The sequence below is a fragment of the Channa argus genome, chromosome 19 (genome assembly GCF_033026475.1).
Source record: "Channa argus isolate prfri chromosome 19, Channa argus male v1.0, whole genome shotgun sequence".
In the NCBI taxonomy this organism is placed as follows: domain Eukaryota; kingdom Metazoa; phylum Chordata; class Actinopteri; order Anabantiformes; family Channidae; genus Channa; species Channa argus.
This window is the reverse complement of record NC_090215.1, coordinates 12,732,768-12,797,256: the sequence shown is the minus strand read 5'-3', so window position 1 is coordinate 12,797,256 and position 64,489 is coordinate 12,732,768. Positions and strand designations below refer to the sequence as shown.

The following is a 64,489-nucleotide window of genomic DNA, read 5'->3' as shown; positions in this document are numbered from 1 at the left end:
CTGACCTCAGCCTGTGTAAACACATTTTACGTATTTAGAAGGAGTCTGAGAGCTTGTTGTTGTGTTCATGGAAAAGCTGAGCCTTTGTGGGCAGATTAAGGCAGCAGATCCCATGATGTGTTTGAGATTTGATGCGCATTGTGGCTACTTTAATCATCTCAGTGCTAACAGGACATCACACTCCACCAGCGTACGCAACACACGTATCCAGTGTTTTCAGGCCTGTTTCACCCTAAGCTCATCCCTGGAGGTGAACACCCTGCTGGGATTGGCCCACTATAAACCTCCCTCTAACGGATGGAGTTTGGGAAGATGGAGTGACAGCATGTGCTTCATGATGAGTAAACGCTGAGTTAGGAGCCCATCAGTGACCAGGCATCACACCTCCAAGTGCTGTCAATCCTCGCAAACAACACACTCCTCCATCAGACACACAATGGATCCATATGCATATGCAATCAGCCATGAATCTATCAGCAGTAGTATCAGGTCATTTATGGTAACGACTACGATACCACTGATGACAAGTATTTGAGAAGAGATATTGCTGCAGGCTCTACATCAATGTGCTAATGGGGCCCTGATACTCAAACTAATTAAACTAGCAAAAGCAAAGAGTAACTATTTATTTATAGCTTCCTGGAGTTCGTTCTTCAGTAGTTCAGGATTGTGTTTGCAGGTGCTATTAGAAAACAACAAGATACTGATGGAATCTGCGGCCTTGGCACTGTTAAACCCTCATGAGCAAATATGTGTTAATTCAACCTGCATAAGCAAATAACCTCTAGCGGAAGCAGCATAGCAGACGTAGTAAATGAAGTAAGAGCTTTTTAAGAGGACACAAGAATAATATATGAAACTTGTAAATCTTTTATAATCTAATTTAAATTGTTTGAAATCCCTTACAAACCATTAATGCATGGACACCTAATTCAGAGTGTTATAGACACAATGTGCTAAATGCTCTCAGTTTGCTTAATATTTTGAAATCCAGATTGAAGAGGTAACGCTGGTTTACAAGGAGTGTTTTTGCTGCTGTTTCTAGAAGAAAGAGAGTTGTGACCCATGTGCAGTCGTCCAAATTCAGCAACAGTGGCTTCAGATAAGAGGAGGCATTACAGAATAACATGTTTCCTTTCTATCTGATTAATGCATCAGTGGCAGATGCTGAGGGGATTAGGTCTAGATTAGTATCCTTTCCACTGACTCTGTTTTCCTCTGTTTGCCACATTGCCTTGTGGTCCTTTTTAAGAAACAAACAGGATCAGCTTTCCCTATTTTTCTTTTTTTTTCTCAGCCGTTATTGTTTGGTCATTTTTTTGTTTTTGTAAGTACGCCTCGTAGTCAGGATTATTTTGTTCCACTTTCACAAATTGACCATTGGACATCAGTTACATATTGAAATGTCAAACGTCTCCGCCAGGTACTGTCAAACAAAAGACTTTCCTGCGTGATGTGATCGGTTTCATTTCACTGCTCTGGCACTCTTTGTGCTCTTGTTTTCAAGCATGAGTCATCATTTCACCTTTATTAAACCAACTCATCAGTCTTGCCAGCTATACCATGGCAGGATACAGGAAGTTAGATTTTTTTCTGGTAAAGCAGGGATGGGCTACTTCTGAGTGGACTCTGGCACCTGTTTAGCCACCCAGAGATAAAGCTATCAGGGGCAGGGCCTGTTCTCCATTGTTTAGAATAACACCCAAACCCTAATGAAGTGCATCTACGCAACATAAAGGAACAAGGGTGTGTCTCTTCCCCTCTATCCTAAGTAACGCTGGTTTTCCCAGTGTTCCCTGAAACTGCATTCACAAGCAGATGTCTGCTGGCAGGGCCAGCAAGATAATGACAAAGGATTAAATTGCCTGAGTCCAACCCCACCAGCCTACCGTGTTTGTATACCCTCTTTAGCCACAATTTATGGGCTCTGCACAGCTGAGATAGATCAACTCTTAGAGTATAAGCATTAGCAGAATAAAGAGGGGCACTAATCGGTGAGGAATAATTCTAATTCAGGGCAGTGATTTGGGATTAATAAAAATGCAAATTTAGTGAGATGTGATGGAATGATTTTGTCTGTTGATGATATATTTAGCTACCATACAAACTGTTTCATCCCTGAGATACAGAAAAAAAAATTTGAGGAAAAGAATTAGGATAAATACAGGCCTCATCATTAAGTAAACCTAATGCAATACAGCAATGTGGACAACATAATGTTTCATTGTTTGACCATCTCGCGTCAGTATTCATTTATTGTTTGTGTGTGTGTGTCTATTGATTAATCTGTCTAATGATTAGTCTGTCATTGTGGATAGAAAATATAATTTCCTTTCATGTAGAATTATATTGAAACACCTTTGTTCGCACTAACATCAGACTTTTCTAGTAAGTATTACAACCAATGTTCACTGTGTTTTGAAATTAATTCCACCCATGGGATAAGTTGTACTATTGCCCTGCATTGGGAGTTGTACATGAACCGTCCTAGTCATAAACCAAGGCACAAGTTGAGGCTAAAGTTGCCAGGCCAGCTATTTCCCCTGCTTCAAGTCTTTGTTCTAAGCTAAATTAAATGTCTCCTTAATAGACAGATATGAGAGCTTTAACCAACTACTAGCAAGAAAAAGAATAAATACATTTTCCAAAATGTCGAACTTTTCCTTTCAGATTGTCTTCAGATTCTTTTGCATTTCTGAATTATACTTCTATATATTTAATGTATATTTATTAAGGTAAGGTAATAAGGTTTCCTTTTTGCTATCGGGTTTGACTCTTTGAGTTTCCTTTGTTCCAGTAGATCGAGCAACACAAAAATTAACTGACAAACAGTAGAGTGGAGCTGAATGATGCTAAAAACTAGTCAGGTTAAAAATAAATGAGCTGTCTTAAAAAAAAAACATAAAAGACACTAAAATAAACATAACAGAACTGGTCACACATGATAACCTGCAATTTTCAATCATAACAGATTTTTTTTTGCTGTTGTTTTATTTGTAAAATACAGGCAATTTTGTCCAAACACAAGGACACTTTGGATATACACTGCTCATTTCTAGTGGATGATTTGTGTACCAAACCTGGCAGACTATCATTTGTGTGTGTTTTAATGCAGAGTCCTACTGACTCCTGCAGTTTTGTGGATCACCCGAAATAACACTGTGTGTTTGTCATTTAGGGATAATGTAGCTGGCTGGTAAAGGAGAGCAGAGCAGCAAAGCAACAATTAGAGAACTGTTCTCTCCGGCTCATGAACAGGAGACGGGGGTAGGTCACTGTTTTCATTTGGTCAGGTTTGCTCGGCCGCAGTGTTATTATCAACTGGCAAAAGTGTCTTACTGTAAAAAAAGCACCAACCAGAGAGTTGAAAGCAGGACACGCATTCTCAATTCACCTCAACCTTTTTATTCAGTGCTGGTAAAAGCAGTGTGAAATGATTCACTTTTTTCAGTTGTTTACAGTCTTGACTTTGCTGATGTATATTTCTATTCATAGCCTCTAAGTGCATGAGTCGTCCCTTGTGCATACACACACACACACACACACACACACACACACACACACACACACACACACAAGGCAACACATTCCACTAAAGTGTTTGCAATGAGGAAAGTATCCTGACAATCCCTGTCTTTGTTTGCAGTAAACTACAGTGCTCACCTGTGACTGCAGTGGCACTGGCAGGTATCCAGCAGTGTGCATGTGTGTTTGTGTGTGTGTGTGTGTGTGTGTGTCTGTGTGAGTGTGTGTGAATTTGAGAGAGAGAGATTCTGTGCATGTGCAACTAAGTGTACAAAAGACAAAGAGAGGGCCAGTCAGGCGCCTGTGCAATGGTTTGCCTGTTTCCACATCGTCTGGGCCCCAGAGGAGGATTTGCAGGCCAGATAGGATTAGGCTCTCTCTCTTTACACAACAGTGATGGGGATAAGGAGTCCGCAGAGCTCAGGAGCACTCCAAAGCTCCATTAATACACAGCAGCAAAACCCACATAGATGAGTACCTTAAACAGCTGAGCCCAATCTGTCCTTGTTTGGTTATCAGTGCTCCGCTGCTATGCCACTGGTCAATTATAATCCACTACCAGCTATGCCCAGTGGAAAATTCAGGCATCATCAAAGACGCCTTCCTGTTACTGAGCTGAAGCCGCTTTTGATCAATCACACTTTGGCTTGTTTAAAGCCTATAAATTGGTTGTCATTTCATCATAGCACTTAATAAAAGTAAGAAGGCCCCTAATAATTGTTAAATTCTGTGAATTTAGTTAGTATGAGACAGCCTGCAAAGCACAGAAAAAAGCCTGTCCATATCACCTGTTATTGTCTGCGACAGAGAGACCAGTTTCAGTTCCATACTAAGGGATTAGTGGGGAGGGTTACATGGGCAAGGTGTCCTCCTGAGGCTTCATCGAGCCCTAATCACATTAAGACAAGACACTTGAGGCTGAGTCCAAACCAGCTCTCCCAGAGCTCAGATCAGAACTCCCGAGCCACAGAGACTAGCCGGCAGCAAGAGTCCACCAGACAGTCTGTTTGCCCCCCCCCCCCCCCCCCCCCCTCCATCCATCCCCCACAACAATCTCTTTGATCAAGTCTTTCAGCTAAGAATCATACAGTTTATTTCTTATTTCATCATTAGTTCTGCACATACCGATTAATAAGTAGGATGACGTTAGGGCATCCTCAGAAATTGCTGAAATTCCTTCCTACTCTCCCTTATCCCTGTCTTCAGCACTTCAACATCTTTTCCCATCTCATCGTAAAGTAATTTCTGCTTATCCCCAGCATTTGCAACCTCCTGCAGAGCGTATTGATCTCCTCACAATCTGCCAGCTACATGTCCCACAGAGGTTACTGGGTACATTTCTGTTCGGTACAGGAAGATAAAAGACGAGAGAAACAGTCTCCTGCTTTCTGTAGATTGATTCTTCTATTTGAAGACTCAATTACAAATTACATTTTGACTCACTCATATACATATTAAAATACTGCTGTGGAACATTTTTCTGGTTCAATGATCCAACAGCCACATCATTAACAATTTAACTTTCTATTATTTCTGTAGATGGTAACCTTGGTTAAAGATACTACAATCAATATGCTTTAATCAACACTGATTTAAATAACAATGCAAAGTTAAATGAGCAACTGATAGGAATGAGCAGAGAATTTAACTTTACTACGATTGTTTTGTCTCAGCGCTCTCATATAATATCAATGAACATGACCTTCCCAACACCAAACAGCAGACAAATAAATGTATCTATTAGCTGCTGAACAAAGTGGCGTTTGTAAATATAGAAAAAAGAGCTAAAAGGGCTGGTCAGATGGCCAGAAACAGGACTCCAAATGAATGCTAATGCTGCTTCATGTCTGCTGCAAATGTATTTAAGATATTGTGAGCAACTGGCTAACAAGTCAGACAAACACTTAAGCTGGATTCACGCTGACTGCGGAAGGCATTGCAAAACACAGCCAACATCATCCTACCCTGACACGTGCAAGTCATATTCTGCATCACACGGGTGCATGCCTAATTGTTGGTAGTTGGCTCATTGGCCTGAGGGAACCCGAAACCAAACATTTCCTTTAACGCCTGCTTCCAACGTGCACTGATGGTAAGATAATGAACAGGTTTGTGAAGACCAAAAAAAACATAAAAGCAAGTACATAAAAGTACCTGGAACTCAGCACAGAATACGTTAATTAATTCGTTTGGCAAATGACTGTGGTGAGGGTTGATAAGCAAGACGTGAAATATCTGCTGCATGAAAGTACTGTATGCTGCATGCCTACCTGTGACTTAGACCTCAGTATTACTTTCTGTCTCACTGCATAAATAGGGAACTGCTTCACTGGCTCTGGTCTGACAACAGATTTGTGGTGAGCAACTGTCCAATAAATTAGGGAGACATTTACAAGACTGATCATTGTTGCAATGTAGGTTGAACATTCTGCTAACACGTCCCTCAAATACATGGAATTGGCCAACAAAGCCATCTGAGATGAAATCCAAACTTTCATACACCAAATTGCTGGTTACAGTGTTCTCACTGAGTCAAGAGAGGAGACTGACATGCAGCCAGTTAGACAGCACTCAGCTGAGATTATGTCTTCTTTCCTGTCCTGTTCGGGATTTGAGATCAGGAAAAATAACCAACTGTGGATAGAAAGAACGTTATTAACCAAAGTGCTGGCAAAGGGATGTGCTCAGGACTTAATTTCACCACCTGAATCAGTGTGTTAAAAGCCGAATAGCAAGTCTAGTTCTGGACTGGAAAGGGCAAACAAAGGGTGTAACTGCAGTGGTAACCCATGAAAAAAGGGGGAGGTTGTAAAAAATCCAGTTTCCGTCAACACAGACCATGTCTCGCTTTTTACGGGGTCCCTGCAACAGAGGGTCAGAGGGGTCTCAAGTAGGGTCAGATCCCAGTCATGGACATTTACACATAGGAATATATGATCTCCAAACAATGAGTTGCAACAAACTCCAAAACGGGGACATCATTAAAACTCACAGCTGTGGAGGGACGGTGAATTAGCAGAAGAGGCGAAAAGAAGGCTGCTCTCGCTGTTCTCTTTTCAGCTCTCAGTGTACAGACCTGTAGATGGAGGGAGGGGGGGAGGGAGAGAAGGAGGGGGGTCAGCTGTATTTAGCAGGAGAAGCTTCCTGTGCGTGGGCCTCATGGCGCCGAGCGGGGGACGGGATCCACAATCCAACTTGCTGTCTCCACAAAACACCCTTTGCTACAAAACACACACACCCTCTGGCACCAATTCTGCTCTCAGTTTCCTGCCTGTAATTCTGGCTGCTGGTCAGAGAAAAAGCAACTTCCTCACAGTGAAAGACCCAAGACAATCATTCTCTGCTTAGATAATGTGCAAATAATCATGCTTCACGGTGTAAGACAGATGTTATATAAGAGCAGAGGAAACGGGATGAGAAGGAAGTCTGACTGAAAAAACAAGAGACACTGAGTGATGTACATGGGAAATAATCAGGAATTAATCATTGATCTCAGAATGAAGATAAATAGATTTAAGCTTCAGGAGCTCTCATGATTCAACATCAACCATCTTTACGTCTTCATTTTCAGTTCACACCACTAAACATAAAACACTCACATAGTTCACAGTGTCATTTTTCTCCCCGGGGTTATATGATCCATATCCAATCAATGGGAGGAATTTCCTGAAGATGCACAAATCATTTGACAGTCAGATGCTGCCGAAGATCATAGAGTGAAAAAGTCTGTGGAACTTTATGCAAATTAGGTAAAATAGCTGCGACTCCTACGTATAATTTGAACACATTCACGTGCTCAGTTGTGGCATAAAACAACACCCATAATTTTTTTCTTTATTCATTTACTACTTCTCATTTCATAGACACTAAATAACTCGCTCCATAGCTTGACAGCTACATTGATATCGATATTGTATTGATAGTGATATAGTGTCCTGAACATCCCCACGGAGATCAATAAAGTAGTATTAGTACCTGCAGTGTGAGGCTACATAGCTACACCCATACTTTGAGCTAAATGCCGAGATAAGAAGAGGCTGTCGTCTAAAAAAACAGCCTCTTGGGTTGACGCCTAGTTATATTATATTGTTAGGTGACTACTAGTTGTAGCAACTACTGGTGACAGGAGGAGAAGAAAAAAACAAGGGGTCATTTCATTAAAAATTGGACTTTATCAAAGTTTGTTTTCCATTTCAAATCAAAAGTCATCATCATTCATTTTATCCATAATTAACTTTAACCTACTCACTGGCTTTGCAGGTAGTCCAAAATATGAATATTTCAATATTTGAACCAAATTCTAAGGTAATTTATCCAATAGTTGTGAAAGCATTTAACTCAGTGCTATAAATGTCGAAATTGTGATGGCACTACAGGAAACATTACGGGCTAACAAACATTTTAACCCTCTGCGGGTTATGAGTGTCTCTATAAAAACTTTCATGTAGTTGTTTAGATGTTCCCGTGTGGACATTAAATCTAATTCATACTTAATGTTTGCCCCAGTGGACCTGCACTTGCACTACAGATGTGCTTCTATTCTATACTTCATTCAAGTTGGGCTGCATGTAGACATTTTCCACACGTGGACAATCCAAAGCGTAAGGGCAGCCCAGTAGCAACGGTAAAGAAGGATCACTCCTTTGTTAGCTGTATTTGACTGAAAGAGTAAAAAACGTTGAGGACTGACAATTAACATTAACCATGTGCAGGATGTGGAAAGTCTCCTTTTCTTTTCTGGCACATGCGCTGGCAGTGCAGAAAGTCCACACAGAGACAATTTATGAGCTGTTGGTGGACGTCTGTAGAGGGTCTGTTCTAATTCTCATGAGCTGAGGAGGTGACGAAATTCATGATACACATTCACATACACAAACACATTCACTGATACACAGACGGGTGAAGGATAAACTGACTTTAACGGTTTGGAGATTGGCTTCATTTTTGTTATTTTTTACAGGTTTTCTCTGTTTTCATTTTTGAATTTTATTAATTTAATTTTTTACTCCACATGCATAGTGTTGTTTGGTTTCAACATAAATTTTGCTGTATCTTGAGAATAACCGCATTATTATTATTCATCAATCAGATAAACACTGATTTTATTATTATTGAACAGCTCAAGGCTGTACAAAAATAATTTCACAGTTTATTTACACAGAAATCATAAGAAAACAAGTATGTAAGAAATAAAACTTTACTAAACTTAACACATAAAGATTATTGAAATCCAAATTATTTTCTTGTAAAATCCTAAAATCACTAGAAAAATATAATTAACTCACCATTTTAAAAATCTCTTTCATGAGGTTCACCAAGCAAGACGTTGTTCAAAAGCTCCACATCTACATTTTCTAGCTAGTATTATTAGCTTGTCTTTGAATTATGCGTAAATAATAGCAATATTAGTTATAGTAATATTAATAAAACATGCTCAGTGTTATGGAAGACTCCAGAGGGTTACCACACACAGAGCAATGGTGCTAACACTGTCAAAACAAACAAAAACTAAAGAAACATGACCAACAAAAAACATTTGGCTTGTTGCTTTTGGATTTTTTCACCGGTTTCCTGGCACGGATGTTTAAAACAACACCGTAATGCTCTTAAGAAACAGCAACAACAGCACTTCTCTCAGTGTGTTTACATCAGCACTTTATAGTCAGATCTAACACCACACACAGAGTTAAACATTACTTAAAGAGCCACAAGGTGCCAAGTCTCTAATTAGCCTGAACTTTAGTTCTCAACCATGATAAACAATCCTAGCAAAGACAACCCAGTGATTCTAAAAACCTGAGAAACCCTAAGTCCACATGCTGTAAAGCAAACATCAACAGCATCTTCTACAGCATCACTAACTTTACACAATAGCACTGGTCCTCTTCCTCACTGAACAATTCCTGATTCATGGACATTACAAGACCCAGAGGATGTTCCTAATTACAGTGTGTGTTTAAACCAAACCAAGCCAGGGTTGCCCCTGGAGGGGTAAGAACACAGGAACATCAGGCTGGAGCCAGTTTTATTGTTTTTGCCAAGGCTGAGGAGAAGAGCACGGAGGAAGTCCTAAATTAATCCCACACACTGAGGGCCTCACAGTAGGAAAGAGGCTGTCATCAACAGGAGGTGGATCTGTCACGATCAATTACTAAACCACAGGGAATAGATCTAATGTATTTGGGAACCAGCCTTTGTCTGCCTTTGGTTTGATTTGACACCTTTGTCATGCTGATAAACTCTTTAACAATTAATTTCTATATTTAATACACATACAAATCTTCTTTTTACTAAGCAAAACATATTTAGGGCACTTTTGCTAAAACTTCTCTGACTGACTGAATATAGAGACCATATAATCTAAAAAATCATTCACGGATTACCCACATAATTAAATATGGTAATACTTTTTTTATTTTAGCTTTGCAATCAATCTATTGTTGTACAGATAAATTAAATGTCAATTCATTCCTTATGTAAAAGTTCCACATCCTTTTCCAGTATAAAGAACAATAAGCATGCTCCTCATTAAAAGTCACTGCAAATAAAATTACTAAACATCTGCTATATAGATGCAACCGCCCCATTAGCCACTCCATGACCATTTCTGTTGTCAGCTATCAGTGCTATCTGCAGGTACATTAGATACCATCTCTCACTTTCTTGGAGATGCAATCTGTGCAGAGTCCTCTTCATTCTCCTCTGCACTGCTCATAAGAAGACAGGATGCCAAACAGTGTTAAAAACCACAAAGGTCTGGAGCACACAACGGCTACAGTAGCAAAACCGATACACTTTGTGGGAGAACAAGTATTGTGAAAGCCTAAATAGGTCAAAAGTAAACTTGAGAGGTTTGCTGTAGCAATTTTGAAATGCATTCCTTTAAATAGCAGCTGACCATGACAGACAATAAAGAAAGGTTCAGCGAGCATGAACAAATGTGAAACTCACAATGAAAATTTAAGGAAATTTTAAAAGAAATAAAAATAATCAGCTCGAGTGTGCAGCTTTCCAACAGGTTGATGACAAACCCTAGACAGTCTTTGTTTGCAATTGCATGCACCAACAATTTCAATCACAATTATTAGCTTCCTATGACCCATACAACAAAACGCGTTCAATTGAAAAAGGCAACCTCGGCGAAAAGACATTGTGGTGTATTGATCTTGGCAAAGCTTTACCAATGTTCTCCACATATGTAGGTCAATGAGGCTGCAGACTCGCTCAAGTGCAGCTTCAGTCAGATATTTAGGTCACACCCCAATTACAGAGAGGCAGAGAGAGATGAGCTCTGCAGGGGAAATATCTTTATGGAATACAGCCATTTCTTTGAATATTATTTTGTAGTTATTTTGAGCCTGAGCCCTGACAGGGGCTCCAAGCAACAAGCAGCGGTAGAAGAGAGACAGCTAGGGTGATTGGGTTTGAAAGTGGACCTGTCTAGCCTCTATGCTAATGCTTTGGCTCCTAGACAGTCTTCTGGTGGCGACACTCTTCAGCCAGCCCAGACCCTTTGCTTTCAGATGACATCACCATTCATGCAGGCGTGTTGACATCACAGGGAGATTATGTTTGGGAATCACAACAGAAACAATAAAGTAGACCCAGTCTTTACTCTCACGTGCTGACCTGCTAGCGCTTTTGTCCCCCCATCAAATCTGTATACAGTTGTCACTGCTGCACAATCGAATTCACATCCCAACACACAAGCTCATAAATCTGTATTGCATGCTAAAACTCACTGCGAGGTTTGACAAGAGGCAAAGGAATGTTGCCAACTCTATTTTACCTCTCCGAGGGAAGCCCTGGGAGAATAAGCAGACTGAATGTAAAGTCAATACCATCATACACAAGCTCTGCATGTGGTCCACATCAGATCAGCCCTGGGAGCGACTCTCAGCGTGGGGGATGGATAGGGGGGCTCATTTGAAATCCTCTGAATACACAAAAAAATTGAAGCAGATACGCTGAAGGCTGTAGTGGAAAAAGCTAAACATGCTGCTGCAGGTGTTTGGCGTGAAATAGACTTGAGTTTTCATACAAGAGAGGAGAACTAGTGACAAAGACAGACACTTGTCATGGAAAAGGCGGCAGGAGAACAAGTGCTCCTAATTTACAAGATTATGATTAGTGTGACAGATTTAGTGCACGATGACAGGAGGGCCTTGCACTCTAATTGGGGGTTTTCAGCTCTGTATGTTATTTTAAACTAGCTTATGATCATGGTAAAATGACACACACTCAACTCCCACATACGCTGTTGGCAAAATGCTGGTGGATGAAGAAATACTTACTTTATGTTTAAAATAAAATCACACTTGCATCATGTGCTCTGAATAACAAAAAGCAATTTCATGCAACCTGATGTCAACGCAATATTAAGATACTGTACCAAAACATTTTATAAGTAAATCTGAGTACACATGCAGACATGTCAACAACAATGCACGTTAACAACTTCAATGATCTACCAAGAGCCTTTGTGGGTTTCTTGAGGGTTTTCCAGTTACTTCATTACCACCTGGCACAACACATCACATAAAGTGGCCCAGCTGCAGGGTCAGGCCCTTCAACAGAAATCCCCCATGAGATGATGTAAATAAATGCACTGCTAATAAACAGAAATCATCCTCCAACAGGCTTAAATGAGACATAAAGAGTTAAATTATCAAACTCTGAATGTGTTTATAGGAAGTACATATCTCAAAAACACAATTGAGGAAAGTCCCTCTGATTTGAAAAGACCAGAGAGGAATTTTCCCTCAGCTGCCACTATTTGAGTTGTAAAACACAGTCACGGTCACAGTTTGCAATTTTTTTTGCAGTGTTGGTCTGTTGGTCTGTCCATCACTTTGGCTCAGACTGAAATATCCTAACAACTACGTGATGCCTACGTCTGTTTGATGTTTAAATACTTTATTGATCGCCTGAACAGATTGTTTTTGTGGATAGGAGACCAGGATCAAACTGCTGATCCTATGGCTTGTGGACAAGCCAATCTACCAACTGAGTCCCGGCTGCCCTATATAAGGTTAGATATGCATGGTGCCCAGAGGATAAAGCCTTCTGACTTTTGTTTTAGAGCCAGCATATGGTTGACATTTACAGTTCAGAGTGAAATATCTTGACAAGTACCGGAGTGCATTAAACTTTTACTACTGATATTCGGAGCCCAGAGGAAAAAAACTCTCATAACTTAGGAAGCCCCTTCTTCCTCCTGTATAAACTCTCAGTTACAAAAGAGTTTTCTTGTTTAAACGTTTTAAGTGTGTTTCAAAGCAACAGCAACTTTCAGTCACAATTTCAACAGTCCAGTTGTCTAAAGGCTCAATTGTATTGGTGACAAAAACACATTCAGTATTTATAATACAAATGTATAGTTTATATTTTCAGTATGTTTCAAGTTTTTTTTTTTTTTTACTTTAATTCATGACATAGCTTCAGTGATTCAATAATTACACTTGTGCTTTTTCCTGCCATGATGTTAAATGACAAGAAATTCTAACTTCTGTATTTATTTTGCTCTTTTATAAAAGACCTGAGAGCTGGAAGTTCCCTGTTTTTTCCCCCTCAGATACAAAAGATCATCTTTCATTTTGGAAAGGCAGCACTGCCACTCGGCTTTTTTGCAAATCTATTCCGTTACCCATCACCACCAGCCACCTGGAATATTTTGACTTCTTTCCCACTGAAAAATTCTTGTGATCTGTACTAACAGTGAGCGCAAGCAGAAAATATTTCCTCCCTAATCTTAAGCCTGTTATTCTATGGCTCTTTCCCTCTGGCAGAGAAGACGCACTGGAAAGCTTTCCCAGTGTTATCCCTTAAATCTTCCCCAAGTTATTGCTGGCATTAGTCTGGCTATTTCAGCTGTGATATCAAAGCAACACAACAGACACATCAGAACACAATGTCCTAAGAAAATGCATGAAAGCAAACCAGAAAATCTGATACAGATACACGGTCAATTTCTACAGAAAAAGTGAGCTAGGGAGGGTTCGTAAGAATCTGAATTACATCATGTGAAGCTAACAAATGATGAATCTCTGGATCCCCAAAAACCAGACCTGTGTCTCATAAGCAGCGAAGTATGAGTCGATAACAGATAATTACATGGTTTACATCACACACACTCACATACAAGCAAGCATGTCTGCTTCAGGAGGTGATTTTTACAAAAGGAATGCATGATGTCAGTGTGTAAAACCACACACTGGAAAATACAAAAGCAAGCCCTCAACATTAGCTAGAAGTCAACAATACGACAAGGGCGAGGGAAGGTTTTCCCATTTTTTCCCATTTTCTGGGTGTGCTCTTTATTCCAATTATGCTGATGCCGTGGAAAGTTCAAAGAAGTCAGAAACTGAGGAGAGGGGAAAGGGATCTGTTTTGTTTTGCCTCTCTGCTACTAGGTAACTTGGCAGATGGCCAGGGAAAGGAAACCAGAAGTCTACAGCGCAGGAGGCGGCACCAGATCAACAACGACTGATGTCGTGATCTCATTTTCTGACACCTGGCCAGTCAGCAGCAGTATGACTGTAGGCAAGCTATTAAAGATCAAATGTCTACCAGGCTGCAATACAAACAGTCATCAGTCTGTAATGTATGCTGAAGGAAATTGGAACAATATGTGTTTACTGTAAGCATAAGCGACTCCTCCTGTTTTCCCAAAAATGTATTTTAAAAAACAATATCAAACTCATGTGAATGATTCACTATGACAGCAGTGGTTTAGTCCAAACTCCATCAGAACAACACCCACCACCCTACAGTTTTTAAAAGTCACGCTCTAATTGAGTGTATGTCATTTTGGTGGTGAATGCTAAAGTTGTCCTGTACAGTCAGGTAGTTTACAATAAAAAAGGCAAAGCAGAAAAAATCTGAATCAGTGGAAAATCAAAATCCCTCAATTGCAGTGGTCGTGTACATTTTCCAACTAACCCTGCAATACTCACTGCTGATTAGCTGGATCAGGTGTGTTCAGTCAGTCAAAAGCTGGAAAATTCCATCTTAGATGTGGGTGGAGTTGGGGAACACAAAGTAAATTGGTATCTTCCAGCTTCCAATTGACTGAACACACCTGATCCAGGTAAACAGTCGTGGGTAGTGCAGGGTTAGTTGGAAAACAGGGGTCCTTAAGGTCCAGGATAACGAACCCCTGCTCTGTGTTATCTATACCGGTGCCTACACTGTACATTTAATCCTGTAGGCTTTTTTGCTTTTGCATTGCATGTTTATACAGTCTGAACTATTTCAAAGCCACATGTTGTTGTCACAATTACATTTAGTAAGTAATATATTATCTAATAATTTTAAGAAAAGTAACATCTAAGGTTACAATCTTACTGCCACATGAAAAATGACCACTTTAATTAAATCAGCATGATAATGTCTGTCTACAAAGGTTTATCACAGGAAGGGGCTAGAATTCGTAACTTATTCAGCAACTTGCCTTAACGTGGCTTCACTTCTGGAGAGCTGTCATGTCATCCATCCATCACCGAACAGAAATTGTCATGACATTAAGTAGAAAAAGGGAACTGTGCATTTTACAGCACTTATTCGTTGTATTACATAGAAACTACCAGGTGTGTTTACAGGTACATACTCTGTTTCCACATTATTATTTACGTGTTTTTGGCTTCTTATTGCCTGGATATATATATCTTTTATATCTTATACCAAGCTTTACCTGGTTATTATTATTTTTATGATGACAATAACCCCTGTGGATTTATCATTACAGAAATACTTTCTAAAGACAGTAGAACATTACTGCATTAAATAACTAATTAAGTATCACTTTATATTACTGCATTACTATGAATAGAAAAAATCTTGTGTGTTAACCCCAACACTGTTTATTACACATGCATTTGTGTATTCAGCAGCAATTCACAGCTCTGCAGTGTCCCAACGCACTACACTGCAGCTCTGGTCAATTCAGAACTTGTGGCCACAGACGAAAAGCTTACAAAATAAAGGTTACCACAGTTATTGAGGGGACAAAGAAATGCTCAAAGGCTTAATGAAACCAAATAAATCGTACGCCATTGCCTTTGAAGTCTCCAGACCTCAGCCCAACAGGACACCTATTGAAGATTTAACTTCGATTTGAATGTGTAAAGCTGCCTATAAATGTCTTTATATGGGACTTTCTGCAGGTCTATGACAGCCCAGGGACTGGTCACACTACCTATCATCATGAAGGAAAATATAACATCGAGATCACTTTCAATTGCCGAAAAGGAAATGGAAAAGTCTTTGCTCCAACTCTAACATTCATGTTATGCTCAGTCATGTCTTTATTCAGTACCTTGCCAATTTGAGATAAGACTCAACTTAACCTACCTTAGTGTTAATGATAGAAACTGCTGATCACTGAAATGTTAGTGTGGCAATTCAAGCAGGGGGCTGCACATCCATCAGGCTGCACAACTACTGTATGTCAAACAATTTCCTCACAATGAGATCACTCCCCATTCATTACGCTCTCTTTCTCTCTCTCTCTCACTCACACACACACACACAAACAGACACTAACAGAGAGTACCCTCTGCCTTCTTTGATGCCTCTTTATTCACATGGATCAAAGGGAGGTGACACCAGAGCATCCACACCAGTTCCTCCACAGAGTGTTTCCAGAATTACTGCATTACCAGGTTAGTTATTTTAATGAACTCTTCTGCCCCCTCGCCTTTCACCTGCTCTCAATATCCTACTCAATCAAAAGAGATTATGTTATACAAGTTATCTCTTAACAGTGGTCAAATAACTTCTAGCTCTGGGGTTATGGCTGCAAATGTAGACACACAAGAAGCAAAAACCTCAGCGAAGAGATCATTGACTCTTTTCTATGTGCTATGTCAGTCCTCTTATCTCGCTGTCAGTCATGACAGCTGATTGCTCCTGCAGAGGAACAGCAGTGTGTAAAAGACCACATGGAAGAAATACCTTAAATGGCGAGTCTGCAGTTTACAGCGAGGTGCTTTGGGAGTCCAAAGGACACGGCTGGGCAAAGGTCACTGGACTGCAGGGCTTAAATTACATAATGAATTAAATTTTTTTAGACCTTAAATATATTTTGAGAGTGATTCTCCAGATTGTGTGCAGAAAGGAAGCTACTATATGTGGAAATTTTGTGCAATTTTAGCATTGTTTACTTCTTCTTTTATACGTGTTTTCTCTTTAAATGAGTCAATTCTTGAGACAACTGGTGCAATCATGTTGCTGTCAGCCCATTCACGTCGCTGCATGGGTCACATCCAGGAGGGAGGATTGAAGTTAGCAAATAATGCTGTCTGCCACTTTTTTTTTTTTTTTTTATTTAACTACTGGAAGTTGCCAAAGCTAGATATTTATTAAACAATAATATGCCATCACTAAATAATATCAACAATTCACTTATTAAATTCATCCCTTTTCTGTTCAAAGTGGGTCAAAGGAGGTTGGAGCCTATTCCAGCGTGGTTTGAACAGCCCAGACAAGGAAAAAGCTTGTGTTTAGACAGAGAAGCCCCCTTATTTAATTTGAATGAGGCCACTGCACTACAGTTGGCACTGACAAAACAAACAAGGCAACATAAACTTGCATGCAATACTTTGGTATCAGATAAAATCATTAATCTGTTGGTCTAACTGGACTTCCTGGATCACGTTTCATAGTCACCAGTATTTGAAACAACACATACTTGGTAGTATACACAGGGCGCAATAATGTTGCATTAAATATTGTAACAAATGTTTCTAATAGATAAACATATTCACAACAGGCAAAAGGCTTTGGACTGTGAAAATGAAGCTGGAGCACCTGAAGGAGTCAAGATGATGTGTCTGTTCAAGAACGACAAGCTCCTCCAGTACTACTGACCCAGTAAAACATTTGCATTGCAAAACAGGAACGTTCTAAGCATTGCTAAACACTCATGCAATTCCAGGTTAAACTTGTGTTTAAATAGACACAGCCGTTACCCCGTCCACAGCTGCAGAGCAGCTGAGTTTTTGCTCAGAACTGCAGAAGGACAGTTGGCATCTTTGGGTGGTCCAGTTCTTCTGCCATCCCTTCACACAGTATCCCGCACGGGTGTGACATTCCTTACTGAGGTTACCTCAGGGTCTGTCCTTTCTCATTGACGGTTAGGGAGTTTTAAGAATTTTTATTAGGCTTTGTTGGTTTCCTGTTCTTTGGACAATGTGGAGTTGAAGAAAAGAATGCATGACTTATTAAAGGGTCAGTTCACCTAAAAGAAAACATATTTCCCACTTGTTAGATAATTAAAGATGACATGGAGATGGTGTGTTAAAGTTTGGGTTAAGTACATAAAATGGTATTAACAACTGTCCAGTAAGAGACACATTTTGTGATTACATCACATCCTTATTCTTGTGATATGAAGTTAACTAATTCTTAAATGCTTTAAAAATACACAAAAAACTGTTTCAAAATGAGACAAAGACAGACACTGCTACACACAACAAATGTTCACTGATGTTAATGGAGACTTCGGGACGTCTACTGAGGTTTTATACTCTTTGTATTCTTACCAGAGCAGATGCAGTTGTTTGTCTGCCTGGAAAATACTCGGCGCTTCTCATCTGATTCCAGTAACTGCAAACTACTCACAAAGAGACAAAACATTGTAAAAAAATAATTGTAGATTTGTAAAACTGGTTAGGCCTATCACATCAAAAGGGAGAAATGTGTTTCTTAGAAAACCGACACTTACTGGCAGTGCAGTACCAACCATCCTCCCTTTGTCTTTCTGCCATGTTGGGCTTTTGGCGCTCAGTGCAAGGCGCGAGGGCAGGAGAAGCCCCACTTGGCACGAAGGAAGGATGATTCCCGAGCAGCCTGTCAACTTCACTCCCTAATGCTCTTTCGTCTGCCCCACTGACTGAGTTTTTAATAAATGATGAGAGGAGGTATAAATAAACCACAAGGCAGTGCAACTGCCAAAAGGCAGAGAGAGATACCAAGGTAACACACAAGAGGAGATAAATAAGTCAACAAAGACTCATTTGCACTACTTGGTTTCTATCACTGCGACTGTGGCACTACATTAGATTGGATTTGTGAGGTAGCAAGGATGTTGCTGCACATGCATCATTTTTTTTGGAACTAAATCAGCTGAGATGTGCACCACCTCTGTACCATTTCTAAATATAACTCAAAGGGCAGGAGATTGGCCTTTTCCTCCTCAGCTTGTTTTGCTTACTACTCCCCCTCCCGTGCAAAGTTAAGCTGTGGACACTGTGAAATATTATTATATTTAATATTCCTAAATACAGTTCAGCCAAAATACAATTAGACTCATATCTTCAACTTAAAAACGCAAACAATAACTGAACTTTGCATCTGGTTTCATGAACAGTGGTCGATTGATTTATATATCAAGATGTGGGAAAATTGTGACGCACTGACCTCTTTGTCTTCAGCCAACCATTAGGAAAACACCAGTATTTTGCAAGAGAATATCAGCCTATATTTCAACTTTGTCACTGCCACTTTTGCTCCATTTATGGTCTGCAGATAAAGACAAACTTTGTCCTAGATTCTGCAAGAGCTCAAGCTGGTACAGAGTGAACTTTAAAAGTAGGTGAAATTAGGCTTTTTCACAGGACAGCAGCTAATGCTAAAATCTAAAGTATTATGTGCAGTGCATTTTAGCATTTGAAACCAATATAGAAACTGCATCAAGTGATTTTTGACCAGCGAACTTACACAACTGCGAAAGATAAAGACTCCTATCAGCTGTTTACTGTGTTAGCAAACAATTTGCAGCAGATGTGCATGAGCATCCCAGTGGAGTTTCCTAGGTGTTTTATACACAGAACAAATTCACAATTAATTGATTCTGTTCATTATTTTTGTTGAGCTTCTATTAACATAGACTCTAATAATCACCTGAAAAGCATTAGTCCATTTTTTACCATAATAATTGCTTTGATTGGAAAAAGGTAGACAAAGCCAAAGGCAGAGATGAAATGAGCCAGACTTGGGAAAGACTGAAAGGTGTAAATTACATGGCATATCAGGAACCTGCATTAGTCACTGGAGCTGGAATGATGAAAAGCATGATGAAAGACAGGGGTGAAAAGCTGCCATGCAGGGGGGGGGGGGGGCTGCTTAAAATGTCCTCCGTTTCATCAAAGTGATTATTGGGGGTACTTAGCAGCTTTCATATTAAAATGATTAAGGTCTCTTTGAAAACCTAAGGGCTGGTGTGACTGTGGTCAGTGGGAGGCCTAGAATGAAAGGAAGAATGAGGCTTAAATACCTTATAAAAGATGGTCTATGTGGCAGGTTTTGGTCTCCTGGTGCAGCTTCTGCTCACTTTCAGGTAGCCTTTTTTGTCACGCTGCCTCAGTGTAGCAAATAATATGTTTTGACTTGGACAAAATGATAAAAATGTTAGTATATTTTTGTTTGTCCCATTGGATAGCATTTATTTTATGGCTGTTAGCAACTGATTTACAATATACTCCTTCTCTTAAGTAAGTAAAGCTTGTCCTTTTAGCAGATGGCCAACACAAAGCAAACAGGTGGGGGCTGTCTGCTCCAGCCTGCTCTCTTGACATCCTCAGGGGCACACATAGCTCACATAATCTCTGTCTGTAACAGAAGAACCTGTTCTGCATCTCTAAAACGCCCATTAAATAAGGGAGACAAACAGACATTACTCACTGTGCTTCTGTCGGACCTTTGAGGACAAACGTGCATATGAGCAGTGAGCTACAATATAAATGGTTCGTTTCACCTGCAGTAAATGCAACAGAGGAGCAATATTGATCAATTGATTAGCGCATGAATGTGACTTTGCTTGGTGGAATGTCTACTGAAGCAAACAGATGCCACTGGCTAGAAAAAAAAAAAAAACACTCATGGATTAAAGGCTTCTGTTGCAAAATTACTGACTTCAGTGAAGAGCACAGGGGTCGGGACCTCTGATTGCTGGCCAGCAGGCTTTTTTGAAAGCAGTGCAAATAGATCAGATTGTTCACACTATGTCAAAATGTAAATTAAATGTAAAGCTCCAATCCACAAAACAGGACAGAGTGTTTTGTCCCTGCAGAAGGATTATAGGAAGAGGCAGGAAGTTAAAATGAAGACATAACACTTTGGAAAGTAAAAGCATTGTGCCTTGTTAGTCTGACTAGTATTATTTCAAAATCATTCATGACAGTGTTTATTGTCATGTCTTTGAGAAAGTTCAACATTAATCACCCGATTCACTTTTTTCCATTTCACTTTATAAACCCTGTCACTTTTGTAACTGTTTTATGTATTTCGTGCCATGACTGTGCACAGAAATTAAAATAACAATGTCTAGAGATAATGTTATTCCCACCCACACACACACACACATGTCTGGTGGATATGTTGTTGCTAACAGGGAGGCTATACATTTGCCACCCAGTTGCCAGATCACAGGAAACTGGACTGTGACTGCTGCAGCTCAAGGGGGAAATATGCTGCATGTCATAAAGCTTACACTCCTCATACACACACACACACACACATACACACTCCCAGGGGAGACAGAGGCAGTCAATCACTCCTAGCAACTAGGGCATCTTATCCTCGGTTCACCCTCACTGGTTGGACGTTGGCTCATCTGGCTTAGCATCACAGGAGTGGAAACATGGGGAGGGGTCCTGTCCTCAAATCACACTGTTTGAAAGTAACACTGCATGGGACACAAACAGAAAGTATTGTCTCTACACTGCTTGGAGCTGCTGTCACTTAATCCTCTAATAAATTGCTTAATTTTAGTCATACTCATGCAGTTAATTATTTAATTCTTTGCCCCTTTTTCCTTGTATTTATTAATAAAAGCATGAAAACAAAGTATTCCGCTACATTACACCTGTGTGGCTCTGCTCTGCCAGTCATATTTCTCCTATGGCTGATAGCAATACAGCTTAATTCTTAATTTAAGTGTATAACCTCTTTCATCATAATGCGACCCATGCTACCCCGTTCCCTGAGCTCATCAATTTATCAGACGTTCGCGTCAGAATTTCGAGACAGGTCTGAGACAGAAATTAATGAATAAAACCAGCAAAATTGAGCCATTTGTGCCGCCACCAAAAATCAATTCATTTTCAGCCTTCAGTGGAAGAGCAGAAAAAGAAATGAAAAAAGAAAAAGTCTCTTAACATCTCATCTTCACTGCTTTTCCACAGAGAGCCCCAGCATTGTCTAGAGACGGTGCAGAGATCTTCTACCAAGGCTTATTAATTCACTGCTCTCATCTCCCCAAGCTGGCTATCATTACAGCCCTATATATAGAGCCGCACAGGGAATAGTCAGGGATGCACACACACATTAACATTAATGACTTTAGGCTCTGCTTATGAGCAGTGTGTGCTCACAGAAACACATGCAACTGTGAAAAAAGTGAACCGTCTGTGCTCACATCCAATGAAATACACATTCCTTTGTTTACAAACAAAAGAAAGACAGGTTTCGTTTCCACTACCGTATCTCAACATGAAGCTGATGTCACATCTCTGGTTTCACTATTGTAAAGGAAGAACAGGGTGAAAACCAGGATGTTCAGAAGGTTGGTCGAGTACAAGCTCCTACTGAGTTTGCTAATGAACAATCATCAGTGCCTCCCCTGGTGGCTGCTGTAAAGGACCAGTGCATGCCTGCATTGTGGAAGCAGGATTATAATGTGTTGGCCCCTTCCTTAGTAATTCGATCCTGATCTCAGCAGGAGTCTACACAGCCCATTACATTTTCCACATTGTGTTAATCAGGCTCTAATGTCCCAATGTTGCAACCGCACGCTCTAGGTTTCGTCCACAGGTCTGAGCACATTCAGTTGAAGAGAATCCTGGCAGACACATTTGAAGGGGAGAGCCAGTGCTGAGGCTACTTTAAGTCCTTCCTCCCCTGCAGCACCCCCAGATGCCCCTCCTCAGGCCCCATTCTGGGTGGCTCAGTAGTGGGGTAGCAGATGGTGCTTAGAGAGGGAGAGCAGGCACACATACTCCTGTCCCCCTGCATGAGCCTGGGGGGTGTTTGCAGCACGACAGGGGCAATCCAGTGGGCGTCCACCCAGCAGCAACAGAATGTGACCCCACTCTCTCTCCTGCTCTGCCCTAAGGCCTGAACATGATCAGCCACGCATAAACAAAGACCAATGCCCTTCTCCTCTGCAAACACTCACACACGAAAGGGCTGCAAGGATGGGTCAATTCTCAGCTATTTCCCTTTATTGAGGATCCATTAAGTGTCTTGTGCATGCCTGTTGTTTGCACGGTACATTAAGTGACAGCAGGATGAATGATTTATTTGGGGGCTTTTCAATTGTCAGAGATGGATGGCATCAATATGGTTTTGTCCTTGCTGATGAATCAGGCAATTTGCCCCTTTAAACAAACTGTGCTCATGCTGTTGTACAAGCACGCTGTTAGAAAGGGCTCCAGGGACACTCCTCTTCTGCAGGATCTGAAGAGGAAAAAGAAACAGGTGAGAGGGAAAATTATTAAGCAGGCAGAAACTAGAGGCATATTGCAGTGTATATACCCAAAGCCCTCCACTGCTCCCCTTCAGTGTCTTTGATATCTTTATGCAAATATGAGCCAGCTGATCTGGGAGTATGGAGAGGATTAATGGCCTTCTCTGTGGACTCAGTGTACACAGTAGCAGAAGATAGTGGGGCAGGGTGCTTAGACTCCTGGGCACTGCAGGCATCAGCTGCCAGTCTCTAGGTATAAAGACACAGGGAAAACACCTGGACATAAAACATTAAGGACTATAACAGTACAAATATTTACACTGACAGAAATGATTTGTTGACTAATTGAAATTCATCTGTCCATTAATAATTTATTTATTGTCTCATTCTCTGGGACTCATATATTTCCGTGCAGAATATGTGTCTGTTTTAGAATTAACTAATAAATTAACCTTCAACAATTGAATGCACCCATTTAGACTGTTTAGCCATGGGACCACTACAATAAAACACAATGGTAAATAATTATTTAGGAGATAAAGCAGCAATAAATCAAAACGAATGAAGGGGAATAAAAATGACATATCACTTGAGCAGTAATGTGATTTAAGCATGAAGGTTTTGATTTAATCTGCATTATTCTACAGTGAGCATGCCGCATATTAGACAGTAGGGTAATGCAGTGGGGAATGAGCGCTGTGAAATAGGCACAATAGGCTGAGCTTGTGTTTTCCTGGAGGCATACTGCATGCTCTCGTGTCAGTCTTGCTCACTGCTGGCAATGACCAAATTCATCATGACATGTGGACAACAAAGAGCTACAAGAATGCCTGACTTAGTGTGCACACACACCACACAGCGTCTTAGAAGGCAGCGCACTATCTCCCCAGAACACAAGCCTTCCCCAATGCACAGGGAGCATTACATGTCACAGAACACAGTGAAATCTTTAAGCACCGTAACCAAACGAAAAAGCCCTGTCAAATAGCTCAAGTCGACATGAAATATAGTCAAGCGGTTGATGGTTCCAGAGCAGAACTAGTCAGCGGAGGGACTTTTCCAGATAAAGCATTCTGGTAGAAAACTGGGAGAGTCCAGTCATCAGTGTGTTCCAGGCAATTCTTTAAATTAGCACGAGATTAGGGAGTGCATGGTGATTAAGCTCATTTGAAGTATTGAGGATCCGTCTGGGCATTGGCAAGAGCCACACTTTAATTAATCTGGTAATGGATGAGAAAAATAAGCACTCTTACGCACATTTCAGCATTTTGCTGAACAGGAGGAAGTGGAGGAGATGGAGAAGGCAGGGGGGATGTGGATGTGTGGGGATGGGATAGGAGGGGAGGGAGGGGAGGCGGTGGCTTTTTAAAGGCAGACACAGAGAGTGAAATGGAGCACGTTGCCTACAGGGAAATTAGCACTGAGTGTAGCCTGATGAATGCGCCATTGTATCTATGTTATAATGGAAAAAAGAAGATTGTATGAAGTTGTTGTTTTTTTTCCTTTTGCTTTTTATCACACCCTTGCCCTTGTCTGGGAATTTTCCCTGGAAACAAGGGATGTGAGAGGATTTCAAATCATACAAAGAAAGGGTGCCAACGGTGAAAACTGTACGGTGTGTAAGATCACAGTGAGGATATAACTCCTTTGACTCTTTGTACTCTTCACGTTAATGACCTGAGTCAGAAAGATGCTGTGACGTTCACTCAATTAAGTCTGTCCCACCAGTGCGAAGTAGTGTGACTTTGTTGACAACTGTCTGTGCTTGCGGTTCGAGACATGCATTTCATAAAGCTGGACAAAACAGCAGTGCACTGCAGCAGACAGCAACAAAACCAACATATAGTCACACAGTCCCTCAACGAACTGGTGCTTGTTAAATAATTCAACCTTGGAAAGAGAGAGAGAGAGAGAGAGAGAGTCCTGGAAGAGGTTAAGACATGCTGAGTTACACAGAAGCTGTGGTGTTCTTGCACGGTGGTCGGGAATCTGCCAGCAGGAAGGCTTCTCACCCAGAACTGTCCCTGGAGTGGACTTCTTCGCCTAATTAGGCTTACGCCCCTTTAACATTTAATAACAGCCAGCTGGATCTTCAGTTCAATACTTAATCCAAGTCGATACTGAGGGATTTCACAAAGATTATCGGGATTATGAGACAAAAGACTGTCCCTTCCTGTTTCAAATTCACCACAATATTTTGCAAATAGTCAAATGACAAAATTCATTTTTAAGTCCCACTGCACTATCAGCGTTGCACAAGAGATACAAGTTATAGATTTATATATTTCTCAGATTTATGAACAGATGCATGCACTGCATCGTGCAGCAAGACGAATCTGTGCCAGTGCCTATCACTCTAATACACTGAGCCATGGATAGTATAATAGGCAGTAAATGAGATATGTTCTAAGAGATTCACTAAAAAGCCTAATCACATGTTGGGAGGTCAGTGGACCAGATTGTTATCTTGGACAGTACTCACCATACCTGAACATCAGCATGCTGAAGGCATTTCCTGGATGAACTAATTGAAAAATACACCTCATCGAAAAAGAATAAAAATTAGGATGCTCACGAAGAGGAAATGCCTGTCAGAATTTTAGAGAGCTCAGACAAATATAAACCTCAAAGGACCAATAAATGCATATGCAAATCTTTTGTGTGTGTGTGTGTGTTAAATATAGCAAATCTCAACAAATCAGCTGGTTGCAGCACTCCAAGGTGCACAGTGTGTGTCATTCCTCAGCTCAGTATGCATTAAGACATGTCGCTCTGTGTTTACCACCTCTGACATCCCCCACCGGACACGCAGCTCTTGTCGGCTTTGCTCTGAACCAACTTCACGGCATGAAAAGCAGATCATGCTAGCGTGGCCTACTTATTTTTCTGTGCCTTTTCCCCCTGTGTGTAATAAGTAGTGATGGCATGTCCTCTTAAAGGAATGTAACTCAGAATGTGAGTAGGTCGTGTAGAGAAGCGGTCATTGTGTAATATGAAGTATCAAAGACTGATATAATATATAATTAATTACCTTGAGAGAAGAGGTAATCAATATTTTCAACTCGTACTCTGTATCTTTCTTAGATTAGTGTCCACTGGTAGGGGTTGTATTCATCACTAACCTTTGTCATGGTCAGTCTAGTTTTTCTATAATGAAAATAAATACTCAGTATTTACATATAACAGTTCCCATCATGTATGTTTCCTTTTAAATATAGAAATATGAATCTGGAAGAGTTTCTATTCATGCTGGGAGTCTGCTTGTTTTGTTACTTTCAAACTTCACTCAGTTCACTCAAACTGAGTTGAGTGAACTCTCTGCAGTTCACTCAACTCATCAATTCAAGTTGAAAGACTTCAAGTCAAAATAATTCATGTTTATAAGTTGCATTTAATTCCACTAAATTCCTGAATAGGGTTTTACAGTGTAGTTGTACAATAATATCACTCAAATAATTTGAGTGATATTATTAAACAGATTAGCCACCATATGTTACTAGTTCATACAAATTAAGATGAAAGCGGAAGCGTGTGTAACGGCTTTGTTTTAAAGTGACAGTGAAAAGTGACAGTTATAATTAAAGACAAATGGAAGCTTTTACAATCTAAAGTAAGTCCGGTCTGAGCTACTTTTTGGGATAGTGTTAAGACAATCAAAGGGCTCTGTATAAGACAGCCACTGTCCAAACACAGGATTAAATCTGTTGACCCACACTGTGCAGGACACGTACATAAACACACCAAAAGAAGCTGCTGTATGACACACACACACACACACACGTCCTATAACCTGGCTATAGTTAATTATTTCTCTGTTATGTTTTGTGCACCTGAGTGATCTGGTTCACATGGTTTGACCCTGAATTATAAGTAGGATTTCGATCTTACTGAGGAGATGCATGTTTAACGGTAGAACTTAGAAGCTTTGGATGCCTTCCCCTCTCCTGCAGGGACCAAGGCATCTTAATTCAGGACGTGGATCTCAGTCAGCAGGTGAATGTTGGTCTAATCAGCCAGCCATATGTCCTCCTATCCCCTGGCTGATTAAGGTTTCCTCTCTCCCAGTCACTGATTGCTGTATGGTTTGATAAATCATATCCCCTGTGAAAAATGCTAATCATATGGTAATGCAGGATCCAAACTGCTGCTGTCATCCAGATAAAGGCTTCCAGCTCGTATGACCCTCATAGTACATTCCTGCTTAGAAAGAGGAACCTGAAGTTACTATCTGTTCAGAGAAAACCTAAGCTCTGTTTCACCTTTTATTTTTCTGGAATCCGCTGCCCTTTTTGTCCCACATGGCCCATCTGTGTAGCTGGGTTAGTCACAGGAACTCTGTGTGGCTGCCTCAATCCCCCTCAATGTCTTGGGTCACAGAAACACTTTTATGCTGCCAGTCAATAGAAAGAGGAGAATAAGTCACCAGACACGGGTCAAATCACAGACACGTTACACACTACACAAACTGCAGCTTGTTACTAAAGGTACACAGATCCAGTTTTAGAATTTGTGTCATACTGTATGTTACAAACCTATCTCCCCCTACTATGAAACCAGGCACTGAATTTGGGTCACGACCATTTACCTTGTTTTCAAGTGATTTTATACTAAAGCAAGTGAATAAACTGCAGTGACGCCTTAATGCAGTTAAAGCCCTGATGAAACCAGTCACCGTGCAGGAAGAGTTCATCCCATTTCAGCAGCTGATGAACATCTGTTCAGCATTAGTGGTTACTGCTTTGTGGTTCGTGGTCCTGTGGGTGCAGTGCAGGGTCTAACTGATAATGTTGAATCATCAGGTGCAGCCAGCTTCTGTTCAGAGGTTAAAAACAGAGAAAAAAAAACAAGTATGAACAAATTTCCTGTTGGCCTCAAATGCAATCCAAACCCATAAGTGAATTAAACATAAATGCAGACATTAAATATTTGTGTTGGCAAATATTTAGAAAAGCAATAAGAAAACCGACCACATGGCTTTAAAGTTGACTGCAAACACATTACAGAGATAGTACATCATGGCATGTAATTGATGTTTCCAAGCTGGAATAATGTGTAGAGTTTGGTTTGGCAGAACACCGAACTAATTAGCATTAGCTGAATTTGTGCTTTTCTGTCTGGGTCTTTCATCTGGTATTTGGACATTTGTCCACCGACTACTTGTACATATGTCTACTAATTTATTCTTTATTCCTCATTATTTTGGTCACCCTGCTTGATTGAATACAACTGTAAGCACTATTAAGAAAAATTGCTATGTAAACACCATAGCAAAAACCTGTACATATTGTTTATATTGTTTTTATTTAGATTTCTGTTATTTCCACTTTTTAAATGTCCAATTTAAAAACTGCCATGTAACATGTAAAATACATACAGTATGTCCAACACACACAACTATTATGATTATTAATGCAAATGCATAAAGTCTGAATAATATTCACTTTTTGTTTCCATTTGACGTTTATTCTTAAGTTTTGTTTTTTTGTTTTTTTGAAAATTGCTGTTTGAAGTGTCATGAATGAATGTAAATATTTAAGCGCTTCACAAAGATCCAGAACAACTACTGGTACTTTTTGTATTTCTGTTTGGTGTGGGTGTGTGTCCAGTGGAGTAGCTGCACATTTTTGTGTGCGTTCTCACATCCTGCAGTCTTAAGAAGAGGTCATGATGAGCGTGAATGTATTTTTTTTCCCGTCCTGTGGCACCTCTTTGTTTACATACCAGACATGCTCCTGGGAGACAGACTGACTGACACAATAAGCTTGCCTCGACTGCCTGTACATCACAGCATGCCTCTAGCGCATGACTATTTACCAACAAGTTCTCAAATAGACAGAGGCTGGAGGTCTGAGTGTGGAAGCAATGTGGTGCGTGCAGCCGACTGGTTATATCACTGTAAACTGATTTTTTTTTTAGACAAACCATGCAATTTGAAGAGGCTCTGGTGTATTTGCAAAGGGCATTGTTCAAATTATTGATTGGCTGATTTAAAAATTAACTGACAGATCACCAAGCAAGGGAAGTTATCAATAATTAAAAACCCTGGAAGTGACATGTACACAGCTACTGTGTCTTGAAGCTTTGTCTAAAGAAGCTGTCATGGGAAAATCTTTGAATAGAATAGAATAGAATAAAATAAAATAAAAAAAAGGTTAGAGAACCAACCTCTTTCCCACATGATAAGGTTACTGAAAAGCCTGATTGGTACTTGGCGGAGACAGATGACCTTTCCCCTGGAGCCTGACCCCTGACCCACCTGTCTGTGATCAGCTAATTGCAAGAGAAGAGTCAGAGGAGCCTAAAAGCTCTCTGGTGGGAGGAGCAGACAGCCCGCTGGGGAAAGAGCTGGGCTACTTCACATGAAGGGATTGAACAATGTCTTTATGTAGGAACACCAGCCATTACAGACATATACTGAGGTAACACGCTTAAAAACACCGCAGGCAGGTGTGCTGCCACAGACTGCACATGATGAGGCAATAAAACACACAGCTGACAGAGTTTTGAGCAGGGCAGTCATCAGCATTCAGACGGTCTGTGCGGATTTATGAACCACAAGATTGCAATATCTTTCACAAGCAGTTATCTTATGAATAATACACATAGACCATATTTGATGAGCCCGTCTACAGGCCAACCATAAACTTCATTTATTTGCAACGCCGGGGTTGGTCTGTAGTGCCTGCTCTTCATAAAAATGGGATCTTCATTTCTCCCGCTTCATCTAGGTAACAGCACCATTTAGTTAATGGCTCACTAATATTTTACATCAGCTCAGGGAGACCTGATTTACTGCGGTGATGGTGGGAGAGATCTTATGCAATCAAAGCATTGTTTCACCACCCACAGTGTTGCTTAAAAGATGATTATGAAATCAGAAACCTTAGCCCTTGATGCAGAGACAACTTTTAAGTACAGTATGAAGGAGAGTTATTTCCACGGTTTACTTTAATTCTGCAAATGATTAATGCTTTGATTTAGTTTTCTTATTGTTGCATCACAGTTTTTGTGTTTTACTCAATATAAAAGTGTTTCAAAATTTGTGACTTGTGGCAAAAAACAAAAATCTCCATGATAGTACAATAACAAAGTACATGTAATGGCTAAAGTGCAAGAAATCAAAGGTTGAATAGGAAACTAGAAAAAGTCCAAACAACAATGAATACAATTTCAATTCATCAAATTTACGTTTTTTTTCCAACTATTTACATCAGCTTTTGACAAGTAAGTTAAATGTCAAATAACCACCACCACAACCCACTATGCTTTACTTTGCAGTCGTGACACACCGCAGTACATAACTGATGAGTGTATATAATGTGTGAAAGACTGAGGGTGAATCTGTTTTCAGTGGAAAAACAATCTGTCTTCTATTGCGTCATATTCAGCAATATGCAAATGTGCCAGATTTGTCCTTTTGCTTTTATCAGCAAACACAGAAATCTGAGTGTAGTGGAGACATATATATGTACATGCGCACGTGCACACACACTAACACACGCACTCACGCGCACACAGATGCAAATGTTTGTCTATTTATAGTTGTGAGGACACTCACTGACATGAGGCCTTCTATATCTCCTTACCATAAAAAAATCACAAACTGCCACAAGACCTTTGATGTTGTAAGGACCAGACACAAACTTGTCCACAGATCCACCAAAAGACATGTACACACTTCTACACGCAGAGCGGACGACTGACGGTGAGTGTGTGTTTAACATACAGTAAGCTATCCAGGAACCCTTACACGCTGAAGAGGGCACAGCTGAATCATGTGCATTTTGCCCTGAGTGCTAATTTGACGATTTGAACGAAGTGATAGACTCTGGAATCACTGGCAATGAGCTGTTACACAGCTGATTGTAGCATTCATTAACTAGACAATCTGATCTCAGTTTGCAGAGTGTAGTGCAGTGTGTAGCTGCAGGTAAGAGAGAGGGTGTGTGGGCTTTGTATGTTGCACCCAGCTGCAGCCTACCAAGCTCTGACCTCTGAGCTCTAACAACTTCTCTATCTGACTGACCTGCTGTCTGCATAGAGGGTCAGCGTGCCTCAGGGACTCACAGACACACACATACACACACACACACAGTCTACTTGTCACTACAGGTCTGTTTATGTAGTGGGATTCTAAATTCTATAGTATGTGGGAAAGTTAAATGTGACAAAGGTGAATCATTATGGTTCTGTCTCGCAGTTTGAAAAACAAATGATATAACATCTGAAAACAGACCGTTATGAGTCCTCTTAGAAAAAGTTCAAGTTTTTTTTTCCTTCGTTGCTCTGTACTTCTTAAAAAACATCATGTTTTAAGCTGGTCTTGGGAAGCGTTGACTCAACCATGAAACACCCACAAGAAAAAAAAACTGAATGCCGTTTGGCTGAACAACTGCTCCAAATGTTATTTTCTCTCTATCCAAAGCAACAGACACTAAGATACTGAAAATACCACAATAACACAGTACACACATTTACTATGCACATGCATTTTTAAAATCTGTGTGACTAAATATTTGTGTACTTTTCGATAAATTTGGTGTGTATTTTGTCTGGTACTATCACATATCAAAACTATAAATTGTGTTTTAAAACTTTAGGTTTTTTTTTTAATCTAAAAAGGGTTGTTCACATTGAATCAAACGGCAACAGTAAATACCTTCCAACTTAACAGTATGTCCTCATGAAGTTAGGAGAAAACAATTTGGTTGCAAGCACATTGCCTTCAAAATGTATTTACATTCTTGTCCTTTTTAGAAAACAGCATTTGTTTTCAATGAAGAAATTGTTATCACAGGTACAGCTAATAATTATCTGATACCAAATAGCTAATTGTTATTTCTATATTAATTGATTTTCCTGCGAATGTGAAGACATGTCTGTCACAGTATTTTGAAGACTGAGTTCAGACAGGGAAAAACCTAATAATACAGGACTGAATACTGAGAAAACACTGCTGATTAATGTGGCAGCAAATGGACAATCAACTGTTTCACTTCATGTCATGTCATTTTTGCATTTTAATAGCTTCAGACTATAGGGTCTGAAGCCTTTGTGTTATTGTTTTGTTGCTTTATACAGTATCACATGCAGACTTATAAAGGTCTACTACATATGTCTTCCCAGTGTGAGATATTTCCATCTTCTTCCAAGCACTGGCAGCAAGCCTAAAAGTTATGAATAAAATTACTGTGTGTGTTATGTGCACCACATACGTTGCTCATATGTTTTGGATATGTAATTACATGTACAGAATGTCAGAGAGAACATACACATCACATATTGTTCCCACACAAACCTTAATAATTTTACAATACACACACTGTTCTATTTGTTTTTGCCAAAAGACTGCAGTACAGTACATTCAAGCACAAGCAGAACTGATGACAAAAGCAGAGAGGTGGCAAGCACTCGCTGAGCCCACACCACTATGGAGGAGATGTGTGCTGAGGCTGACTCACGGCATAGCCAGAAATCATCAAGTCATGAATCCGTCTGTGTTTGGGCGTACAGAGGCACGTATGAGTCATGACAGAGAGAGAGAAGGAGAGAGACAGATCTCAGAGACAAAGACGGAGGACAAGTAGCCGTGGGTCAGGCATACTACATTAGTTCCATATATTCTGTGGTGTTGCCAGTCAGATTGTCGGCTGCTCTGAAGTCAGCCTGAATTTGAAACAAACCCTGAGCTGAGCGGCAGCGGGGTAAAGCTGTTTTACCATCTTTGTAGTAAAATAGACAGCTTCCTCCCGCCCTCGTATGCCGTGCCCTCATATGCGCTCGAGCTGGAGCAATGTTTGCTTTCAGGAGTTTTCCCCATGCTGTCATGGCAACCAGCAGAAAGGCCAGTTGGCAGGATGGCAGTAAGACAGCCAGGGCGACACGCTGTTTGTTCTGCAGATGCAGCCCTCTGTTCCCGAGAAGTCCCTAGGTGGTGAAGACTGAGTGGTGTCTCCCAAGGGGCTATCGTGTTTCAGAGTGAAAAAAGAACCAGCTTCGGCAAACAAAATCACTCATTGCAAAACCTTTAATTTGCAAAGGGCTCTGCACTTGGAGGCTTGTTACTTTTCCTGGGAAGTAATAGAAAGCTAAACTAAATGTTGAAGGCTAGTTTGAGAAAACTGAAATCAACATGTTTTTGCATGCCACAAAGCATGATTAAGAAATCAACACAAATGCAAACTGATATTTGAGCATATCCTACAGTCATCAAACAATATCCAGTGGCTGCATGTACTGCAGCCTCATGTGTTCAAATCTATTCTGGGGTCATGTTTTTGTGGTCATTCATGTGAGTCATTAAGTTCCAGCCACATCAACAAGCAATAACTAATGCTGCACTGTCTGTATGGGGAATAAAAGGCCACTGTTGCTGGCAATGATATAAAAGGCAACACTTTCTATAAATAGGCTCACCCAGGGCTACAGTGATGACATAAGTACCTCAATCTACCACAGTGGTGCTGCTTGTTTCCTTTTTTAACATCTCTCAATTTACTCATTACCACATATGGGGAAAAGCACATGCTCCCAAGTGCCAATTTCATCCCAATACAAATAGCTCAGACCCCATAGATCCCAGCTCAGGGTCAGAAACAGAAGAGAAATGTGTTTAAGATGATACAGTAGTAGCAAGAGTTAACAGAAGACAGTAATGTCTGCAACATGGGGGTGCCATTATTTTTGTGATAACACCTCAGCTCATTCCGAAGCACCTGATAGCATCACTCTTTTCTGTTCAGTGCTTGTCTCTTGATTGCTATGACTAATGCTTTCATCATCCCAGAAGCATCACAGGCTGTGTGAATGTGTGCACGAGGCCCATTTGTAATTAGCTTGATAATGGTCAGGGTTTCAAACAGGCTTCATTCATAATTGCACACATTTCCTGTAGAGTATGACTCTACCGGAGGAAGAGAGAAGAGCAGCTCATGATCCATCTTTAAATGTGAGGATGATCTCATCCTGAGTCATAATATTAGTGCCTTGACACATTAAAGCTCATCCACAGGTCATAAAGCCTACTGCTTTCGTCTCCGTCCCCCGCGTCATGGGTGTTCTGCAGGTAAGTCTCAACTCTAAGATCAACATGCGACAATTTTTCCCCTGGCACTTTGCTTGAGATTATTTATTTTTTTATTTTAACATAAACAAGTTATTATGGATTTATTTTAAGATCGTAATAGCAAGACCTTAAACCTCATTAAAACTTCTAAGTATTAAAGGAAACTTCATTTTATTGCAACTTGCTTTAGAGTTTATCTTAAGTGAAGTAACTTCACATTTTCTTATCATATCATCTCATATCCTCCTGTACTTTCTGGTTTTATTAGCAAAGTTTCTTCACAGGTAAAATAGTTAAAAAAATTAGTTTACTACAAACCACAGAAAAAACAGTCATTTGACTTCTGATGTCTCATGCTCCATCACACTTTGCTGTAGCAATGCTGCCATGCTCCTACAAACCTAAACAATTAGCAACACAAATTATAAAGTACAACAATTTTATTAAAACTGCATTAGAGTAAAGTGGATATATCCTTTAGCTACGTGCACTGACAAAAAACAATAATCTCCAAATAGCTCATTCAGTAGCAAAGTACATCTTGTACTTTGTACTTTGTACAATCTCGTTATTTTATTTTATTCTTGCACAACAGGTTCTCTCTCATGCAGACAAATAGAATCTCCTTCTCTCGCAGTACATCATTACTACAACTACTACACTAATCCACTGTTAGAATCATGATTTCAGAAATGTCACAATGCTAGAAACCTGTTTAGGTTACACAGAAATGACCTAATTTTACAATTTGCTTGTTGAAGTCATATTAGCAAATCTGCTGCCAGCCTGCTGTGCATTAGTCATAACACACTGTTTCCCTGCAACATCACATGTCAAATAAAGGAGGAACTGTGATTCAGCATGTTTGGCTCCTTTCACAGCAGTTTGTTGTTTTAAAAAAAGTGTAACATTGGAATCAAATATCATCTAGCTGCTCTTTATTGGCAAAGGAAACTATATTTAAAAGATTCAAAAGCTACTTGGCAGGAGATGTTTAAACGGCATCATTTTAAAATGTTTATGTAACAGTATGTTGTATTTATGACCATGTACTCTAAGATGTTACAGAACTAAAGAAGAATTGTGGTAATCAGCTAGTGACCGTTTATGTGACTGACTTTACTACAATACACAGTGATATTGGTTCATTTATTATCTTATTTAAGAGATATAGGGAAAGAAATGTAGGCGGACAGAGTGTGGTACTGTTCTGCAGCTCCAGCATGTGTGGAGGTTGAAAATAAGAGAGAAAAAAATTTACTGTAGCTCAAGAAGCAGCTTTGAAACATAATCCTAACTCACTGGAAACCTTTAATAAATAGAAATTAATTTCAGTAAACTTGCAGTCGTGCATTCTTACTCTTTTGACTTACTTACATTCATTAGATAAAAGATTAATGCACAGTGTTGAGAAGGTTTCAGCATGACTCTCACTGTGTGTGTTTTCTCACACACCAACACACAGGAGTGCAGGACTTTTAAATAGAACGGGGGAATAATCCCACCGTTCATCAGTGGAGCCCCCAGACTTTGGCCGTCTGCCCCGTGACTTCAGAGTTCAGGTCGCCTAGCAACTGGTCCCCTGCTATTGGAGTTCATGCATCACTATGTCTGCATTGATGTCATGGTTACCGGAGCAACCATATGACCAAGACACCTCGATTAGTAGCCACTGTTAACAATCTATAAGCTTGCCTTTCCCTAAAATAGGGCAGCGTTCCGTGTGGCTTTACCGCATTTCTCAAGTCCTTAACACACGCCTCATTTCTTTAAAATAGTGCTGGCCTGTGGACAAGTACAATGGAGTGGACTTTCAGTGGCAACAATCCAAACTTAATCCACCGCTGAAAAAGCAAATGATTAATACCCGTGAAATAAATCTACTGTAGATTGCAACTGCCAAAACCCAAGAATTGTGGTAATCTCAACCACTCAATGCCTCTAGCAAATCAGCCACAAAGCCGTGGGATAGTACTTTATTTAGATTAGGTCAGAGTCAATACAGCTGCAGCAGCGAAGGGTAAATTCATTTAAAGTATACAGAGAAAGCATCACACTGTAATCCTATGTTTTCTCTCTCTTATTATCAGACTTCTCAAAAATTACCATGACCTATTGTATATTAAATGTCACGCATCTGCCAGGACACAAAAAGGACACAAACTCGACCATGAGGCATGAGTAGCATCATCACACATCCTGTCACCACTCTACGCTCACACTGAGCCTAAAGGAGGTCACGACCTCTGAACTTGAGCCACCCCCAGGCAGTAGCTGCCCTTCTTCTGAAGAGCAAGCACATGCCAATTATCATAGCCACAATAGAAGTGTGTTATTCCCTGAATGTGATGGAGGTGACAATAAGCAGCAACAGAAGAAAAAAATTGTTTAAGATCTACAACAAAGCCGGCAGCGTGGAGAAAAGAGAGTCTGCTCTTGCACAGATTGTTTTTAACATCAGTGACTATGTTGGTGCTTTAATTCACACTTTGCCGTTAACTATTCATAATTTTGACCCGTTCCAACAATTTATGTGTGACAAACAGAAATCAGATTATCAGTGTGACATGTCTAGAACTTGTCAAAGACGGATCAGGGGATGATCTTTGGTGTACAACAACCGAAAAAGGATGCCCGGGATAAAATCTTTTGTTAAAGTTCTTTCCTAAGAGCATCCAAATTGAGATAACCACAATATTCTTCTGATAAAAATCTGTGTAAGTGACTGCTGGGTTCCCTGGAGGGAGAGAAATACTGATGGTGAGGACGGTTATGCGATAATCTGTCTCGATCTCTTCCCTCGACAAAGATAATCCGTCTAGTTCACTCTGCATTACTGTGCCTGTTTGCCTGGGAGTCGCAGTCTCCAGGCTGGCAGTGGCACACTGGAGCAGAGCTGCATGGAAGTAGGTAAAGGACAGAGAGGAATCAGGGCTCACGGCTTCTGACAGTGCCAAGGGCCACCTGCCGACTGGGAAGCACGCCCAGAATACATGTACAGATAGAAAACAATCTGAGGGATCTTTCCTTCTCACTGTGAACAGATAGTGATGGTTACTGTGTGGTGTTTCTACAGGTGACAAGAGGCGATGCTGCAGCTTTTTGCAGGATTAATTCGGTCTTGATGTGCTATTAACACTGCTTCTGAAGGTTCATCCTACAGAAAGCAACACCGGCCCGCCAAGTCATGCCATGGCGGGCTGCCAAAATCCTTCCAAGAGTAGCATGTTCAACCTGTAGTTCAGAAAAGATTAGTCACTTATTCAATTAGCTGATTACCGGAAAAGTAATTGACAGCAGTTTTGACAATAGAGCTGTTGATGATTTGGGAAGGGCTTGACTGTCTTGGTAGAACGTAGAGTGAAGCTTTTTGAATGAAAAGTACTTTTGGCGTAAACCATTTTTAAAACTTGAATGTGATTATCAAAATGACAGGGTTTGAATAAAAGAACACAGTGACTCTTTCTCTAATATTTTACTATTGTTTATATTCCTTGAAATCCCTTTGTCTGAAACTACTATGACTACTACATAAAGCTTTGTGTTAAAGCCTAAAAAGGGCTGGCTTCCAGGCAGCCAGTTTAGTTGTGAATGTTTATCTGAGGTTGTGCTGCTTACGCCACAGAGGCAGCATGGGAGTCTGGCAGAGACACAATGCTGTGAGCTGAAACTGGGGCCGTGACGTCATGTGACTGTCCGTTCCTGTGTAGTCAGCACTTTCCACCCTCCCTCCTCCTTTTCTTCTCTCTACAGCTGCACATCAGGCACTGACCTCTGGCCATCCTCTACAGGGGGCAGGGGGGGAGGAGCTCAACAAGGAGCCCTGCACAGAGGTTAGGGGAACAGGCAGAAGAGCAGAGGAGGTCAGGGGCTGAAGGTTTTTGGGGGGGAGGGGTGGCAAGGTCAGCAAACCTGACTGATCAGACAGGATGATCAATGCTTTGTGTCAGTCTGGATGTCTGTATGGTCGTCTCGTGGTGTCATCCAGATAGAGTGAGAGACAAAGGCTGTGGGAAAGAGCTAAGGCAGCGGCAGCAACACAGAGAGCCTGTCTCACATGCTCCCCCATGTGAGAGTGAGCCAGGCAAGAACGGGTGCTGCTTTATGTAAGTGTCTCCCACAATCCTGTGGGACTGTTGGAGAGACTCACATGTTTGTGTTGTGGTCATCCCACATGGGTGGACCAGGAGGGATCGGCCGGACCGGACCACAGCATGTCAGGTCTCCAACCACTTATCATCTGTCTCTGTTTCCGTCTGGTTTTCTTTGTGTCTTTTCACAGTTTGTTTCTCTGTTGTCTACTCCTCCCATCATCATTTTCCCATTCCGCTTTCAATTTCTGCTAGTGCTTCTCTGCTTTACCCCTGGCTGTGATGATTTGCAGGTGGGACGTGGAGGACCAGAGGTGCTCACTCTGTTTCCCTCCAAAAACGGCAGAAATCCGAACTGACCTCAAAACACAAAGAGTGGCTGAAATGTATTTCATCACACACAAAACTTAACAAACACAATATGCACCAAAAATACTACATAATATACTATGTGAACCATTTTGTATGCAACATAAACTACATACATGCACAGATACACCACACACATTCAGCCTCACAACCACCCTTCTCGCCTTGAACCCCACCCCCCTCGTCAGGGCAGCTGGCATAACACAAAGGAGAGAAGTGTGCAACTGGTGCGATAAAGCTGGGAACATCTTGCTATTCAAGCGTCAGCATAATAAACTGGAGGCACAATTAAGAAAAAAAAATCCCCTAACCACAAGAACAAGTGTTCAGTGCTGCTGCAGTGTTCAACGCCTCAGTCCAGCTGCAGGTTGTCTTTAGGACACAGGAAAAAAGACAACAGAGCTTTTCTGTTTCTCCCTCTTGGGAATGCAAATGAGCAGACAGTGACATATTGAGAGACAACAAAGGATGTGTGTTTTCACCTCAGATGTGCTGCCATGATACTACTAGGGAAGTCCAGTGTATCACTGTGTGCAAACATTAGTCCTGTTGTCTAAAATTCCCAAAAGCTTAAATTCCTTAGACGCTACAACACACAGTGGGATATTCATAAAAAAGTCAATTGTTAAAAGGTGTTTTAAAACTTTATGGCTTAACAAAACAGAACAAAGAGTTCTTATTAAAGCCTTACATTAAAAAGTTGCTGAAATCTTCAAAAAAAAAAAAAAACACAACTCATGGAGAATTAACAACCCTGAAAAGCACAAAGTTTGGAGGTTTTTTTCCTAAAAACCGGGTAGGACCCAGAGAGATTCCTCGCTCTTAAACCTCTTCTCTGTTCTCACAAACCCCTCAAGGAGGCTGGTGCAAAGTCTGCCGCTGTCTGACTGTTCCCATGGCAACCACCAGGTGAGCCGAGAGACTTGGAAAGCTCGGCGCACAGCATGTGACTCCCTCCACATGCTCAGGCAGAGCACACAGAACTCCCTCCTTCACTCAAACTTGCAAGTACACAGCGTGGTCACAAAAAGGCAATGTTTGCTAAGTCTGAAGGCAGACAAGCAGATGACCAGTCTGCCAGTCCATCTGTTTACCACTCTCTGTGTCTGTCTCTCTCTGTGACACATGCACACACGCACATTGTGTTGTGGAGTACAGAAGAAGAAGAAGAAGAAGGAGAAGAAGGAGAGAAGGAGGCAGCCCTGGAGGGGGGCAACTGAGATGTGTCATAACCACTGAACGTCAAGTCCTGTTCTGCTACAGCAGCAAAGGGAGGAGGAGATGGTGGGACAGTGGGATGAGCTGAGCATGAAAAAACCAAATGAATGGAGAGGAGAGGAGAGGCATCATTTTATGGCCATCGCTAACACTTTTTAAGTAGCACTAAACACAAAGTACAGGCGAAGATGATAAACTCTCATTAGTTGGCATTTTGTCCATCAGTTTTCAAAGTGTGTGTTAAAAAAAAAACTTCTAGACCAGTGTGGTGTGCTGAGTCACCAACTGACCAACACTGGCACAGCTAAACAAGTGTAAAAGTGTATAATTTCCGAAATCTGACAGAAATGGCACAGCATGGAACAGAGAGTAACAAAGCCCCTAATGCGGAATCCATTTTAATTAATTCTGTGAATTGTATTTTAGAAATGACTGAAATGAGCCAACACAAATCCCATTTATGCAAATGTAAAGATATTCATGCCATGCTGGCTCAGCTACAATACAATTTCACTGAGAGAATCGGGTTCTAATCATTCTCATTAAAGTACACTGTAATATAGCCTGTGTATGTTCCACGTATACAGTCTTAATTACAAGCCTTAAAGCAGCAAAGTGAAGTAACAATGTGTAAAAAGATGTGGATGGTGGAAGCAGAGCTTACAAAATGTTTGTTTCTCTACTGTGATCTACACTTGCACACACAAAGCAATTATGCCACAGACAGTCCTAAGCTCCAATTAATAAAAATGTCCATCATCTGCTAAAATAAACAAAAGATGTGTTGCATGGTAACAGTGACACGTGCAGTTACTGTAAGGAAATATTATCATGATGTTACACTGTTCATATTGACTGTGTTTATGACTAAAATGTTGTCTTTGAGTAATTTGTGCTATCAGCTGTGTTTCCTCTTGTACTACAGTATGCAGTTCATATCCAGTAATTCAACCTATTGGCAGGTAATAAAGCTGCAGGCTGCCAAAATACAGTCCCATTCATATTCTCTCTGGCAGCCGCATGGTCGGAATCGACTTGTTTTAGAATAGAAAGCTTCCCAGTGAGCCAAAGCAAAACAGTTTAGTTAAGACAAAGGAACAGGCATGTTCTCAATCACAAGTACCTCTTACTAAAATGTCACTGGTGAAGTCCCTGTCTGCATGGGTTCTCCACTGTCTACCTGAGGAGGGAAGGTGAAACTCTACCTTTTCTGTTCTTGTGTCTTAGCTTTGTCTGGGATTTTGCATAATCGGGCAGGAGACAGAGGTCAGTTCCATGCGGCCAGCTTGCATTTCGTAACTCATCTGTACCTCCTGTTATTTTTGTGTCCAAATTCCTAGGATGACGCAGGAGGCCTTAGTCAAACAGAGGTCAATCCACCCAGCTGACCTTTCTCTGACACTGTACGCTCATATGCTGCTGGTATGTGATTCATCTTTAATTTACATCAGCTTGAAATCTAAATATGACTTGATTAAACACTCACACAAAGTCCTCAGAGATGTTAGCACTTTGTTTGACCTGTAATGGAAATTCTTGCTAAGATTGCATGTGTGTATGAGTGTGTCTTAAAGGCACAGGAAAATGACACAGAGGCAAGTTCAAGTGCACACCTACATGAATATTACATGTGTTTTTACTTTAACAGCCACATGTGTGTCTCTTTCATCTGTGCACTTCACAACAGTATTCCCCATCCATAATTGCCACTGGCTTTCTATAAAAAAAACTCTTTTCCCTCCATGGCCAGGTTGTAATCCCAGCCCGTGGGCTTTGTTGCTCCTTTCCACAGGGGCGATTTCTGTGGAACACGACTCCAGAATAGGCTGGATCGTGTCGCCGTGGATTCCGCCTGTCCGCCTGCAGGGTCTATAAATAGTGCCTGTCAGATATTTTCACTCCTGTGCTGAGCACACTCAGTGGCAGAACAGTGTATTAATATCCACAGTGACCAGAGTCGTGCCTCAGGAAGGAGAGTATGGTGCGGAGGTGTGTGTGTGGAGAGAGGGAAGGTGGAGAGACATGCAGGCACAGCTCGGCAGGACTACACACAACAAGCCGGCACTCATCTTCCCTCCAGCCTCACTGTGCAGACTGAGGAAGCAACAAAGGACCTCTTTACATCTCATTCTCTAAAATCTCTCCTCAAGGTGTGCACACGATTGAGTTCAGCTTTTCACCCTGATCACCTTACGTTGTGTCTCCTAGAGCCACTAAGCAATGTCTCTATTACGCAATCAATTGTGATAAGCCACGTCGGTAAGAAAGGCCTATCGTTTTGATCATAAGAGTAAACAGCAGGTCATAGATTGTAGCTGGATCCTGCCGCACATGGATTACATTACAGCAGGCTAATACCCCAGGTGCATCTTGCTAATCAGCCTTGAGAAAGCACAGATCTGCAGATAACCCCTTAGAGCTTCAGCTGCGTGAAATTTAAACATACAAAATAAATCAAGGGAACAGCCACAAGGGTTAAGCAGAGGTGACTGAGTATTAACAGAGTACACTGAGTACAAATGCAAGACTCTAGTATGAAGTAAGTTGGTTAAAATGTAAGTGTTTTCTAGCAGCAATTTGTATCCCAGTGTCTTTTAAGCCACAGTAATTAATCATTTCTCTGCTGGTCATGTGCACACTCCCCAGCCTGCACAGCGCCCCTTGTGTAACAGGGTAGAACTCCGCATGTGTATTTGCAAAGCATCACATGTCCTGCTGAACAACCTGAGGTCAGATATGCTTACCAACATCAAATGCAGCTCAATAGTCATAGCCTCCACAAGTTTGGGGTAATTAAGAAATTATGCTGAGTTGGTCGATATACATGGATTCATCCTCTACTTTGTATGTGAAACGATCAGTCTCTCCTCCTCGCATTAATGCGTTATTACACCCTTCATTTTTAAAACATGCAAAACAAATGCGTATGAAAGATGAATCGATGCTGCAATAATGTGTCGATACTGAACATGATTGCATCATGTATCTATAGAATCCTTCCCTTCATGAAGGAGGACTGTGCCATGAGCCTGCAGAACACTGCCTCCAGTGGCGAGGGTCAGTACAGCCCAAACAGGTTATAATGACAGAGATGAAGCCACAGGGGCTTGGAGGTGGAGAAAATAACATGAACAGCTGGCTGTAATTAAAGCTAATTAATTATATAGGCACATTATACATTTTTAAAGCCTGTGATGTTCATCAGTTTCATAAAGGTGATTCTGTTATTTCTGCCACTTCTGTGTGTGATATGAGTATAATGGTTAGTGGGTTTATAAGACTCTGGTCCTAAAGTAAACAATATTTGTGGATTTGTAAAAAAAAAAAAAAAAAAAAAAAAAATCTTATGCCAAAATTTCCTAAAATTTAGTCCTACAAACAGTAAATCTTTTTCATGATCCATATCATGTCATTGGCAGAACCGTTCAAATTCTACGCACAGGGTTTGAAAGTGGGGTTTAAGCTGAAAGTAAAACTGCACCTGATTATATTTTCTCCGGTTAAGTTCCTTCAGAGCCACAGACATCTTGTCAAACTTACTAGTAGTCCTCATGAAGCTGATTTCAAAAACTGTGGTGTCCCCTTAATTCTCTTTTTTCTTTTTTGCTGATGACAGTGGAAACTTTGAGATAAGAGATTAAAGTTACAGATATGGGGATGGGAAGTATATGAAACCCATGAGTAAAAAGAAACTAGTAGCTTAAATAAATAGTTAACATAATTTAGTGAAATGTGGACTATACAATGTTCTCTCCAGCTGCAGCATGAGATATCAATATTGTGGTTTCCTTCAGATAAACGGTGTAGATAATGAGCTATTTGACGGTATTACAGTGCAAAGTGTCACAGGCAGAGATAAGAGATTACAGTTGGCCTCAGTCTGAGTTTGTACTGTCTCTGCGCACGACATTCCAGGAGCCGCGCTGTGTGACGTCTCGCATAAGGGATCACGTTTCATAAGGCAGGGCTCCTTTGGCCCACAGCCAAACCACAGACCTCTTTCTTGGTGCAGCTGATTACTTGCTAGCGTTAAATAACTTCAGGACTGGCTTAATACATCAAGGCAAGTGTATGCACATGAGCGATTCATTCCTCAGAAACAGAGGAAACTGAAGAGATCCACCCTTTTTCCTCTCTTGGGTTTCATGTGACTGTGCTGAGGTATTATGTGCTTGTCATCTTTTTCCCAAGCTTCATAAATTCACTCGAATATCCTCATATACTTCACTTTACTCCCTTAGTGCCCTCCTCCCTTTTCCTCCTCCTCCTCCTCCTTTTCCTTCTTAACAGTGCCCAGCCTCTACTGGCGCCACTGCGGGGTCAACTGGGGTTCCACTGCAGAGGGAAATGCATAGAAACTAAACTTGAACATTTTTACAGAATGAAACCATAAATGAATCCCACACAAAGCACAAAATAAACCCCCAGCAGCACTGACCAAGAAAATCTCATTAAACACTTTTAGAGTTCATTGTTCCTCATATGCTTCCACTTATCCAAATGCACACAAAGGCTGTTTTAACTCCCTGTGATAATTATCTCCTGGCAACCTTCAATCCACTGGTGGCAGAAGTTGCCAGTTGTTTGGTCGGTGTATCCTTAGAGAGCAAGTGGAGAGGGCCCTGGTGCAGTGTTGCGGTGTGTTGACAGGGAAGGAACAAAGGTGAAGCTGTACAAACTGTGCACGCAGACAGGAAACCTGATATTCCAGCTCTCAACATGGACTGAATCTAGAGGGAGGGAGACTGTGTGTGCTTGTGTGTGTGATATCAACAGCAGGGAACATTAAGTCCAGCAGGACACACTCTCTACAGACAGGTACACTGTAATGTGTGTGTGTGTGTGTGTGTGTGTGTGTGTGTGTGTGTGTGTGTGTGTGTGTGTGTGTTCCCTTCGGTTGTACAGTACATCTGCAATACAATTAATCATCCTCGACTAAAGTAAGCTGAGAAACTATGTTAGTGCGAGTTGAACCTGCTTTCCTATGCACTCCCACTTTGGCTTCAACAAATCTCAGCACCAAGGAAGAATATTTAAATATATGTAAATTACTAAAATGCATCAAATTAATTGCAAGCACTTTCAAAGATATTTCTCATCAATAAAGAGCAGCTCTTTCTTGGTTAATCAGGCATGGAGAGATAAATACTCTGAGTTGCATTGACTGATTAATACTGTCATTTTCTTTGACTATTAAACAAGAGCAGTGTTTGTGGCCATGTACAGTGCAGTGCAGTGCCTCTGTGGGCTGCCCCTGACCCAGCATTGTTATGTGAAACCCTGGGCACCATGCTCCAGTGCTCAGCTATGCCGTCACCCCCTCCAGGCATGTAGCTAACCCAACCCTTTGAGTGGCCAGCAAACGAATGCCCTCCTAAGCCTCGCGAAGCAGCTTAGAGCTCCGGCTGCCTCCACAGCGGTCACACGTGTGAAATGTGCACACTCTCTGACACACACGCACACACAGACACGTGGGAAGCCTTGCAAGCTCGGCCTTCAGTGAGAGAGGCAGAGCTTGCGTGGCTTCATGTGGATAGAGGGGGGACAGGTTAGGTCAAAGTCACTCCCACTCAGCTGTAGCAGAGCACGTTTCCTCCTGCACACACCTGCAGAAAAACACGCAGAGCACAGGGACGGGAAGTCTCACAGAATACACTGCTGCTCATGTTCTCCCTAGGAAAGAGCGAGGGACAACTGTTCCAACAAATCAGAGCCATGTGTTGGGAGAAGCTGACAGTGTGTTCCTGAACGTTGTTGTTGTTTTTTTTTTTCCTTAGTGCTGGAAAGAAAGAATACACTTTCCTAATGAGACATAGACTCCCACTTAGATCTTTCCATCTGAGCAGAAATAAACTGAAAAAAACGAAACAAAAAAAATTCTGCTTTAGTTCTGTTCTGTTTTCGTCACTAGTCTCCAAAACACGGTGCAGCCTGGATGAACTGCTACACCTAATTAGTATCAATTACTGTATGTGCCAGAATAACAGCCACACAATCCAGTTTCTCTGACAACAGAACAAAAGCAGTTTTTCTGGTTTTATTTCACTGTAGACAGGAATATTATCAGAGTTACTAAAGGCTGATTGTGATTTTGATGATTTAAGAATTTAAGCTTTTTACCTTTTTTTTCTGTATGCTGTGAACAATCAGCACTGAGGCTTCTTCTTACAGTGGTGAATTTCAAGCACTGGCTTCTCTGGTGTGTGACTCAGCTAAAAGATAAATATATACAACTCTATCTTGCTCCCTTCCTTCTTCCTCCTTTTGGTCCTTGTTTTCCTCCTCACCTTTCTCCGCTGAGGGACGATTAAAGAACTGGCCAGTACGAAGGAGTGAAAAGTGTCACAAAGATGTACAGATCAAACCTGGAATCAGAACATTAGAAACCGTGTTTGCTGCGGCATGATGTGGTCCTGTTCAAGGTTCTGTAAGCACGTGCATTTTTTAAAGGCATCCAGTTTCATCATCAGTTTGTCAGAAACGAAAGTTGAATACCATAACAATTAGGTCGTGATATTGCTGCTCACGTTTCTTTGTATGCAGCAACTGCAAGTCCATTACTATCTATAATAAGTATTCAGGTTTAGCCCACTGTCTCTTTGTTTTCTTGTAGATACAGAACTCTAATAAACAAATAATAAATGTGTTGCATACTTGCAGTCACGGTCTATTAAGACTCATGGGTGTTGTTTTCTTCCGTCCAAATGAATGAGACTTTATTATATGTTTTGTTATTTATTACATCTATGATTCTTTATGTTACAGTTAGAAGTGACCGGGGTTTGCAGTTCTTCTTTTAACTGCAATCATCATCCAATGCATCTTCCATATTCTTTCATTTGGCAGCACACTTTGGAAGCCTTCATCTGTTTTCTCTCTCTCTCTCTCTCTCTCTCTCTCTCTCTCTCTCTGTGTGTGTGTGTGTGTTTCTGTTTTGGACTCCTAAACGGAACATTTGCTCTTACGTCAAACACATCCTGATTAACAGATGACTGCACAAGAATGCATATTGACACAGAGCTGATGTGTTCACTAATAACTCGTTATGACTACTACATGACAATCTACTGTACAACTCTAAGAAATACTGGTGTTTCTAAAATAAACATTGAAAATGTTGTGTTGTTTATGTAATAAATATGCATGAGATGATGTTTATATGCACTAAAAAGTACATGTTTATATTATTCAGAATTTTAAAAATGATCAAAGTTTAAGAGTATAAAAGTTAGACAGTAAAAGTGCACTTTAATAATTAGACTTCATATTAGTTAAGCAAAGTGAGTAAATGAAAGTATCTTGCTAGTTGTGGGATTTGTCTGTATGAGGGTGGTCTGATTTTAAAAATCTCAACTACAGATGGTGCATTTTATTAATAAGGCTTCATCTTGGCATCAAAGCAAACTGGCCCAGAGAAGGCTGATAAATAAATAAGATTTTCCTACATATGCCAAAATGTATGTCAATAATTACTTTAGCAGTGTAATTACTAATAAACTAAGCTACTCCACACTGGTTAACTGTAACCTATCATTAACATTATAAATGATTATAATCTAAATATTGTGATTAAAAAGTCTATGTTCCCTTAAGGCTCCAAATGAACACCAACTAGATTACCTCAATTATACGTTGGGCAGTATCACTGGTAGCAGTTGTATGAATCATACACACGTACACACACAAACCACTGCTGAGTCACACACACACACACACACACACACACACACACACACACGCACACAGTCTGCCTACCCTTTGTCTCACAATGCATGCTTTTTATCCATCGGAGACAAACCCATGACTGCAGGCCGTGTGAGGTGCAACGTGTGGGTCCGTGTGTGTGTCACTTATATCCAAAAACAGGCCACCAAACCACTGTCACATCACAAGAACAGGAAAGGACTGGAAGAAATGAGAATTATCAAAACACTAATCTGACCACAGCAGGGTAAGGTGAGCTAACATAAATGTAACGTTTGGGGGGAAAATTCATAGTTCTTTCATAAATGGTGAGACTGTCCTTACTGAGTGTGAAAAAATATTTCTGTGTATGCATTTTAGGCCATGTATCCTTAGGCAGTTCAGATTTATCTTCCATGACTACCTGGTCTCTGTTCTCACTGCTGTATATTCTGGGTTATTTTGTTGCACTGGAATAACCTAGTTTGGCCACAAACAAGCCACATTATAATGTTCTCACACAACCCAAATGTGGCTAAGAGCTGTGTTTTAATAGACTTTAGTGCCCCCTGCTGGACTCCCCTATATAATGTCATGCACAAATAATATGAAAAGCTAAACCCTTAGTTGTTTTTGTTTCATTCAAAAAATTTTCACACAAAGGGCAAATTCAAACACAGGATATTGATAAATGAGTGCATTCATGCTTTCCTCTTCTCAGTTCTCCATCAGTCATGGAGTGTAATCTGCAGGTATTTGAGTCTCCTTCCAACCAGCCACAGATCCGCCCTTTCAACAGCTGGCTGGTGTAAGCAAGTGTGTTCAAAAACACAGACTTCCTAATAATACTGCAGAGTTCACAGTCAAAGGCGGCACATAGCTTATTCCCTTTCATCTTTCCAGTGCCTTCAAGACGTAGACAGAGAGTGGGTTTTTGAAGAGAGGGATGAGGGCTACAGTAAGAGGAGGGGCAGAGGAAGGGGAGACAGTCAGGCTGAATCTCTCATTTTTGCCCCAGGGGTGTGTGCTGCTGCTGTTGCTCTCTCTTTGTCTGAAGGCTGATTAACAGTAAGCACGACTAAAGAGAGGCTATGTGAATTGTGTGCGCTGACAAAAGCTTCCATTGTGTTAGTGCATTTTACAAGTGTGTGAAATAAAGGGGAATCCCAGATGACAGGCACCACAAATGTGTTCAGACTGAGTAAAAACAGAAATGCCACAGTGTAAAAACACTCGATTACAAGTTAAAGTCCTGCATCTGCAGTAAAATAAATTTAAGGTTCGCAAGATGGTTTATGAACACCTAATGATCTTACGTCTAGGTTAAAACAAAGGGTTTAGTTCTAAAAATACTACCTATAGTCTGCACACTAACTAATTCATGACCGGGAACTTCAGCTATTATGTGATGGAAAAACAATATTTTATATTGAAATATAGTGAATGCAGTGTTTAATAATACAAAATGAATATTTTTTAATTTCTGCTTTTAAATTAATACTTATATACTTACTTTATATTTTTTTGTCAGGACAATGAACCTTTTCAATGCCATAAGGCTTCAGTGTAGTAAAGATATTTCACCACAAGATGTCGTTATTTCCAAAGCTGGCTTTCACATACAGCTGCAGAGTTCACATGTGCACAGTGAATATATTTCATGCAGTAGCAATTACAGTGTTTGTATGAACTGTGGTATGTTCCTACTGCAATGAGCAGTAACATGTTAAGCTCCAGCTTATGATCTCAAACGAATCTGTGTTTATACTTTAACTACACATTTCTCCGTTGATGTAGAAGGTGTCAGTGATGGTCCAGTTGGGGTCAGTGATTGTGTCAATATTGTCAACAACGTCAAGATGGGACCAGAGCTTGCACCCGCTCTCACTTGACCTCTGAAGGTCAGCAGGTCTAGACATAAAGAAACTCCACATAAAGGTAGCCTGAGGGTGACCTGGTAAACTAAGGAGAGTTAACACAAAGCAAACTAGGGGGTTGACACAGACAGGGAATAGTGAAAACTAACGAGCAATGGAATAATTTTAATGAATCAGGTCCACAAAGAGTCCATGTCAAGGGGATGTGAGATATTGGGTGCAGTACGGGAGACGCAGTATGCGTGAGTTCAGACGAGGATCTGGCAGTGAGTGACTCTAACAGAGGGTTAAGTAGAGAGGGGCACAGGTACAAACAATCAGGGTTGATAAGGTGAGTAAAGTGAGAGACGTAACTACAGACAGGAAGTAGGACTGAGAACTACAAAACAAAAGCGGGGAAACAGGAAGAGAGAGGAAACGAGAGTGCGAGACACAGAGTAAAGGGCAGATACTGATGGAAAGAGAGAAAGAGACAGAAGATGAGAGCGGAGAGGGAGAGTGCAGGTCTAGGAGAAGACAGCGGGTAGAGTGCGTGAGTGGGCAGACTGGTGCAAGCAGGGTCAAAAAGGGAAGATGGGCAGAGTCCAGGGTCAGGTCTAGGACACTGGCTATTCTGTGCTACTAAACTCCATCACACCGACTGTTCTGTGCTACTAAACTCCAGCCACTTGAAATCTAATTTAGAACAGAAAAGTAGTAAAAATTGTTATTTCATAACAATTGTTTTCTGTGGCAATTTTGAGTAAGGGGTGTCCAAAGACTGTGGGTATAGATATTAGGACAAAGGCCAAATGGCTAAATGTAAAACTAAATGTGTGGCAACATTTGTGATATCGAATCGATTCATTTAAGGGTTCTTATCAGTTTAAATGGACACACATGCAACACACTGTTCTGTTCACACCAAAGTTTCACAGTAAAAGTACAAGTTGGGGAATAAATGAAAACTGAAAACGTTACAAGCCAGTGTTTATTTCATCTTTTTTAACAGCAGGAACTCTGTTTGTACAGTTCACATAAACCAGTGCATAGTTTGGTTACACGTCACATTTACAATTCCAAGTTAATTAGTACTCTCTTAGGAGCCATTATAAAATTTTATAAGCACTTTAAATTGTTTGACATTTTTAAAGATTAAATACAAGACTGACAGTTTAATTGTAGACAGACTGTGGTGCTCACATGTTCTTATATTGCATTGTAAATGTGTAAATCTGTAACCTGAAGCCTCTGTTAATCACTGTCTTTAAAGCACCATTATTATCGCAATTCTGTCCTTTTTCAACATGTTTTACTTGTTGTCCTTTGTCTACATTTGATTCTTTGCCGCTGTAATGACATAACGTCCCCGTAGGAACAATAAAGTTAATCTCATTTTATCTCATTGGATGATCTCCTCAAAGATCAAGTGATTACATCTGTGCTTCAGGGGCATAGCCTGGTATCAACCACTAATCTTCTGAAAACTCAAGTAGGAGCTCGAGGTCCTTGATACGGACTAACTAGAGGATTGTACAATAAATGTTTTGTGAACTGATACTATCAGTTTCTGTACTTCAGATAGAAACAGCAGACCGTGTGTATTTCTGACCTGTTCTTATGAAATGTACGAATCATCATAGATCACTTTGCACAGTCTGCACTAAGGAGGAGGAAATGGACTTTGCTCACACCATGTGTGAGTCTCGTGATGCTGAAGACGTGCTGCTGATTGTCACAGAGAACGGACACCAACTGTAATCTGTAAGGTAACCTTGCTATTTAAAAGCTATTTTCATAAATTCTATCACACAGAAAGCATCCGTTTTTATCTCTAGCTGCAGTAGTTATTGAACTGCTGTTGATTTGTATGACATCCTCCAAATCGTTGTCACACTGCTTCAGCTCATTCATTCCAGGCACTGCATTATTGATGTTGCCGTTCTACAAGTCAGCGGGAAAATGTTATGCTTTTTGAGCACATAAAATGATCATGTTGTGTTGAGATGATTATAAAAGCCAATTCATTCCTGATTTTAAAGAATTATCTGCTGCTTGTCTACAGAGAACATGCGCTGCAGTAGATAATGTCACTGATCCATCATGTATATTAGGTGATACAGTTATTTGCAAACTGTGCTGTTGGGACTTGACTGGTCATGGACTGGAAGAGTAACCTGCGACGGTCTCAGTCACTGAGGAGCGTCTCCTCATCATGTGACAAGCCTACCTGGACAGAGGCAGGCCTGCGGGATAAGAAAGCATCTGTGTCCCAGTTAGTTTCCAGGTAAGAAAACAGATTTTTTTTTCTCACTCTTTCAGCATCTGTGACAATTAACCCACCGGCCAAGCCTCTGTGACTGTATACATGCAGGACCCTGTATGTGATTAGATCATTCAAATGTGTTTTTGTGTACACAACAGGTATCAAACTACATTGGACGTGAGCACATCCACTCAAGCTGCTTCAGTAAATAATGGGGAAGCAAAGTTAGCACAAGTGTTAAAGGAGGTAACATGACTTTCTGATGTGACATTTTTGAACTAAGCACATTTCAACTCCAGTTTAAAAAATAATTATCAATCTAGCTGAATGAAAACATGTTTTGTTGTTTTGTATACATCACTGCCAGTCAACCCCATCTGTTCAGGAGAGTAAAGACACTTACCTCGAGTGTCTGATGAGGAGAAATGATGAGAAACTGCAGTCTCGAGCCAAAACCAATCTGAGCCGGAGTAAGTCGATGGGAAGCCTTCAAAACAGCACTGGGTCCATAAAAGCCCTGAAGGCTCTGTTTGAGTCAAAGGCTGCAACACAAAACAAAGTGAAGAGCAATTTTAGAGCGGCACACTCCACATCAGCTTACAAGGCAGCACACATACCAGTGATAAATGGTGACACTGAAGAGGTAAAGAAGGCAGCAGAGGAAGTATTCCTGTTGTAAACCGTAGTTAATGACATTTCACATTACTCTGTGTAGTAAGAGTTCTTTTTAAACTCAGAATTAACTTGAAACTATCCACTTTCTATCAGATCCAAGTAGCATCTCTCATGTTGCTTCCAAAAACAGAAACAAGACTGCAGGTTATAGTTTCAGTAACAATTCATTATTTCCCTATCTAGGTGGTGAATAACATCCGGAAAGAGAGGAGAAAAACTATCGGGGGTATTGATTTTGAAGAAATTGCAGCCTCTGAATTTGGTAAGTATCAGACAGTGTCCTCTTCCTTCTAGATCAAACACATGAATCAAGGTGTGCTCAGTAATGAACTGCCAACCTGACCACAGTGTTTTACTCCCTGCTGCCCAATAAAGCCGCAGGCATGAAGATCCAAGGTGTAATTAGACATGAGAGACTTTTTTATTGTTCGATGAGAGAGTCAGCAACCTAAAAAGCACAACAGAGCCAAATAGTAAATAGCCATAATTTACATTAATTTAACAATCCCAGATTAGATATTGAATTTTAAACTACAGCCCTAGTTAAGGTTGTGAGGAGATGTCCCTGCCATCATGTCCTCAAACCACGATTCACCTATTAACATCAGATACTGGTTAAAAGCAAATTATTTTTAGATTAATAGTAAAATGTAGAACACAGAATACAATGTTCAGCAATACAAATTTTCATTCATTTCCCAAAAATTTCCCTGAAATATTTTGACACCAATTTTATAGAAAATACAAATAATGAATATTAATTTATTGCCAACATGATTTTTTTTTTTTTTTTTTTTTTAGTTTTTGTCTGTAGAGCAGCAAATTACAATTACTTCTAATTACCAAGCAGTGCAAATCACTCAGCTCTCTTTATTGAATTACCAAGGAAATTATCAGGAGATTCACTGAGCTATAAAATAAAGTTTTACTCAAATATGTGACCCAACAAACATATTTAGCTTCACTTGTCAGCTGAAGTCAGTGCGTAAACTGTCATGCAACTTGCACATGAGACAGGCTGCAGGGTAACCATTTTCCCTAGAAAGACCTGTGAACGTCCTCTGACTCAGGTTAAAGCCACGGACAATATGAATGAAAGTGAAGACGTGAAATTGAGACACACATCAGCTCATTGACTGTGCAGGAGGCTGTGATTGACTCAGCCTGGTGTAGGCATGATAGGGCACTTCAGAGCAGGACGGAAATAGCCAACAAGTCCTGAATAAGTGCAGGGGGGTGAAAGGGTCAGCTGTCACTGGGGCAGGAGCGGGAGACAGCGAGGGAGCGACTGTGTGACAGAGGTTTCATTACTGGACACAAAGAAAGTGGAAATTACACCAAAAGATGTTCAAAGAGATTTTAGAAAAATAAGAAGATAAGGAATTGGGAGCTGTTTTCTGTGAGTTCAGATTGGTGCTTTGATCAAATAATAATTTGAGTCCAAACAATCCAACCTGCATGTCATTTAGCTTATATGTGTTCTCCTTAAACCTGTACAGCCTAAATGTCATCTGCATCAGTGGCTTAAAAGTCTACTGATGTTTTTTTTGTCCGGTTTTCCGGGCTGACAGTTTTACTAACTGTGCAGTAGTTATCTACACAATTTTAAGACATGTTATGTGTTTACTTTGCTCCTCTATGCTTGGTCAACTGTAGCAGCGGGGACTTATCTGTCCTTTGTACACTCAGTATGTGTGTCAGTGGATTCAGGTATCTGTCCCACTTCACTACAAGTGCTACATTTATAACACATGGCAGCTGTTCAATTTCAGCTTAGAAAAATACTATCACTGGACCCATAATCGCTAACTACAGAATGAATGTTGAGGTGGATGTAAACTTAAACGGATGTAGAATTATTAAATTAAGTCACTTGTTTAAACTCTGTTTGCAGTGTCCCTCAGTCGCCTGATGTTGTCAGAGTGTCCAAAAATATACAGCAAGTCACTGTGGTGTGAGGCAGCTGCCTTTTCATGACAGTTAATATTACCCAGTAAACAAAGCAGGACTAGATTAATGTGACTTTTATCTCGCTCCCTAAAATCCCATGTGAAGAATATGATCACACCATGTACTTAAGACCACATTCAACATGAATCACAGAGATTCAGACACAGCTGTATCTTATATGTTTTCAGATGAAAAGAGGAGGTCGATTGGAGACTTCAGAGACAGCTCCTTCATCCACAACAAGGAGAAACTCGGCATCTCAGTGAAAGCAATGTCTGCTCACTATCTGTCAAAGGTGGCACCGCAGGATACAAACCACAGCCTTTTAAAACCGGTAAAGATCTGTGTATAGTGCTCTTTTCCTTTTGGTCCAGAGTAGTTGATTTTAAGTCTTTGTGCTGCATAGAAATCCTTGTTTATACATGAAAGGCTGCTGCTTTACTCCAGTATGAGAAGCATTTTTTCAGAGAATGTAAATGTTATATTATAAATAATAATATTATGTGTTTTGTACCATTTTTTGATTTCACTATTAATTTGTTACATAAATCTAATCAAAATGTGTTTGTTATACCTTCAAACACTAATAGACAGGAATAATAGACAAATCTTCAGAAACAATTTAAACAGATTATACAATATAAGGTACTGACAACAAGGTCCATTCAGTTTAGGGTAATTATTGTTTCTCTTCAGGTGCAAGATCAGCCATCTGAAATGGGGAAAAGTGCAAAACTAAGCAAGGTAAGCTAGAATTTCACCAAAGATCTGGCATGCTGTGTGTACTGGATTTGCTTTTTCACAGTGATCTTCCCGTTTAAAGGATATAACTAACAAAAAAAAACATGATTGTTTTTCTGAGAGTTGCAGCTGTTGCAGACACCAACAGCTATCCAATGCTATTCATTCTACATAGTCTTATTTTCATCTTAGCACTTGCATTTTCGGTTGTTTTAGAGTTTTTCTAACCCACTGACACCTGGCATGAGGAAACCAAATCGGCTGACATGATTCGGAAGGTAGCAATTGGCTCTTGTTGCATGTTTTCCCACTATGGAGCATGATTTTCATTGGATCTGTTACTAAAGAGACAATGATGAGACCATAACTTTGTTGTCCTAAGATGCTTAAAGAGTCCCAACAAAGGAGAGATGACCTTCCTCCACCTACTTCAGCTAGACATGAAGCAGGACCAGAAGATGCCTCTGCTGCACATTCCCAACAATCCATGCCAGATCAACTTTCCAAAGAAAAATTATACCAGCAACGACAGAAATGCGAGCTGAGAAGGCTTATGAAACACACTCATCCAGAGCTGAAGATGCTGGATGAAGTTGTGGATGACGAGCTTGCTGAGGTTTTGGGCTCAGAAAGTGGGTTGACAGCTGGTGAAACTGGATATGAGGGAGAGGTCCTCACAAGACGCTTGATATTTGAGAACAAAGTATCTGCTTACACCCCCAAGATGCATATAACAGACAGGAAAGTGGAAAGAGCCAATGTCAGTAAAACATCAGCTGTGTTTGAGGGACAGGAGGAGAAACCTTTACACAGTGAAAGTGTTGAAGGGATGATGATGGGGGAAGACAAAACATTTACTTCTGGTTCATTTTCAAACAGAGAGTTTGAGAAAGAAATTATAAAAACAGATGTTCAGGCTACAAGAAGGATATTCGAGAGTCAGTCTGTGAACATGCCCAGAACTAAACCAGATAATAAACTCAAAGGGCAAACTTCTAATTCTGGGGAGGAGATGGGGGCAGTCCAGAAACACAAGCCGGAGTTTAAAAATCCTAGCAAAGAAAATATGCACAGTGAAAACAAAAGCAGCAGCACTGATGTGACAGAATGGCTTCATAAACAAGTGTCACATGATGGTGGTCAAAGCCCTGACCTGGAGTTTTCTGACAAGGAAGAGGTCTCTACTGTGGTAACCATTGTTGACGATGATCCTGCAAATCTTTCAGGTCCAGAAGGATTTGAGGAAATGTTCAAAACAAGTGCAGACCTTTTCAAAAACAACCCGTTTATCTCCAAAAACATAGAAAGAGAAAACTCCTATGTACTTACATCAGTATCTCAAATCCCAGCAAACCCCAGTGGGACAGATATGGAGTCTCTGATAACTAATGTCAAAAACAGAGCCCATCTGTTTGAATCGATGCCATTTGACAGAATCAGGCATCAGAACAAGGACGAAGTTGAGACGATGGTGGAGAACATCAAGGAAACGTTGAATTGCCTCTATCATGTTAATGCCATTCATTCAGATGGATCAATCATTGAGGTGAATGAGACAATGATAGCTAAAAAGGCTAAATTCACACTATCGGAGAGCGGGCCGATGATAAAGTATGATGAGGTGGCTGAAGGCGGTGCACAAAACTTCTTACTCCAGTTAATACCACGGGCAAACCTGAAACCTCAGATCACTTATTTAAAGGAGGATAGTAAAGGATGTAAAGAGGCCACAGTGGTGAATGTACCGCTGCAGCATCACCAGTTCACTACCAGCCAAGATACACAGTTTAAAACTGCCAACATGGTTCAGCTTGTTGAGGATATGCTCAATCAAGACAACTCTCTGAGAAAAGGTGTGATAATTCAGGAAGATGAGACGAGTTGTGCTGAAGTCATTGTTTACTCCCTCTACAATTATTTTGATGAAGAAGATGTAAAGAGTTACAGTCCTCAGGCGGACGCTGCAGAGAATGATGAACCAGAAACAGAGAAAAGTGATACGAGCAAAGCAGGAAATCAAGGAGTGAGAAAAGGCATCGTTAAATCCACCATTAACTGCCTTACAGAAACATCCCAAGACCAGAGCTGTCCAAGATCAATTACACCTGAACTCACAGTAAAAGGGAACGTGAAACTGTTCAAGAGTTGTATTGAAAAGGGTGATTTGGAGTATTTGAAAACTCTTCAGGCTGTGGAAGAGCAAGAACTAGCCCCTAACCAAACTGTAGCTGGACAAGTCACAGAGCTTCTTCATGAACACAGAGGAGACCAGGCAGAGGAAAGTGCATCAGAATGGGCTCCAGTGGACATAAAGAGACTGAAAAGCATGTTCTCTGGAGATCAAAAACAAACCCAAACAAAGCAACGCTTTCATAAAAATCATGCCGCTATCTCTCCTGGATTTACAGGTCAAAACGTGGCAATGGTACAGACACCTGCTGAATGCAACATAGGAGTATTCTCCCACGGGCAAGAGAAGAAGACCTTCAGGGAAGAATGTGCCTCCCCACTGGGATCATATACACATCTTGAGACACGGGATAAAGACACCAAGCTCCTCCAAGCTGATTTGGTTGAGGCTGTAGATGAGAATGATGAGATGTCTAACCTCCAAGGTGCTTTACCCAGCCTCCAACAGGCCACAACCCAGACCAAATCTTTATCACCACATGAAAAACAGAAATTCTTTGATCAAGTATCTGGTGAAGAGCCTGTTCTCTCAGTGACAGCGGGTGATGCCCAACACTCAGAATTATCTCCAGAAAATGAAAACCAAAAAGTGGACTCATTCGCTGATGAACCCCCTTTAACCTTCAATGTCCCTTCAAAACATAAATCAAACCACAAATACTCGGCTGTGGTTGGTTCTTTCGAAACAGCACCTGCACAACAACTGGAAGAGGAATGTGTTTTTGAAGGCAAACTCCAAGCAGCTTTGGAATCCTTGGGAAGATCCAACATAAATATCACCAAAGGAGATTTTAGAGCCGCTATGATTTACAGAAACTCTTCCAAACCTCTCAAAGAAAGCTCACAAAATGTGGATATTGCAGCTGTTAAAGAATCCACTGTGGAGGGACCACTGTGCCCTGTGACTGAAGCTAAATCACCTGAAGTACCGCTGAGACAAGAGAAAGAAGACGTGACTGTAATAAATGCAGAGTGTCAAAGCCAAAGTCAAGCCCTCTATAGACCAGCTATCTCAAAGAAAATCAAAGGGCCTGTTGGTCCAAAACCTGCCATCCCACCAAAACCTGAGCATCTAAAAATAAAACAAACAGGTACTCAATCAGCTAACACAAGGAATCCTGAGACAACCCAAACAAATGCTTCGAGACCTGAAATGAAAACACAACGGAACAAAGAACCAGTTCTTCAACCACCGGCAAAGAAATCAGCATCCTGTATGGATGGAAATAAGACGGAACCATCCAAAACAAAGAGCAGTGCAGATTTAGAAGCAGGTCATAAAGATGAAGATTTCTCTCAGGACAGTCAAGAAAAATATCAAGTCCAAGGCTTTTACATGACCCTAGAAAGTGATAACACTGACAAGAATACTCTAAATAAACCCGAGGTGAAAAACGCTGAAGCAGAAGAAACAAGGCCCAAGGATTTTTCAGTCAAGGACACTGAGATTGAAACAGACGACAGCCGTGTAGAGTTTCATGAAGCATGTCAGAAATTTGGTGGTAAAAAAGCGTTTGCAGTGAAGAGTGCTCCTGTAAAACCAAAACGAGTAAAAATTGCCCAGCCTGACATTCACACACATGTGGATCCAAAACCACAGCAAACCCTCACGGGTCAGTCGTCCAACAACACAAACACATCTGCACAAAGTGTTGACAGCAAAGATGGGCGTGAGAAAGAAATGAAACAAGAAAGCAAAGTTGAATTGAGGGAAAAGAAAGGACGAACCGAGACAGAGGACGAGTGCCGGCAGCAGCTGTCAGTTCACATTGATGAGATTGTGAAGGGGAACATAACAGCAGCCATGGAAATATTTGACAACTTGCGAAAGCAGGAGGAACTGCAATGCATCCTCAGCCAAGTTGAGGACATTGAACAGGACACAAGTGAGGTTGACGTGAGGTCTCTGAGGAAAGTATTTGAGAACATCCCCGACTGGGTTGTCAGCGAGGACAAAAAGAGAGAAAAAAAGGTCAAAGTGGAGGACAGAGAGGAGAAGTCACTGTTGCTGAGCGACAACACTGAAAGCAAATCCTCAATGGCACATGTTTTTGGAGATCTGGAGAGAGCCAGTGAGGAAATCATGAATCTAAAAGAGCAGACCTTAGCCAGACTTAAGGGCATCGAGGAGGCCATCAAAAAGGCTCTTTATTCCGTCTCTACTCTGAAATCGGACTCAGATATAGCTGGTTTATCATGCTTGTTTAAAGAGTCCTTAGGGGCAGTGCAGGAATCTCCATTAACTGGTAATATTAGCAGAAAAAGCATCGGGTCAAGCAGAACGAAGTCACAGCAGGCAGAGAAAAGGCCGACCTCATCAGAAAATGAAGCTCAGTCAGCTGGGCAAAGTGCAGGTGCTGAAGCGGTCTTTGAAAAACAGCAAGCAAGTCCACTATCGTCACCTGCCTTCGCCTCCATCCAGTCAGCAGCTAGGAGGACAACACCAAGCACAATGTGTCCAACATGTCAGCAAAACCAAAATTCAGAGAAAATATTCCGCACAACAATGACCCTGACATCCAACAGCCGTACTCAAAACAGAAAAGGAGACCACAGGAAAGGAGCTCAACACCAGTCCACTTACAACTCGCTTGGAACTGAACAAGAGCTCGGTGTTCTCGAGGTTCACACTGACAGTGAGGGGAACAGTGTTGCAGGCACTAAAACAGGCACAGAGGGCTATGAGCGGACTGATAACGTTGGGAACCAGTTCCACTCCACCAAAACATCCACTGTTGTCATCACTCAGCCAGAAGCTATGACGTCCGCGGGGCAGACACTGGTCCGTCCAACACATCAGGATCGGGTCACAACTCAGCCAGAAGTTCGGCAGCCTATCAATCAGAAACCTTAGACAGGGTGCAGTTATTCAGATTGGGTTGGCTGTTTAATGCCAAAGTTGTCATGCACATATTTGTGCTTGCTAAGAAATTAGTTATGACGACAATTAGTTTTACATTTTCTCATAGATTGTTAGCTTGTATTCCTGCCACTGTTTTTGATTTGCATTTAAAATTAAAGACACATATTCTGTTAAAATGTCTGCCTTTGTGTTTGGTTGATGAAGGATCATTCTTGTCTTGGTTTTACTAAGCTCAAAACGTGATTTTTCTCATCAGTTCCAACTACCTCGTCAAGAGATGTGCTCAGCCTGTTTGAACCCAGTTTATCCGATGGAAAAAATAACTGCGGACAAATACGTTTTTCACAAAACATGCTTCTGTTGTAAACAGTGCAAGAAAAAATTAAGGTGAGATACAAGAATACGGGAAATGTAATCTGAAATAATGATCAATGATTGTCAACATTTGATTTTTTTTCTCAATTGAGTTGCAATTTAGTCTTTTCGATGCATCATTAAATCACAAATTATTACATAGATTAATAAATATTAAAACACCAACATATAATACTTTGATTTATATTATTATGCATGAAAATACAGTAGAATGTTAATAACTAGTCCAATTACAAATATAATCAATTTTGATTTATGTTGTTCAAACTGAGAATCACAGTTTTTCGGCTTAGGGTTAAAAAATGCTGAAAACAATTTAGCAGCACATGGAATATTTTTCAAATCAATTGTAGTGTTATAGAACCTTTAATAGAACCTTTTTTCTTTTAATCTTTAATAACAACAGAGGATCAGCACGGAAATCATCAGCCCTGTTTTGTTTTTTCTTTTTGCTTATCAAAATAAAGTTTCACAGTACTTCAAATGAAGTACAAATCCCGTCTGCTTTAGCTTAGTTAGCTTTGCTTTAAAGTGTGGAAGCTGATTAAAGGGATTTCTCAACTTTTCACTCTCACCTTCTCAGAGCATCAATGATTTTCTCTTACTGTTCACATGTTTCAGACCTCAGAAGACACTGTCCGCTTTACCGCAAATGTGTTTTGACCACGGAACCAAAACACCCAACATTAGCACAGTCTGCAGCTCTGGTCTGTAGCCGCAGACAGTGCCAGTCAGAGGGGGAAATGTAATTTTGAGAAACACTATATTTAGGATAAAACTGAACATAATTATTTGTTGACTTCATTTCACTGGTTGATTCTCTGAATTGATTACTGATTTACATTATTATTGGTTACTGAATTTTAGACTTTCATTAAATAACAAAAAGTAAAACAACGCAAATTGTAACACTGCAAACAAAGGTCAAATGTCTGGGGGTCAAATGTGAAATGAAAACAAACGGGCCCTTTCACAGGTGTAAGCAGCGGCCGAATTATCACTCTTCCTGTGAATAGTTTCACCTGTGCTTTTCCTACTCTAACAAGTAAAAAGCTTTGAATCAAATGCTTGGGGACCAATGGAACGAGTTATAGAAATGTGAACTTCTAAAAATGAAAATATCTACAAATCTATAAACAGTAGTAAGATCCTAATTCTCGTTTAACTGACTGCTGTGCTCATTTTTAGCATGCAAAATTTTGCACCCTTATACGGGGAATTCTACTGCATATTTCACTACCAACAACTTTTCAAAAGAAGAGGGAATTATGATGAGGGCTTTGGACATACACAACACAAGAACCGATGGCTCCTGAGAAATACTGCCCACGTGGTGCAGGATGAATACGAGGCATAAACACAGTGCAAATGTGAGTACCAGCAGCTACTGTAACATTGATCGCTATTCATTTTTGTGCCTTTGATCTATTAAAACTCGGTTCTGTATCTGTCCTCAGATGAGGAGGTGGTGACTGTGATACACAAAATCTTCCTGAAGATGTGTTTGAGGCACCATGTGAGGATACTGCAACCTTTATTTTACAGTGTGTGAATTTGTGTATGATGGATTAATATATGTGCGTTGGTGCATAATCTACTTCACACTTTTACTGCGACACTTCATCTTTGTAAGAAAATGTACAGTGGATCAAAATTATTACAACAATTAACACTATTACTTTTTATATTATATTTAATTGGATTTTAACTAGAATTTAGGTTTATAAATTGTGTTTGAACAAGGATGAAGAGTTCAGTGCAAATCATCTGAGTATCAGAAGCATTTATGCAGAAAAATCTATTTGGCTGATAATTATAACACATAAACTCTTCTAAAGAAATGAAATCATACTGAATTATTGAAAACTAATAAATCTCATTCCACCAGCTGCTCGGCCAGTCTATGTTCAGATGCACCTTCTCAATCAATGTTTTTCTTTGATTCTATTATTTTGTACACTGTAGAACAACACTGACAACAACAAAACTATGACATAACCCACATGGAATTGTATGCAGAGCACACAAACAAAGCAAAAGGTCTCTGGGGTAGTCGCTGAAAATGCTTTTCTTCTTAAAAGAGTTCCCACATATGCTGAGCACTTTACTCTGCAGATCAAATCATAATAAACCTGGTAAACCTAACAAATGTATTTCGCTTCCACCATCTTAAGTGAAAAATGCCCCTTTATGTTCAAAACTTTCACTCTATCAAATTTTGTAGCTCAAAGATCAAGTGGCACCAAAACGTCAGCTCGTTTCCATTTTCCATCACAGGTGGCCCATTTTGTGTATAACTATAATACATGCACAGGCATTAATTGGGAAAGAATAAAGAATTGCAATATGTGTATAGCAAATATACAGATTTTAATACACACTATTTACACATTTAAGTTATTAAAGGCTCTATAACTTTAGAAGTAGTAAAACAATTTTTTTTACATACTTCTATACTGGAAAAAAATACAATTTAAGTTAAGTTAAATGTGATTCACATGGAGCTTCTCATTTTGGCTAACTGCAAAATAACATACATAACATACATACATAAATCACAATTTCGTGCTCTTTATTGACTTGTCATCCAAGATGAAGGATCCCTTCTCAGCAGCCCCAACCTCAGGTTTTCTGAAAAGCAAAACGTATAGTTGCTGTGACTTTCTTTTAAATGAAACAAGTCTTCTGCTGTGATGAGGTTGACCAACTTACATGAGCTCAACATGGTCCTGGAGTTCAACATTGCAAGTTTCAGGCAGTAGCAAACACAAACCTCCAGCAGCAACGGGGATGATGCCATATAAGAGCATGGGGATGGTAGAATGGTAGACATCCAGGAGCCTGATCAGTGGGGCGAAGATGCCCGCTACACGAGCACACATGGAGTTCAGTCCCACACCATTCTGCCTGCCAGGATACACAATTCACCAGCAAGTAGCATTAGCAAAGATGGCACTTTCTGCCAACATGACATCATAATTAATCCCTGGGGGCATTACCTATGTACCTTACCTTAGAATGGTAGGGTATAGTTCTGCAGTATAAACATATACAGTGGAGAAACTGGCAGTGGCAGCAAACTTTCCCAGTACAGCTATGACTGTTACCACTATGGGAAGATCTTATGGACAGATGATAAATTAGAAAATGCAAAACTTCATTTTTAAAGGAATAAAAGGTTTTCTCATATTTTCCTAAAAATCAATTAGTGCTATGTTCAAGACAGCATTATACAAGAAGTTACCTGTTGGAACAGCAAGTATCCCAAGACAAGCACAACCTCCAAACAATAGCATCCCTGCTTGACATATCCTCCTCCCAAAGTGCTGGATGAGAGGCAAACAGCTCAGGCGAGCAGGTATCTCCACTAAGCCAAAGATGAACTGCGTGAGGTAGATATCCACCCCGAAATTACCAACATTCAGGCTCAGTCCATAGTACATCAGACTTGTTGCAAACCTGTTGAGTGGGACACATAATTTCAGCAACTCCTCAAAAGCACTGCTGTATATGTGACTAAAAGTCATGATTGAAATAAGTTCTGACCAAAGGTAGCTCAATATGAGGGCTCGTTTTCTCAGGTATGATATCCTGAAGATGTCCAACATGTTTCCTTTTTTGCATCTCCCCTCATCATCCAGCTTCGTGATTAATCAGAGTTTTTGCAGTTATTGTATTATTATTTTTTCACTTTGTTGCATCTGAGTTTGCATGAAGTTAGAGTGTGTTAGAAGCTGTTCACCTTCTCTAGCAGATCTTCTGGAACCATCCTCCTGTTCACCTGAGCTGCCCTTCGGATCTCCTTTATGGCCGCTTTCTTCTTCCCCTGCGTGATGAGCCAGCGAGCTGACTCTGGAAGGACCCTAGTTGACATATACAATAGGGCCGTGATCAAAAACTGAAATTTACACTTTCCCTCATGTATTCTGTTTCTCTAATGCTGTGGCCAGAGAGGTAGCTGACCAGTAAAAGAGTCCCAGGACAAATATAAGAGGGCTGAAGAGCACCATCTGCAGGATCCTCCAGTTGCGGATCAAATATGCAATGCCAGACACCATCATCAGTCCAACAGGGAAAAAAGTGTGGCACACAATGGTGCACAGAGCAAACTTAGAAGAATCACTCCATTCACCACCTACAAAGTAAAAGACGTT

At 40.6% G+C, this 64,489-nt stretch overlaps 2 protein-coding genes and 2 long non-coding RNA genes across 8 annotated transcripts in view; 1 reads left to right on the top strand and 3 right to left on the bottom strand.

Moving 5' to 3' along the window:
* Positions 1 to 16,104: 16,104 nt before the first annotated feature.
* LOC137105021 (uncharacterized) lies at positions 16,105 to 24,734 on the bottom strand. The gene is made up of 4 exons (XR_010911767.1): positions 23,062 to 24,734; positions 18,251 to 22,983; positions 18,069 to 18,139; positions 16,105 to 17,764 (listed from the first exon to the last, which is right to left on the bottom strand). It is a non-coding gene; the product is annotated as an uncharacterized lncRNA (long non-coding RNA).
* A 2,304-nt stretch (positions 24,735 to 27,038) lies between these two features.
* On the bottom strand, positions 27,039 to 46,791 carry LOC137105022 (uncharacterized). Its single transcript, XR_010911768.1, has 3 exons — positions 45,857 to 46,791; positions 27,579 to 27,805; positions 27,039 to 27,383 (listed from the first exon to the last, which is right to left on the bottom strand). It is a non-coding gene; the product is annotated as an uncharacterized lncRNA (long non-coding RNA).
* A 3,746-nt stretch (positions 46,792 to 50,537) lies between these two features.
* LOC137104592 (LIM domain-containing protein) lies at positions 50,538 to 60,157 on the top strand. 4 transcript variants are annotated; one of them, XM_067486011.1, is made up of 8 exons: positions 50,538 to 51,044; positions 51,390 to 51,562; positions 51,700 to 51,787; positions 51,927 to 52,184; positions 52,400 to 52,478; positions 54,355 to 54,500; positions 54,863 to 54,910; positions 55,290 to 60,157. In XM_067486011.1, exons 2-8 carry the CDS (start codon positions 51,435 to 51,437, stop codon positions 59,949 to 59,951), a joined length of 5,409 nt encoding a protein of 1,802 aa, XP_067342112.1. In that variant the 5' UTR covers positions 50,538 to 51,044; positions 51,390 to 51,434; the 3' UTR covers positions 59,952 to 60,157. The 4 variants fall into 4 exon arrangements, with proteins under 4 accessions (XP_067342112.1, XP_067342111.1, XP_067342110.1 ...); XM_067486010.1 differs by having other exon boundaries at positions 50,539 to 51,039; positions 51,909 to 52,184; positions 55,290 to 60,156; XM_067486009.1 differs by having other exon boundaries at positions 50,539 to 51,044; positions 51,909 to 52,184; positions 55,290 to 60,156.
* Positions 60,158 to 62,686: 2,529 nt separating this feature from the next.
* slc22a13b (solute carrier family 22 member 13b) overlaps positions 62,687 to 64,489 on the bottom strand; it is a 4,024-nt gene continuing 2,221 nt past the window's right edge. Inside the window, exons 4-10 of one of the 2 annotated variants that reach the window (XM_067486017.1) lie at positions 64,299 to 64,470; positions 64,078 to 64,198; positions 63,882 to 63,976; positions 63,580 to 63,794; positions 63,348 to 63,456; positions 63,048 to 63,242; positions 62,687 to 62,966 (exon numbers count right to left, since the gene is read on the bottom strand). In XM_067486017.1, the coding sequence (XP_067342118.1) occupies positions 62,891 to 62,966; positions 63,048 to 63,242; positions 63,348 to 63,456; positions 63,580 to 63,794; positions 63,882 to 63,976; positions 64,078 to 64,198; positions 64,299 to 64,470 (983 nt within the window). In that variant the 3' untranslated portion in view covers positions 62,687 to 62,890. The remainder of the gene's footprint in view (positions 62,967 to 63,047; positions 63,243 to 63,347; positions 63,457 to 63,579; positions 63,795 to 63,881; positions 63,977 to 64,077; positions 64,199 to 64,298; positions 64,471 to 64,489) is intronic. The other variant, XM_067486018.1, reaches the window with a different exon arrangement.

Coding starts and splice junctions, on each gene's coding strand:
- LOC137104592 (XM_067486010.1), top strand. CDS start 51,435: ATGGACTGGAAGAGTAACCTGCGACGGTCTCAGTCACTGAGGAGCGTC. Junction 52,479..54,354: donor AATTGCAGCCTCTGAATTTG/GTAAGTATCAGA, acceptor ATATGTTTTCAG/ATGAAAAGAGGAGGTCGATT. Junction 54,911..55,289: donor AAAGTGCAAAACTAAGCAAG/GTAAGCTAGAAT, acceptor TGTTGTCCTAAG/ATGCTTAAAGAGTCCCAACA.